The sequence below is a fragment of the Sphaerodactylus townsendi genome, linkage group LG02 (genome assembly GCF_021028975.2).
Source record: "Sphaerodactylus townsendi isolate TG3544 linkage group LG02, MPM_Stown_v2.3, whole genome shotgun sequence".
NCBI lineage: Eukaryota > Metazoa > Chordata > Lepidosauria > Squamata > Sphaerodactylidae > Sphaerodactylus > Sphaerodactylus townsendi.
The window spans coordinates 66,704,409-66,775,654 of NC_059426.1; the positions used below are offsets into that span (position 1 = coordinate 66,704,409).

General features: G+C 46.5%; 2 protein-coding genes across 3 annotated transcripts; both read left to right on the forward strand.

The window, feature by feature from the left end:
* Window positions 1-16,242: 16,242 nt before the first annotated feature.
* Window positions 16,243-28,536, forward strand: CRYBA2 (crystallin beta A2). 2 transcript variants are annotated; one of them, XM_048484300.1, is made up of 5 exons: window positions 16,243-16,367; window positions 18,623-18,791; window positions 21,226-21,367; window positions 26,113-26,255; window positions 28,261-28,536. In XM_048484300.1, exons 2-5 carry the CDS (start codon window positions 18,634-18,636, stop codon window positions 28,406-28,408), a joined length of 591 nt encoding a protein of 196 aa, XP_048340257.1. In that variant the 5' UTR covers window positions 16,243-16,367; window positions 18,623-18,633; the 3' UTR covers window positions 28,409-28,536. The 2 variants fall into 2 exon arrangements, with proteins under 2 accessions (XP_048340257.1, XP_048340258.1); XM_048484301.1 differs by lacking the exon at window positions 16,243-16,367 and adding an exon at window positions 16,636-16,660.
* A 14,212-nt stretch (window positions 28,537-42,748) lies between these two features.
* Window positions 42,749-54,168, forward strand: FEV (FEV transcription factor, ETS family member). Its single transcript, XM_048485596.1, has 3 exons — window positions 42,749-42,921; window positions 43,462-43,536; window positions 52,362-54,168. The coding sequence occupies exons 1-3, from the start codon at window positions 42,873-42,875 to the stop codon at window positions 52,862-52,864; spliced, it is 627 nt and encodes a 208-aa protein (XP_048341553.1). The 5' UTR covers window positions 42,749-42,872; the 3' UTR covers window positions 52,865-54,168.
* Window positions 54,169-71,246: the final 17,078 nt, after the last annotated feature.

The following is a 71,246-nucleotide window of genomic DNA, read 5'->3' on the forward strand; positions in this document are numbered from 1 at the left end:
AGGAGAGTGTTCCACCAGGCTGGGGCCAGAGCCATAAAGGCCCTGGCCCGAGTGGAGGCCAGTCACATCATCGAGGGGCCAGGGACTTCCAGTAGATTTGCCTCTGCCGAATGCAGAGGCCGAGTAGGGACATATGGGGTAATGCGGTCCCAAAGGTATAAAGGTCCCAGGCCGTGTAAGGCCTTGAAGGTCAACACCCACACCTTGAAGATGGTTCGCAATTCAACTGGAAGCCAATGCAGGTGGCGCAGCACAGGCTGAACGTGATCTCGAAAGGCTCCCCCTGCAAGCAGGCGAGCCACCGCATGTTGAACCAGTTTTAACTTCCGGATCAGACGCAAGGGAAGGCCTGCGTAAAGTGAGTTACAATAGTCTAGCCTGGAGGTGACCGTTGCATGGATCACAGTGGCTAGGTCCGCATGGGAGAGGAAAGGAGCCAACCGCCGGGCCTGATGAAGATGGAAAAAAAGCAGTTCGGGCTATATGGGCCACCTGGGTCTCCATTGAAAGAGACAAATCCAGGTGGACCCCCAGACTGCGGATGGAGGAGGTCGGCGCCAATGACACCCCCTCCCACTCAGGTGGCTGGAAGTTCCCAACCTCCCCCCGCCAACCAAGCTAAAGGATCTCCGTCTTCGATGGATTAAGCTTTAACCAGCTCTGCTTCAACCAACCAGTGACCGCCTCCAAACAATGCTGTAGAGCCGCGGGGCGGCGGCTGCTCCCCCCTCCATCAACAGAGTGAGCTGAGTGTCATCAGCACACTGGCGGACTTCTACGAAATCAGTGGAACCTGAAGAGTTACCTCTACAGCAGCCTATAGCAGCCAGTCAGCAACTGTACCATAGAGTTGAGATTCAGTGGAGAAGTCCCTGGCCCAGCCCTCTCTATTGCCCTGGACTCGCCAAGTGATTAGAGGAGAATGAAATATTCAGTGACTGCATTAGGGTTGCAGCTGTTTTTACCAGCCTGCCAGTGAGGCAAGGAGCCCTGGGGCAGGGTAACAGGATGTTCTGTTCTCTCTGTGCCACAACCCTCATTTTGTTTCTTCGGCAGGTTTCCTTCATGAGGCATCATAGGCAGGCTTTTGTGCAGAGGGCAACAAAGGCAGTGAGCGGTACAGCGCTCTTCCACACATAATCCTCTGATTCCCCCTCTAGGGCTGCCATTTTTGAAAAATACGCAGAGGCTTTAACAAGTGCACATCAGGAAGAATTTTTACAAACCTTTATTAGGCTTTAAAATATTATTGTAAACTTCCTTGAGCACTAGGAGAAATGGAATATAAATGTTTTAAATAAATTCAAGACAGGAAACCCCTATTGCATTTTATCACCTCACCCCATATACATATCTTGCATGTAAGGAGATCAAGGGAAAACAAGTGTCTTTTATGAACAGAAGGTGGAATTTCCACAGGTGTGGCTCTTCTCACTCATGCATGGCAACCTGCTGCGTCAACCTCCCCACTTCCCTGCAGCTGTTAAAGGCACAGGAGTCTTGTTTGCTTTTGCATTTGGCCAACCCACCTGCCTGCAAGCATACGCACACAACTTGTCTGGCTGGCCCCAGGCCAAATGGTAACCCACACCCAAATGACTTGCAAATCACATACTTCACCCTCTAGATGTGAAAAAAGTGCCCTATTATGTGCATGTTTTACAAACAGCAGTTCCTTTTGCCACATCCTAATGGCCAAACCCAGTCATCTTCCTCTGCTTTGCTGAAAAAGCTGCCACCCTTGGAATAACTTGGTCTGTTCATCCATGTGCATACTCTTGACTTTATATTTTTGAAAAGATAGGTGAAAATAAAAGGGCCAACATCTGCAGGACCACCTCCCCCAGAATCAACCAGTGGAACAACACTGTTCCACTGGCCAACATTTTTTTATTATTTCCTCCTGAAAAGATTTTAGGTTAGTTCCAGCTAGGGTTGTTCTCAAGCTAATCCAAGCCCATAACCTCAGAAGCCTAAGCAGGATTGGCTGAGGTTACTTCTTGTCGGAGAGACCACCGAGAAAGCCCAGAATTATTATGCACAGGCAACCAACTTCAAATAACCTCTGTTTCTCTCTTGCCTTGAAAACCCAAATCTGCTACAATCTGATGGCACTTTCCAGGACCACTGCTAGATCCAGACTTTTTATCAATGGCTGCTTTTTGTCTATTACCCTTCCAGAAGGTACTCAGAAGGGGTCATCTTGTCTGCTGTAAGTCAAATAAGGCGGTGTTATTCACAAGGGTTTTTGACACTGCCACTTCATCATTTTTTTAATGATCTGCTCCTTTGCTTTTGTGGATATTTAACCATACATGGTTTTAATTAGTATTGTGACCCACTATAAGTCCAGTTTTGGAGAAAGGCAGATTTAATGCTCTCTAAATTAAATAGATCAACAGGACAGTTTATTAAAAATTACATACAAGAGTAGGGTTGCCACCTCTGGGTTGGGAAATGCCTGGAGATTTCAGGGGTGTAATCTGGGAACTGAAGGGTTTGGGGAGGGGAAGGACCTCACCAGGGTACAATATCATACAGTCCACCTTCAAAGCAGCCATTTTCTCCAGGAGAACTGATCCCTATTATCTGGCGATCCATTGTAATAGTGAGGGATCTCTAGACCCCACCTGAGATGGGCAACTCTCTATAATAGGTTCAGCAATTGGTTAGAGGATCTTAGCATGACTTGGAAATGCTAAAATATTATGGCACTGGGATTCAATTGTATGTTTTATAGAACAGTATAATGCTCACAGCTTTGTTTTAGGGAATACTATGAGTCTTGAACACAAGCAGTGGCACACTAAAAAAATCCATGGAGTTTTAGTTCTCTGAGGCTCCATCAATCTCCATTTATGGTCTACATGATGGGATTCTGGGGAGTGGTAAGGCTCCCGTAATGGCAGTGACTTCAACTAGAGGCCCTTGTTTCCATCCCGGCAGCTGAACAGAGAGATGTCGTCATCTGTGTGGGAACAGCTGGCTGGTCCTTCATGGCCTTCCAGGTGGATTAGTCCCCATGGCAATCAGAGGGGCCAGACAGGTAACCTGATGTTCAGTGTGGAGGGAGGGACATGGTCTGCTCAGGATGGCAGCAGCTCTGTTTACTTTCACATGGTGTACTCGGATCAGAGGACAGGGGCTGAATATCCAGCATCAAAATAAAAAGGAACATTAAAGCTACCCCATCCTGGCTCAGAGTATGGCTAAGAGAATATACTATGAACTGGAAGCTCTTTTGTGCAGCACTCAGTGGATGCCTTCAGAAGACCAACTTTTCTCTCAGCCTCCCTCCTGCACTTAGATATGTGCATAACAGAGTCCTGGTTTACATCAAGGAGCAGTAACTGCAAACCTCCAAGCAGGGCATAGAGATTTTCTGGGATTACTGCTGATCTCCAAACTGTATAATACGACTGCTTTTGGAGGATGGACTTGATGGTATTATCCCCACCTGGGCCCTTCCCCTCCCCTTCCTAGCCCTCACCTCCCCAAACTCCACCCCAAAAGTTCCAGGAATTTCCTAACCAAGAGCTGGCATCCTTATGTAGGGTTTATCTCTCTCTTTTTGCCATCAAGTTACAGCTGACTTATGGCAACCCTGTGGGGATTTCAAGGCAGGAAACTTTCAGAGGTGATTCACCATTGCCTCCCTCTGCATCACGACCCTGGACTTCCTTGGGGGTCTCCCATCCAAATACTGAGCAGGGTCAGCCCTGCTCATCTTCTGAGATTTGACGAGATCTGGCTCGCCTGAGCTATCTAGGTCAGGGTATGGGATATAATTGCTGTTAGTTGTTTAGGTGATCTAATACCCTACTTTTCTGCCTGATAGGGATCAAGGCAGCTTCTAACAGTACCTAATTTAAACAAACATGTTATAAACGCAAATTAAATTTAATAAACTGACAAAGGAAACAACCCCCACCCCACTAAAACATATATTCTGGCCCAATTTTGAATGCAGTGGCTGGCTCATTCATTGGCTGCAGGCCAAGAGCCCTTCCGCTATTGCTCTTCAGCTGTGCCTCTGGCCAAGCCCTGCCTTTATAACTGTAAAGAGAAAAGAGACAGCAGTGCAACTGAAAAGATATTTCCCTACATTTCCCCCCCCTTTGTGAAATGAAAAGTGTGTGTGTGTGTGTGTGTGTGTGTGTGTGTGTGTGTGTGTGTGTGTGTGTGTGTGTGTGTGTGTGTGTGTGTGTGTAAAGTGCAGTCAAGTCACAGGTGGCCTATAGTGACCCAAGCAAAGAGGCTTTCAAGGCAAATGAGAAGCAGAGGTGGTTTGCCATTGCTGTCCTGTAAAAATAATTAATAATAATGACACATACATCACAATGCCCCAACAACTCCAAGCTGGTGATGGTTTCAGGAGGGTTGCCTTCATTTAGCCATCATGTAACTTATGGACCATGGAACCAAGAGCCAGAAGGATGGTGGAGCTCGTGGTCTTCACCAAGGTCTACAATATATGGCATGAAACACCAAATAGATGGGATTATTATAATTTTTGATGCTGCTACTACTATTGTTTTTTCATGAATTAAATGCCAAAGAATAAATAGATCAAGGACATCATGAAAATCTGAATAGTATTTGTAACGAAGGAGGAACTTCAACTAGTTGGTGGGAATTTGGAGTGAGAGACAGGAGGAGGTCTCATGAAGGACGGGTGTGAGACAGGAGGTCACATGAAGTGGCTTTAGCCGAATGATTTAACTCAGTATATCTAGGTCAGCTTTGTCTATTCTGACTGGCAGAGGCTCTCCAAAACCTCTTTGCAGCCTTTGACATCAACTATGGCTTGATCCTTTCAACTGGAGAGATGCCAGGATTGGATCTGGGACTTTCTGCATGAGAATTAAAACAACTCCAGTCACATCCTACTGGGAATAGGGCTGCCAAGTCTGGGTTGGAAAATACCTGGAGACTTTGGAGGTGGAGCCTAATGAGGGTGGGGGTTTGGGAGGGGATGGGGCTTTAATGCGGTATAATGCTTTAGAGTCCACCTTCCAAAGCAGCCATTTTCTCCAGATGAACTGATATCTTTTGCCTGGACTCTGCAACCTGCGGCTCTCCAGATGTTCATGGACTACAATTGGCCATGCTGGCAGGGGCTGATGGGAATTGTAGTCCATGAACATCTGGAGAGCCGCAGGTTGCAGACTCTGGAGATTGCTCCAGTTGGAGGTTGTCAACCCTTCTTGGAAAGAATAGGAAATGGAGACTAAAAAGACATTCAGACAAGCTTTGAAGGTGAGGAAGCCATAGGAAAACAGGATCTGGAGATGGTATGTTTTAGGAATGTGAGCCTGGTTTCTTCTTAACATTTGGTTCTAGTGAGTTTGCAAAGTGCTGCTCTCACTGCCTAGTGATCATGAGTTGCAGAGATACATGTGGGTAATGTAAGCTTCAAGGACGGCATCCTGGCAACCTTAGCTTTCCTGGTATCTAGAATGGGGTCAAGCTATGCTCCTGGGACTTGCTCATCTCTTAGTTCTCCCATGCAGAGAATGCCTCTCTCTCTCTCTCTCTCTCTCTCTCTCTCTCTCTCTCTCTCTCTCTCTCTCTTTTTTTTTTTACTGGCACAGTGGGAGAAATAATATACTCCCTGTTGTATTTGCATTCTTTGCCTAAGGGTGCTGGGTGATTTGGTAGTGAAATGAAATGGGAAGCATGGGGGGGGGGGGGATGGGGACCATTCCTGATCTAATCAACCAGGCCTGGCAAATAAACCCAGCTGTGTCTGCGCCTGCAGCAGGAAACGGTCCTTGGAGCAAACACTGCGCCAGGCAACGGGTGGCAAGATAAACAGGGCTTGGTGCCGCTTCCATCTGCTCTAGACAGGAAGGGGGAGATGGGTCTAGAGAGCCAAACGGTCTTTCGACTTGAAGAGAGGCACACAGTTGTGGGGGCTCTCAAGGCCCACTCTGGTCAGTATAACTTGCCAAACAGCCCCCTTTATTTCATCATTTCCACCCCCCGCCCTGAGATGCTCAAAATAAAGGGATACAAAAGGATATACAGCCATTCTTTGCAAAAGGTCTTCAAAATCCATGCAACTGTGTGGAGGGAAAAAATAGATGACTCAAAACTGGAGCTGCAGTGGTGACTTGATATAGTTTAGTGTTTCTTATCTCTGCCCAAATTCCTAGTTCAGCATCGATCTGTTTTGCTATTGTTGTAGCTTTTCATTCATGTGAGGGGAGGGGAGATCTTGACCTCTTGTCACAGGATGTCATGGAGGTCATTTTATTGGACTGAGTCTCTTCCAGTGAAGTCAAAGATCAGGTTTGGTTATTCAGCAATCTAGCTGCTAAACAAACTAATTACAATCCAGCCTGATATAAAAACAGCAAATGAATCAAAGTTAATGGTTCCAGGTTCCTTGTAGATGCTCTGGAGAGTTATTAACTGAAAATGAATTTTCATATTTGATGCACAAATTAGATCAGTCAAGCTGATTTCTGTCTTGCCTCATGCTTATAACATCTCTTTTTACACATGGTTTTGTTGGGAAAGAAGCCACCCTTTTGCTTGTTAGATCATTATCGCTCCTTCACACATTACCCTCTTACTGTGTGATAGTGGGCAGAGTTTCAGACAAGGTTGTGGGTAACCCAGGTTTGAATCTCTGCTCTGCCATGACTCTCAGTAGGTGAGCTTGGGCCAGTCCCACACACATCCTAACCCAGGGGTGTCAACGACATTTATTATTAGTGACTGATATGACATAATTCTGTCTCAATTAGGACTGGCCCAGTGGGCGTGGGTGTCTGTCTGGGCTGGCCCCAGAATGTCACTGCGGGTGGTGGTGGCCTGGACTGGCAAGCTCACAGCAGTGTGGGGGTGCTGCTTTGAGAAGGCTCATTGGATCAGATCGGGAGTGAGAGGGAGTTGCCTCAGATGGATCATGAGCCTGGTACGCCCCCTCAAGGAGCCAGATCTGCATGCTTGACACCCCTGGCCTAACCTACCTCCCAAGGTCATAAGTGGAGGAGAGGAGAACAGTGTTGTGAATAATACAATAAAGTAAATAGATAAATACTTCAGCCAGCTGTATAGGATAACAGGGCTCCTGTGCTCTTAGCAGAATAAGGTATTTGGGCGGATGTCACTTTTCACCCCTGCAAGGCAGGTCACACATGTCTGGTGCCAGACACCAAGGAAACAGCAAGTGGGCTCTGCAGAACAAATCAGACATACTCAGCTGTAAGGTAGAAAGAATTAACAGCTGTGTTGGTCCAAAGCAAAATCCCAAACCAAAAGCCCCACAATGATTTGTATGAGGCCCAACCCAAATGGCACTAAACAGCTTGCGAATTCTCCAGAACTTTTTGTGGAGATGGATTTTTTAAAAAATACTTCCTGCCTTTAATTAAGTTGAAAGCTTGAAAACTGTTTTGCGTCATTTGGGTTGTTCCTAATAAAAGGGACTACATGACTTTTGTTTTTGGACTCTGGCTGGTCATAGGGAAGAATTATCCTGGGCAACTCAATCCATTGCACTCAGCCACCCAGCCTGAGCCAATGCAGCAGGCTAGATCCTGGTGGAGACCAATATGGAAGTTGCCTGAGGGGGTAATGTCTCTTCAGTATTTCAGTCTGAATTATGTCGATATCCACACAAGGAAAAGATATTTAAGTGATGCATGTCAGGGACAGCAAAACATGATCTGTGTTGCTGTAGCATGGAACAGTCTGGCAGATCCAATTAACTTATGCAGCAGGACACTTTGCGTGGAGAGGCAGCAACTGGAACGGCTATAGTCACCCCCCTCTCCACGCAGGTGTATGGCTGGCAGATTAGCTGTGAACCCCTAGAGACAGTCCCAGTTGGCCAGCATAGGACAGCTGGGAGCAAGACAGGAGAGGCAACTGTCCCTGCCAGGGACTTAAGAAGCTGAAGCACCTCAGAGGGACGAAGATCATGGTTCTGTCTTTTCTTTTTGTTGCCTCCCCACGTTGCTTTCCCTATTGATGCACAACCAATGAGACTCAGCTCTGCATTCCTGATGGAGACGAGGGTTGCCAGTTCCTGTGGCTTGGGGATGGTGAAGCCTAGGGAGGGTGGAGTTTGAGATGGGAGAGACTTCAGCAGAGATGTAATGCCATACAATCCGCCCACCAAAACGGCCATTTTCTTCAGGGGAGCTGATCTGTGTCATATGGAGATGCAGTTCTGGGAGATCCCCATGCCCCACCTGGATGTTGGCAAACCTACTGGAAGCCGTTGTGGCCTTCTTGCTGGCTAGAAGGAACATCAGCTTCAGCATCCTAATAGAGTAGGGCAGACTCCAGCTAGCAATGCTGTTCCTAACTATGTGAGGAGCCATTAACAGCCTCCTGTTGAAGAGAATCACAGGCCTTTTATGCATAGAAAGCTCAGCAAAAGTAACCTGAAATCGTGCCTCAAAACTAGCAACCCGGAGTCCAACATCATATCTGCTGAATTCAAAGTGCTGAGGTGGCTCTTGTTCCACCATAGTGAAAACCTTCCAATTTTTTTTGTTGGGTGGGGGGGACAGCCAGTGGATGCTGATAAAGGGAATTAGAGGTGGGCAGTTGGATGGCTGCTCTTTGTTGGAATACCTTGTGGATGGCTTATGAAAATACTGCTCCTGCCTCAGAAGTGTGCTGCCTGCCCACACCAACCAGCTGCAGGGAGCCAGCTGACCACATCACCCAACACCCAAGCGGAATACACCTTCACCTCCCCATGCCTTGTATGTCCAAGCCCCAAGGTCTGCACCTCCCTCCCCATGGGATTTCATGTAATCAAATTCCAGTCAGCTCTCTATCACCAGAGGTGTACCGGGGCCAAATGGCACCAGGAGGGAAAAAAACCTCCAGGAGCCCCCCCCCCCCCCCCGCATGCAGAGCCCCATTTACTCGCAAGTTGGGCTCCAGCCCCTCTTTTCTGCCTAGAAGCCAGGCGCAAGGGAAACTGTGCCTGGGGAGATGGGGTACCCCATGTCCCTAGAGCTGTACGCCACTGTCTATCACTCATCTGACACCTCAAAAGCAAAATGGGAGAAAGTGGAGAAAAAACAGCATAGAATGAAGCTCCTAAATAAGACACTGAAAATGGAGGGGAAAACACCATTGGCCCATGGGAATGGAAACCCTCACAGATGCTTTCCTGTACAAAGCATATCAGTCTAGCCTCTGCCTGGCTTGGGGGGAGGGTTTCCTAGACTGCCCCTCCCGAGGTGTCCTTTCTGGGGAAAGGGAAAGTTCTTCCAAGGTGCCCATGTGGCAAGGAAAGCCCCACCACCCTCCATTTATGCAGGAACATATTGCATGAACACACAACAGCGCATGAAAGGCTGAATCTGATGATGATCAAGAAAGAAATGTAAAGAATGTGTGAGGCTTGCATGTACTTTCCCTAGTAATCAAGCCTTGTCAATTTCACTCAGGTTCATGGTTCTATAATAGAACTTTCACCACAAAAATATTAATTAAAAGAACACTGGGGAACCTACAAAAACTTCCAAGAGTCCCTAAATGGAGGTGTCATGGAACAAACAAGAGGAGGGTGCGGTGGCGTATTTGCCTAGGGAACATGGGGTATCCCATGTCCCCGGGTGCCCTCTAGTGGAGGGCGCAAAAATTTCAGATTCGTTTGTGTGTGTTTTGTATTTTTAGTATTTTTTCAGTTTTTGGCCTGCAGGGGGTGCAGTGTTTAGGCTAGCAGCACCAAACTTTCAGAGATTTTTCAGGAGATGATACCACCCAAGTTAGGTGAGGTTTGGTTCAGGGGGTCCAAAGTTATGGACTCCCAAAAGGGTTGCCCCCATCCCCCACTGTTTCCAATGGGAGCTAATAGGAGATGGGGGCTACACCTTTGAGGGTCCATAACTTTGGACCCCCTGAACCAAACTTCACCAAACCTGGGTGGCATCAACAGGAGATTCTCCTAAAGATACCCTGAAATTTTGGTGCTGCTAGCTTAACAATTGCACCCCTGATATCAGGCAAACTCCAAATTTCCCCAGATTCTCCCTTTAAATCCACTCCCTTTGGCATGGACCTAAAGGGAAAATGTGAGGTCCACAGTTTAAACATTGAAAAAACCACTGAACAGTTGTGCTGGGGGATAGCTAGTGGATGCAATGGAGGCTGTATAATATTTCTTTTAGTGACCCTTCACTGCCATCTCATAGGATCTCATAAACATCCTGTAAGATGTTCTTGCAGCTTGGTCATGAGTGCACCACCAAACCTGCTCTAGTCAACTAAGCTTCCATTTTGAACTTGTAACTCCATGGGGCCAGTTTGGAATGGGGACAAAGAGGATGTCAGGGATGATCTCATTGATGGCTTCAGAGAGACAGCTATGCCAATCCTCTACCAGCACATCTAACCAAGTTACCAAGAGCCACTGGATCCCACACAACATTCTGAAAATCAACTGTAACCATAAGTTTCCTCAGGTAAGCATAAATCAGCTCACCACCAACACAAGAAAGGCTTGGGACACCCAGACGGGCCTTCAGGGCAAGACCATGGCACTCTGTCTATAGAACTCAGACCCACACCCATTCCCATGCCATAGATCAAATTCAGTGTGTGGCCCCCCGCTTGATGGGTGGGATCTGATACAAATTGAGAGAGTTCTAATGCTGCCATGGAAGACACCAGGTCCATGGCATGGGTGGAGGCAGCCATATCAACATGACCATTGAAGAGTCCCAGAACTATCAGACTGGGGAACTCCACGGCCCAGTCCAATACTGTCTCCAACAGGCTTGGCAGGATATGAACGGGTGTGTTAAGCAGACCAGATAGCCAAACCAGATAACCAAACTCTCTTCAGTATCTCACACCAGACCAACAAAAGCAATACATGGGATCTCTGGGATGGAAAGTACCCTGAAAGAGAGATTCCCTAATGAGTATCACTACTTGCCCCTGCTCCCTCACAACCTTTTTTCTGGTACTGATGAAGGACTGAGATGCCTGAGAGGACCACTTCCTTCACCCAGGTCTTGGTCATGCATGCCATGTGCTGCAAAATACATTTGCAGGCTAGTAGTCCTGTAAATAATGGACTTAGCATTGTACAACCTCAATGTCAAAGAAGGGCTTATACTCCTAACCTCACCTCCACCTCATGTGACGTCACAGATGGGACAAAGCTTGGAAGGAGTCAGAGCATGCCTTTATCTCCAACTCCTTCCATTACATTTATTCATTTAATTTGTATCACACTTATCTTCCATCATGGAAGTCAAGGGTGCATCCACAGGATTCCCTGCTCTCCCAGCCAGACACTGACCAGACGCAGTTCTGTTTTGCTTTAAGCAAGTTTACCACTTTATGTGCCTTCCAACCCTATTGTGGGGTATTGCTGTGTTTCTGGACTTTTGAAATATGATTTCTGTTTTTATGGTCAGGATAATTCATGATAATCCACTTGTTCCCCTTTGGGGTTGTTTCAAACGTTCTGTCCCCAAGGAAAAGCAAGAGCCACAAATCTACTAATTACAATTGAATGAACAGATAATTGCAACATTCTGTTAGTATCAGAGCTCAAACAAAAATGAATGGCTTTATAGAGAACATTGGAGCACAGTTAAAATGATTAGTACAGGAAATTTAAAACCTTGGCTAAGCTCCAAGTTGGGTGCTAACAATTTATCTGATGCTGGAACTTAAAAGATTAGCACTGATGTTTCTGGTGTTCATTCAATGTTATGATGTTTCCTTTGAGCTCTTGTAAATGGAGATTTTTGTTTGTTCCCTGTTGTTGAACATTTATTTTTACAACATTTGTTATGTATTTGCACCTATATTTACTTCGTTTAGTTATTTTATAAAATTTCTGCTCCACTTTTCTGCCCTCACAAGGGTGACCAAAGAGGCTAACAAACAAAAACAGCTATATTAAAATATCATTTTAAAATCATTACAACAAACAACCTCCCCTAACACATCATTAAAGCGATTAAAACCAGAGCTAAAATACATACAAAAGGATAAAAACAACAATTAAAACATGGAGCAAGAAGGAGGGATCACTGAAAGAAAACCAAATGAAACAAACAAAAAAGGCCTTCATACACTGGCAGGTGACAGCAACTGATGGGGACTGATGAATCTCCCTTGGGATGCGATGCTACTACCAAAAAGGCCCTCTCCTGGGATGCCATCAAACTGATCTCTGAAGATGGGGGCACTAAAGGCAGTGGTCAGAGAAGTTCTCTGCTTTGCATTTCATTAAACATTTTAAAAGAATTGAAAAGAAAATATTTAAAATGGTTAAAAATTGGTTGAAGGATCGATTCACCCTTCAGCTGATATGTCATTGTTTGGTGACTGATCATAAGAACATCAGACCAGTGGTCCATCTAATCCAGTATCCTTTTTCACACAGCTGACACCTAGTTGCTCTGGAGGTCCAAAAAACCAGGGCATAGAGGTCAAGGCCTTTCCCTGCCTTCCAGCACTGATATCAGAGGATTTTTGTCTCTAAACATGGAGTTCCCCATAACTCGACATGTCTAGTAGATCATCAGATAATTGGCTCACAAACTACCTTCTTGGAATGAGAGGTACCGTGAGCATATTTGGAAGATGAACATACAAACCTCGAATCTTCCTGTTGCTATTTGACTTGAACTGCTGGTATTCGACAGCTGTGCAGCTGCTGACGCTGTTGTGAAGGAGTTTCTGTACTCCCGCCTTTCAGCTTCTGTACTGTGCGCCTTGTATCTGCACATTCAGCAGTCAACTCTTCCGCACGAGTCATTGGTGGTCAAATCAGTTACATAAATTGGATGGCTCTGTGTGTGTATGTGTGTACGTGTGCAAGTGCATATGCATGTCAGGTGGGGGAGTTATGACTCTCATAAGGCTGTGGATGGAATAATGTTGATAATATTGATTTAAATGAACAAAGAAAGATTTTTTTAAAAAAAACCTCACTGTTTTTACTTAAAATCACTGTCTGACTGACGTGTTGTGGTTAAGAGTTGTGGACTCTAATCTGGAGAACCAGGTTTTTAATTCCCCACTCTTCCACATGAGCAGTGGACTCTTATCTGGTGAACTGGATTTGTTTCCCTGCTCCTACACATGAAGCCTGCTGGGTGACCTTGGATTGGTCACAGTTCTCTCTGAACTCTCTCAGCCCCACCTACCTCACAAGGTGTCTGTTGTGGGGAGGGAAAGGGAAGGAGTTTGTAAGCCGCTTTGAGACTCCTTACAGGAGAGAAAAGTGGCATACAAATCCAAATTCTTCTTCTTCCAAATGGCTGCTGATCTGTATGTACAGGTTACAGATTTGGCAGGGGAGACTAGTATTCCCATTGGGCTGTGTAAGAATGTATATGTGTGAAATGCTAAATATTGCACTGTAATGTGTACTGTTTATATACATACAAAGTAAACCAACAAACACATTCAGACTGCTCACAAACAGCCAAGCTGCTCAGCAAAGGAACAATTCCTTGCTCATGACCAGCACACAGAACATGAATTGAACCAACAGGTGTTCAAGCAACCGTACTGTCAGTAGGGTTCCATTATTTGGACACAGCCTGTATCTCAACTATGTGGGCTCTCCTCACAGAGAGGTGACTTCTCCATGGCCTGCAATTACACATAAAACACCTCTGAACACATTCCAAAAGTGGGTTGAGGGACAGCTTGGGGAGTCTTTGCTCGTAATGCAAACTACTCATGCCATGATCAGTTTGTTGCCAGATTATCTGGAGTCTGAATAAAAAAGCTGTCTTGAAGAAGACTCAACGTGAGCATAAAGGATCAGGTGAAATAGCCCTATGGCTGCATCTTTATTGGCAACTCTTCATGTCATCAGCTGTAGAGGTTATGTGAGGAGAGAGTCCCAGCCTCATTGTCTGATCTGTCACTCTCTGTCACTCTCTGTGCTCTAGTTAAAAAGGCAACACATTTTAGAATGAGTCATGTACGTATTTGTTGGATCCATATCCCACCTTCTTCTAGAGCAGTGGTTCTCAACCTGTGGGTCGGGACCAGAAGTGGGATCCAACCAGTTCTCACCACTTCTGTAGAAGTGGTTACTAATTTTTTCTGAGTGCCGAGAAGGGGTTACTAAAGCAACCTCCCTGCCCAATAGGGACTGGAGGTGCATGTATGCGACGGTGCCACTGTTTGAATCCCACCACCATCGGAACCTGTTATTAAAATTTTTGGATCCCACCACTGGTCGGGACCCCTTTGGGGGTCGAACGACCCTTTCACAGGGGTCGCCTAAGACTCTCTGCATCAGTGATCTCCATCTGTAAAATGGATAAATGTTAGGGTTGGGGGTCACCACAACATGAGGAACTGTATTAAAGGGTCGCGGCATTAGGAAGGTTGAGAACCACTGCTCTAGAGAGATCTAGGAAGGCCCATAGAGTTTTCTTCTAAGAATTTGTTTCCCCAGAACCTATATCATTTTCTGTCCATGAACTGTGCAATCTCAGAAATGCTGAATGCAAACCTTGCTCTTAAAAGAAACCATCCTTTTGCAATTATCAAAAAAGTATTTTCTTTGAGATTTTGCAGTACATTTTAAAACGTATGCATCTTATCTTTTGATGCGGCTAAATTTGATATGTACCATTACTTAAACAGACTCAATCAATTTATTGATTAAAAGCCAAATAACCAACCCTATTAACTAATCCACTCAGGATCACAACTTCCACAACTACATCTCTGACCACTACCAAATTCTGGCTATATTGCCTACTGATCTTTCCTCTTTTGCAGCCTCCTATGCAATCCCTGCCCTCCTGCACCCTCTAGTGGTAAATTCTGGTAGTCTCAATAACCACAACAAAGTCTTCATACATAACCAGGAGGTTGGGGGAGGGGGTGGGTGGGTGGGTGGGTGTGTGTGTGAAATTGAGAGGAGTAGCTCATAGTTGCAAAGCAGATAGGATGGTTGTGACATGAACCCTTGAGCTAAGAGGGGAAAGCACTTTGAGCCAAGAACTGTGAGCCAAGAACTGCATTGGACTTTAGAAGTAGAGGAATTGGTTTTTAAACCCTCTTTTCTCTAAGGGATCTGAAAGCAGTTAAAAATTCCTTCCCCCCCCCCCCACAATAGATACTTTGAGACATAGGTGGGGTTGAAAGAGTTCTGAGAGAACTGTGACTGGCCCAAGGTCCCCCAGCAGGCTTCATGTGGAGGAGCAAGGAAAATAAACCCCGTCCACCCGATTAGAGTCCTCTGCTTTTAACCACTACACCACACAGACTCTCAACTGCCTTAAGCGAAAAGGAAAGGCACAGTAAAAAAGTTAAAAACAATCAGTCAATCTAGGCCTGTAAAAATGGACACACATTAGGCTTTAGCTGGCATTTATCTCTCCCCAGCTTCCTCCAAATTATATTACAGGTAGAATCTGGCAAGTGTGTAGCTCTCTGGAGGTGAGAGAAACAGTTCTGCAAGATATGAAGATGCTCTGAGAAGCACTGGATTGCTCATGATGTATGAATTAGATTTCAAGGCAATTATCAGAGCAGAGAGCGCCAGCGTGGCATAGAGGTTAGAGTGGTGGACTAGGACCTGGGAAACTCACGTTCAAATCCCCACTTATGCCATTGATGTTTGCTGTGTGACCCTGGGTCAGTCACACGGTCTCAACCCTGATCTTGGCTGGTATTTAGATGGGAGACCTCTAATGCCAAGGTCGTGAGGTGGAGGCAGGCAATGGCAAACCCCCTCCAAACGTCTCTTGCCTTGGAACCCCACGGGGTCAGCACAAGTCAGACATGACCGGACAGGGAAAAAAAAATCAGAGCAGAAGTGTATGCTCGGTTGACTTACCCAACTGTGGCAGGAAGCAGGGCAGCCATGGGGTGATTCAAGAGTCCCCGAGTAACCCCAGGCCCGGTGCTGGGGAAAGGCAATGACAAGGCATTGAGGAAGAATGGAATTTCTCTAGATGCCCATCTTTGCTGGCGCCAATGGTAGCTTCTCCCGTGTCCGTGGAATGGCTGCCAACCTTTGCCGTGCTGTGCCCTGGGAAAGGGCTATGTTCTTAATCCTCTGACTGAACAGATACATTATTCTGTGCGTGAAAGGAAAACGGCCTGTCAGGGCCTTTGTCCATTGTGCCCCTCAGCTGATAAGCAAACAGGCTCAGTGTTTTCCATTGTTGGCCTCCAGGGCAGGGAGGCATCTCGCCATGATGGCTAAGAGGAATGGACAGCACAGACTGATCTGGGCGGCTTCTCCTCCCCCAGCTGTGGCTGCTGACTCAGCACAATCTGTTTGTGCACATTCATTTGACGCTTGGTCAAGCCTGGCTATATAACGCTGCTGAGACCCTCCCCCCGCAGCCCAGCACGGCCACTCACCTCTGTGTCTCATCAGCCAAGTAAGTATCAGGACCCTGCCCCCAAACAGCCCCCCAGTCAGTGTGCTCACTCTGGTTGTCTTCTCACAGCGTACCCTGGTCTTGTTTGACGGACTCAGTAGGGGTCTCTAGCTGAACACTTGCAGGGCCAGCCAGCAGGTGGTTGTGTAGGGCCAGCGAAGGAGCAGCACATTCCCTAGTAGCGTGGTTGACTTCCATGGGCCGTTTGGAGATGTTGGCTCTGTGAGCATTTTTTTTTTTTGCACGGCTTTCTGCTTGTGACTGACTATGGTCTGGATTGCGTGGATTGATTGGTAAGTGAGTAGTCCTACCTTTGGCAGAAGATGGAATCAAAGGGCTCTTTGATCCCATCCACTTCTACCACATAGCCTGCATTTGCAATAGAGAAATACATGAATCAGCTGCAATGCGTTGGCAGAAACAGCATAGAAAGCGTATCGCAGGTAGGACTGAGGGGCATCCGAGCATTTCACTGACGAGGTTATGACATTTTGGTATTTACATACAACATGGCAAAGGACGGTGCTCTAAATTATTGGGGCAGGAGAAGACTGGGTCATTTGATGTTCTGAACTCCTGTTTGCTACAAATCCATGGAACTGCTGATTGTCCATATACCTGACCCTCCTATAGTGAAAAGACTGGGATCTTAGCAAGCTTGGGATCTGTGATTCTAAGATGATCTTGCAATACTAAGTAAAGTAGGAGCAGCAGTGGCGTAGAAGGTTAAGAGATCGTGTATCTAATCTGGAGGAACCGGGTTTGATTCCCAGCTCTGCCGCCTGAGCTGTGGAGGCTTATCTGGGGAATTCAGATTAGCCTGTGCACTCCCACACATGCCAGCTGGGTGACCTTGAGACCTACCAGTCCACAGCTTCTTGGAGACCTCTCTCACACCCCACCCACCTCACACAGGGTGTCTGAGCTGTGAGGGGGAAGGAGACAAGAGGAGATTGGAAGCTCCCTTGAGTCTCCTGCAAGAGAGAAAAGGGGGATATAAATCCAAACTCTTCTTCTTCTTCTTCTAAAGTGCAGCTGAAAGGAAGGGCTGGAATGGGATTTGTGGATGGGGAGATGGGCAGCACAAGGCATTTTGGTTCCTGTGTCCAAATGGTAGTAAAAGCATCTTAGTGCTCAAGAATGGGCAGCTGACTGTAAATGTGCTGTTTTTAATGGTGTCCTGATGGCTGTTGCTTGAAATGAACTATCTTATCCCGTCTAGTAGTGCTGCTGCTCTGGTTCATTATCATCATCACCTTTATTGGCATACAAAAATTAAATACAAAACTTTCAAATCAGCTTAACTAACACTGTTGTTCTCTTAACCTTATAGCTAAGGCAAGCAGTTTAGCTGCGAGGGTGATCTGGCTGTGACATCCGTCACTCCACCGATCACCAGCATTAATTCAACTCTTGCTGGGGTGGGGGTGGTGAGAATAGGACAGAAATGTGAGGAAGCTTCATATGCTTTCCAGTTAAGTAATCTATCAAGGACATTCCTTGGCCACCTCGGAACTCCGTTTACATCTAGCCGGTCTCTAGTCAGGTACCACGTTGCATGGGCTGGTTGTGGGGAAAGTGGCATTAGAAGGAGGTGACCAGAAGGAAGATTGGAAAGGAATTGTCGAAGGCTTTCACGGCCGGACTCAACTGGTTGTGGTGGGTTTTCCAGGCCATGTGGCCGTGGTCTGGTGGATCTTGTTCCTAACGTTTTGCCTGTATCTGTGGCTGGCATCGTCAGAGGTGTATCACAGAGGGAAGTCTGGACATAGTGTGTAACAGACTTCCCTCTGTGATACACCTCTGAAGATGCCAGCCACAGATGCATGTAAAACATTAGGAACAAGATCCACCAGACCACGGCCACACAGCCTGGAAAGCCCACCACAACCAACTGGAAAGGAAGGTTATAATCTCTTCCACCTCTAGGAGCTCAATCCTTTCCCTGACGTTCTGCTTTACACCTCGTCATGTTGACAGCTCTCACAGAGCAGACCGGGAGAGAGCGATCCTCCCACGGTGTTGCCAGTTGCTCAAGGCTGAGAGCTAAGTATTAGATGACATTTTCACAGCAGATTAAAGAGGGAATCCAGAGACACTTTAAAGACTAGGAGGATGAATTCCAGCATAAACTTCCACAGGAGTTTTGGCATTCCAGCATTTAGGTTGGAATAAATTCTGCTGATCTTTAAACCACCGCTCCTGCTTTCTTCTTCTCCAGCAGCCTAACATGTCTGGAATTATTTTCATAACAGGAGAGCTGCCCATGACCACCCAGCACATGGAGACTCTGGGTCAACACAAGATCACTGTCTGGGAGGAAGAAAACTTCCAGGGGAAGCGCTGCGAGTTCCTGATGGAATGCCCAAGCATCATGGAACGAGGCTTCCGCAAGATCCGCTCCATCAAGGTGGAAAGTGGCCCGTAAGTGCCTCCAGCCAGCTATAGGTACCCTGGGCCCCTGAGTGACAAAACTGGTCCCACATTGCCACTCCGTCCCAATCTGCAACAGCTAGGAATACCACCTCCCCACCGCCCCCTCAAATGCTCTATATTCAACTCCAACCAAGTCTTTGTCATCTAGCTCTGTCCACTGTGGGAGTTTCCGGGCTGTTGCTGCATTCTTTCTTCCAGGGCTGCTGCTGTCATCTCAAAAAGAGATAAGGAAAAAATTAGCACAGCCAAAACTGAATCGCCATAAATACAAATAGGGCAGTTGTCTGGCAAGGGCTTTCTAATTTGTTCTGGTGGTGCCAGTCAGGATAACCCTGGGGTAGCAAGACTGACTGCACTCCTGGGAACCTTGTTCACCTGCAGTATTTCCTGATTCTGCTGTGATCCTTCACCTGTTTCCTGAATTTTCCATGTCTTTCCATGTCTCCATGGAGCAGCAGTGGTGTAGTGGTTAAGAGCAGGTGCATTCTAATCTGGAGGAACCAGGTTTGATTCCCTGCTCTGCCACTTGAACTGTGGAGGTTTATCTGGGGAATTCAGCTTAGCCTGTGCACTCCCACACACGCCAGCTGGGTGACCTTGGGCTAGTGATAGCTTTTCCGAGCTCCCTCAGCCCCACCCACCTCACAGGGTGTTTGTTGTGAGGGGGGAAAGGGCAAGGAGATTGTCAGCCCCTTTGAGTCTCCTACAGGAGAGAAAGGGGGGATATAAATCCAAACTCTTCTTCTTCTTCCCACTCTTCAAGCTCCCTTGAGCATTGTAGGACATAGTAACATGTTTAAGACAGTGGTGGGATTCAGCAAGTTCGCATCACTTTGGCAGAAACAGTTGTTAAAATGGTGCTTGTAAACAACCAGTTGTTAAATTATTTAAATCCCACCATCGGAACCAGTTGTTAAATTATTTGAATCCCACCACTGGTTTAAGACTATGTTTTTCATGTCTGATAAAATAGATCATGATAATTCCAATCAGTCTGATTTAGTTGGGATTATACTAGCTAGAGATTGTTTAGTTACGGCTGAAGGTTGAAAGGCAACAGATGCATTTGATAGAAAAGTTCAGCAGTGCACCTTCATAGGAGATAAACAATGTATATTAATTACAAGCAGTAATGCTAACTCATTAAAGCTTTAGTGGTTTGATCAGGGAGAAGCAATTTTTAATAATCTAATGTTAGCTGGGGACTGAAACTTTTTTTTGTAATGAAAAAGAAATAAAAAGTAATAAAAAAGAAAGCATTCAAGGTGACACTTTCTTCACGGTCACCCATCTCTTTAGTCTCAAAAGGCACCTGTATTGAGGCCATGGGGAAATGCAAATGCATTAGAGAGAGTCACTGTTAGAGGCTGTGGTTGCCATGGTGGCGAACCTATGGCACTCCAGATGTTCATGGACTACAATTCCCATCAGAATTGGCCATGCTGGCAGGGGCTGATGGGAATTGTAGTTCATGAACATCTGGAGTGCCATAGGTTCGCCACCAATGGGTTAGAGTGTTAGACTCCAGAGTTCAAATCCCTGCCTAGTCAGAAACATTACTGTGGATGACTTTGAGCAAATCATTATTTCTCAGTCTAACCTACCTTATAGGGTTGTTTTGGATGGGGTAAATTATCAATAATATTTTGAATAGAACAAATTAGTCACTCGCATTTTAACCAATTAATTGACTTAGTAACTCAAGTGATTCAATCGATGGAGTTTTACATGTTTCCAGGAGCATGTGGTCTGCTTACCTTTTGTGTGAGTATGAGACTTTTCACTTAAATATTTGAATAATATCTTTATAAACTTGGAGGTCTCTGTATCTTTTTAATAAGCAGTCAGTTTAAAAAGGAGTTCCGGAGAAGAGAGAATTTTACTACACATGGCTTTTCTGATCAGAGAACTGAAGTAAAGGGAAATGGCACCTAGTGCGACTGCCCTTTCTATTTCGCTCTTAAAGATACACATACATCTGGAATGCACAGTAAGTTCTCTCTTCTTTGAGCAATATATGCAAAGCTTTCTTGAGAAGAAACTTACTGGTGGATTTAGCTAATCCTCCGTCTGCCATAAAACTGTCTGTTTGACTGGAGGCCAATCCTTTTCTCTGGGCCTAAAGCAGGTGGAGGGGGAGATGCGCACCATCATGAGCTCCTTTGAGGGAGATGAAGTATTTAAATATCAGTTAAAAGAGGGGAAAGATGATGATCTGGAGAATCCATACAAAAACATTTCTGTGTTAGGGATGAGATAGTTCGTGGGAAGCCCTGCGCGGGACCTTGTCTGTCTTCCTGCAGCCATGCACAGGATTGTTGCGAGAGGTGCAGAATTTGATTTTCATTTCAGAATTTGCAGCTTCAAGAATTCATTGTCTTCTCCCTCTTATTCCCCTGCCCACTGCTCAATTCTCCTGCAGCTGGATAGGATTTGAGTATCCTGAACACCAAGGACAGCAGTTCATCTTGGAGAAAGGGGACTACCCCCGCTGGGAGGCCTGGAGTGGGAACAGTGGCTACAAGACTGAGCACCTTCTCTCCTTTCGGCCTATCAAATGTGCTGTGAGTTCAGTGTGCTTTCCTTGCCTCTTAGCCACACCTGAATGACACTCTCTGGACCCTCCTTTCAATTAGCAAGGATGACCTCCTGATCTCCTTCCTATCGTTTTCCAGAGAGGATGAAGTAAAGGGGAACCAATAGGGGTTTGGCAAGGTTTCCCTCCAAAAATGGAGCCTCAGATGGTGAAGGCCAGTGGGCAAACACCATCCTGCAATGATCAAACACCCTGCCATTGGAAACCACTGTCCTAACAAAATTCACAGGTGGAATATATTAATCTCATTTATTTTTCACAAATTATATAGAAGCACGGCAGGAAAGATGTCAAGGATAAAGGAAGTTAAAATGAAATTGCGGGAGGGAGTTAGCTGTGCTAAAATAAAATTTTCAGGGTCGCTGACAAGTTGACATCCTACAGGTGCAAAACAGGTGATGTCTTTTACTGGCAGTTAGAACAGGAGTAAGCAAGCCTTTGAATTACATAATCAGAACTCTATAGACTGTTCAAAAGTCTGTAAACAGAATATCCTGCACACTCCTACTGGTCTAGTTGAAATGGGCTGCTTTTTTTTCATTTTCTGTCTTTTATTCTTTGGGAGTTATGGCCAATAGTCTGTGAAACATGTACCTGGGGAGTCCTACTCAGTGTGGAATGCAGTGGGGAAATGTAGTCAGAAGGACCAGGGGAGGAAGACATTAGAGAAGTTACATCTACCCAATTTCTTCCATCATTAAGGAGTATACAGGTGTTATATCCTTCAATCTGAGGAGGGACATAAGCAAGCAATTAACTATATACTGGAAAGGACAAAGCCAAATGCAATTACAACCCCATTCCATTTAGGGACCTACCTTGAAGGAGATTGTCTTTAGAAAGCAGAAAATGCTTCACATACTTGTAGATACTTGTAGAAGGCCCCAGGTTCAGTTCTTAGCATCTCCTGTTAAACAGAATCAAGTAGTAAAATTATTTTTACCTGAGATCCTAGAGGACCCCCACATGACAAAGCTATGTATCAGTGGTAGAGCATCGGTTTCCCATAAGGAACCAGGTTACATCTCCAGTTAAAAAGGACAAGGAGTGAGTGATATGAAAGATCTCCACTGGAGACCAGGAGAGCTGCTCCCAGTCAGAGAAGACAGTACTGAAATAGATAGATCCCTGCTCTGACTCAGTATAAGGAAGTTTCCTGCATTTACGTGAGCTAGAACTGCCAGTTTTAGATTGTGTAAGAGCTAGGGTTGCCAATTGCCTGGAGAAAAAAAGTCTTGTTCCTTTAATGAAGGAGTGATAGAATGCTATTTTTCAGGTCGTGCTACTTACTTTCCTGTCATGAAATGCTTCAGCAGCCCATTTCTACATGGTAAGCCTCTATTAAAGGGATAGGACATTTTTCTCCAGTTCTGTTGGTAACCCTAGCAAAGGACTTCTGTCATTGTAAAGATTAAAATAGAAATAACAGATGTAGCCCACCCCCCACCCCCGGGCCTTTTTCTCTGTAGTGAAAGGAGAATTTTCCCTTCTATGCAATTCTGAAAAATACAGGAGCATTCTTGGGTTCTGATCAGGCCCACCTAACCTGAACAATGGAGAGATTAGAATTGCCCATTTAAGACCTGATGATGGCCTGTCACCCTGTCCCACCAGCCTGTGACTGAAGTGGGAAAAGAGTATGATGGAAAGGAATGGAGAGCTCGGCTCCTTCTGCACATTAGGACACACATCACCCATCTGTGCCTACGGAGACCATCAGAGAGCATCTCTCGGTGAGGAAGTCAAAAGTCTAGGCTAGACTGATTTGATACACAAACCCGCAGAAATGGGCATGCCTATTATATGGGGTGCTTTGAGCACCTGCTGCAAACTGAGGTTATATAGAACTCTAAATTGTACTGCTTATGTGGGCTTTTGGGGGGGGGGGGATATGAATGCAGCATGTGTATTTATTTTGAGGAATTGTGCATTTATGGCCGTCCAGCTTTGGAGAGAAAAGAGAGAAAGCTTCCACCTGGCCTTTGGATGATGGGAGAGCCTCAATAGAAGAGGCAAAGAAAGCCATTTATAAATCTGCATATATTAAAAAGCTGTCAGATGGAAATCAATAAGCAATGCAAGGGAGTGTTTGTGGGGGTGGGGTGGAGTGTTCAGTACATTGACAGAAGAGTCAGGGGGCTGGTTGAGGTGTGGGGAAGGGGGCAAGGAGAAGGAAGGGAGAGGCATGTGACAGTCAATCTGGACATCATCTATCACCCCCTTTGCAAAGAGGCTATAACTGGTGGGACATATCGCTCCATCTCAGGAGAGGCTGCTTCTGTTTCCCACCAGGGTTGAAAATCTCTGCACGTCCCAAGCTCTATGCTTTAATAACAAGCAGTCAGATTACGCCCGCACTTTAATAAAGGGGTGTGAGATACCATCTCTTTCCTGGCTGGCAGGATCGCTTGGTGGAGTGCAGGCTGCAGGAATGGGTGACGGGAGGGAGGGAGGGAGATGCAGCTGTGCCCAGTTTCAGATGTAAGTTAAATAATTTAACCCCTTCAGTCCAGGGATAACAGGAGCCTACAAATCCTGATCACTTGGAAAGGTGGAAGGACTTTTCTTTTATAGTCGCAGGATTTTTTGCTTTCTGACACCTGAAGGCACACATGAAGGCACACATGGAGTTATTTGACCTTCATCCACCATATTTGCAGCAGCATGAGAGAACAGATGTCCTTAAGTGCAAAGGATCCAGTGATAGTGTCCTTAAACCAGACACAACAATGGCTGGGTGGCCTCATGCATCAACAGTAAACTAGGAACAAATGCAGGACTCTAGTACTTTATTGCACCATCAGTGTACACAATGGTTAATGCAGTAGTGACAAAAAGGCAGATCCCTGCCTTAAGGAGTATACAGTCTAAAATTCACCACAGTGGAGGCCACAGATAAAGAACTGGGGATGAGACTTAACAGGAGAACAACATCCATTCTATTTAATTCTGTGTCTGTAGGTGTAGTTTCAGTGGGGAGTGAATAGTGATGCCAAAGGCTTCTCAGCAATCTGGGCGTTTTGAAGAGGGGTTTTAGGGAGGTGAAATCCCCTGGGCATTCCAGTATAAGGGCAGAAAGAGGGAAAGAGTACTGGAGCCTGTGGGAGCAGGAGGCCTTCGGCTGGCTAACAGGATGGAGGGAATGCAAAACAATGGTGGCCGGAAAGGGTACAACAAGATCCGTGAGCAGAAAAATAATGGTGAGTAAGGACAGAATAGGTGAATAATAACTGGGGAAATATGGACTGGTGCAGATTGTAATGCAGGCAATCATCCTTGCTGAAACCTGCTCTTACTCCATTTGTGGTCTGCCTTTCTCACTAGCACTTGAGGTGGATCGCAAAATACAGAAAAGAATCCAATCAAGACAACATAAGATATCCAATTAACAATGCAGTAGGATTAGGATTACAGAATTGGAAAGAAATACAAGCAACCTAAGAAATGAAAAAGGAACCTGCCTAAGACATGATGGACCATACTGAGGAAAGGGGGTTACAAAGGCAGAAGATAATGCAGTAAAAGCAAACCCTGTCTTTTGTACATAGTAATAACAAGTACTCCTGCTAACTTGGCAAAGAAACAGCCAAGGGAACAAAACAGGAGTCAGTCACAAAGAGGAGCTAGAATAGAAGGAGAGTTGAAGCAGAGAGGTAACCAGTGCAACTCTTCACTGTTAAGGGACTGGTGCTCATTCTCTTGTTTCCTTGGGGCTTTAAATGTCTGTCATCCATCTTTTCTCTTTAAATGTGGACTCTGTCCTCCCCAATGGAAACTTGCAGACTCATTCACTCACCTTTTTGTCCACTCTTGATGGATACGATTGTCAGATCAAAATTAAGGGATATTCTGGCAAAGACATTCCGTATGTCATGGGGAATTATATTTTAGCTATCGTAGCTAAATAGAACTTCCAAGCATATAGGAAATATGCCACTCTAAGTATTAGAGGATAAGCTGTGGCATCCATTCTGAAACCTGCTAAGGAACCTCTAGGTCAGGGGTATTCAACCTTATTGACCCAGTGGGCCCTTTCAGTTGTTTGATAATGGATTGTGGGTTGTATAACAAATTGACTGCTATTCCAAGCCAAATGTCCTCCTGTAGCAGAGGCAGCAGCTGTCTCTAAATATGCGCTCCACGAAGACACAAATGTGATGTGTCCTTCTGAAGTACTTCAGGAACCCCAGGACTGGCTGTTTATTTTAGAGAACAAATTATTTATAAAAGAAGCAACTGGGTACCATGTTTGGAGATCACTGTTCCAGAGGCATATGGCTGGCTGCTGTTAGAATGTCTGATAAAAGACATTGTCCTGACCTGGTGAAGCAGATCTCATGTTGGAATATTCTAAATTAAAGAACAGCTCTTTGGAATATGGGTATTAATTAAGAAGGGAGAAGACCCTAAAGGAACACAAATCAAACTGGCCCCTGCTGGTTCATGCATAATGCTAGAGGAAAAAATGGACAGGGTAGGTAGTCAGTAATCTATACTATGCAAGCTGGGATGTGGTCCTTCCTCTCTTGCTCTTAAAATGCATGTGTGAATGTCTTAGAATATAAGGGGAGATTAGACATACAATGAAATGGGATCATGAGTCGGGGCTGACAGGCAGAAATGGGAGGTCTGATTGTAGGTGAGGCATGAATGAATTCTGCTTATGTTGATGTTCCCACACTGATTCACCCTCCACATCATTCCACACTGCAGAACCACAGTGACAGCAAAGTGATCCTGTATGAGGCCGAGAACTTCCAAGGACACAAATTTGAGCTCAGCGATGACTACCCATCCCTGCAGGCCATGGGCTGGGGCAACAAGGAAGTGGGCTCCGTCAAAGTCAGCGCTGGAGCGTAAGTGAAGGCTTCTGGGCTGCAGCATGGTTGGGAAGGCTTTGGTCCTTGTGGTGGGACCTTTCCATGCCTCACTCTTGCCTGTCTAAGAGTACCCTTCAGCACAACTAGCTGAACTCAGATAAAACAGGAATGGCCCAAGTTGCTGTTATTATTTTAAATAGCGTCACTAACATATACAGTAAAAGCAAAAAAACTTGCCCAAAGGAGCGGAGGGAGTTGAACAGCAGATGCACAGGTGGGGTGAGCTTTGAAGGAAGAGGAAATTGCTCAACAAATAAGTGTCCAGAAAGGGAGTCTCCAGCCAAAAGGAAGCAAGTGAAAAAAGGGCAACAGACCTTCAAGGGGCTGAGGTATTTTGGGCTGGAAGAGTGAAAATAAAATCATGGCTGACTGGGGGAAGTGGCAGAAAGATAGAGATGGGCAAACTGGTGGAGTCCCTTAGAAGCAAGGACAAGACTTGCTTCATTATGCATTTATCACTCTCTGCTGCTCAATAATGTCTTGGAAACTGATGCAGCTCCTCCTGCTCAGGTTTCTTGGAACTGAAGTGGGAGGGGGAGCAGCTAGTGAACAAGCACCCTTCCCTTCCCCAAGGCAGCTACAGGTTATAGCAGCAGTTAGACTCCTCCATAATACTGAGCCTGCTGGGTGATCCCCCTCCCCGCATCCCCAACAGAGCACCAAATGCACTCTTCTTCAAACACTTTGGGACAGAGTCAGACAATCCTTTTAAAAGAATTACAGTGCAGTCCTAAGGACACTTTCCTGGGGGCAAGCCTCACTGAATATACCTAAGTAGGTTTCTGAGTAAACCTGTTCAGGATTGCTCTGCTGGAGTGGTATGAGAGAGAGACATTGTTTCCTGTGGTTTGTACACACATTTCTTTCGTACTAGCACTGCTTCTGGTCAAACAGGCTTTGTAGATTTTTTTAAACAATGCAAAGAAAAAAACCCTGTGCCAAACTATTTTAATAGATGCCAAAATAGGTTAAGTGTATTCACCAGAGTGATCTTTCCTCCAAATTATAGGCTCAGTCTGTTTCTTTCTGGGGTGCTCCTGCCCTTCACTCTTGGTGTCAAGGACTCTAGATTGTGCAGGTTGCTCTGCCACGGTCTAATGGGCAGACAGTCTGAGTTTGTGGGCTTTGGAGCCAATCCAGCACTGTTATTCTGTGACTCTGGCATGCATCCTGCACACCACACCCACAAGCTAATTGCCCTGACATTAAGGGAAGTGCTGCTGTTTTTAAATTTGTGGGACACTGTTGTGAAAACTTTACTGTATTCAAAGAGTTATATCCAGTTGCACAGAGACATCATGCAAAGACTGCAGTTGTGGTCTCTGTGTTTACGCATCTGCACCACAGTCATTTATTTAACAATGCATGTGTGCAATGATATTGGATTGAATTAAGCAGTTAGTATTCCTGATTGCACAATGATCATAGCATGTGCAGTGTGATTTCCTGTGCAGTGATCCTTCCATGAAATAAACAATGCAAAGTTGGATACATGCCTTATTTCCCCCCCTCTCTTTTCATAGACCCCTTACGCACATGCAAAATAATGCACATTCAATCCACTTTCACAACTGTTTGAAAGTGGATTTTGGTATTCCGCACAGTAAAATCCAGCATCAAAGTGCATTGAAAATGGATTGAAAGTGCATTATTCTACTTGTGTGGAAAGGGCCACAGACACAGACCCATGTGGAGAGCTGGTGCTCTTGTGTGTGATCTCCACCTGTCTGCAGGTGTAAATACTGCAGTGACTTGGACAGGGCTGATTCTGAGGGGTTTCCCCATCAGCCCTTCCCCCTTTTTAGACAGAAGCTGCCCCACAAGCAGCTCGTTTCTTTCCCCCCCCCCCTTTGCCCCATCCCATCTGAGTCAGTAGTAGTGATGCATCATTCTATCCTTTTCACAGTGAAGGACAGAATTGGGGATTGGGGGGCAGGACTGGGACTACTTGCCTTGCCAATTATTTGCTTTGTTTCCTTAGGTGGGTGGCCTATCAGTATCCAGGCTACCGGGGCTACCAGTATGTTCTGGAGCGGGACAAGCAGAATGGTGAATACAAGAAATACAGCGACTACAGCACCCAAGCCCACACCAACCAGATCCAGTCCATTCGCCGTATTCAGCACTGAGCCAGACCTCAGCAGCAATATGACTGACCCTCCTGGACATCTCCATCCCCTGACATGCCTGCCTCTGTGCCCAAGGACCCACCAAGCAGTAGACCCACACCCTGTAGCCAATAAAGGCATTTACCAAACGCTGCTTTCTTTTTGGTCGTCTGTCAGTGAAAGCCTCTGAGCTTGGAGTTGCTGGCTGTGGAGTGATTGGCTTGCCCATCAGCAGAGAATCGGAGGAAGCCCAGCTGAGTTCATTACCAAATATGGCCTTGGATGAGAGTCAAAGGCAAACTCTGACACTCGCATCACACCTTGCTTGGTGAGAGTGGCCCACTATCCAAAAAAATAAAGCCTGCCTTGGTTCCAACATGTAGGTGAAACAGGTGATCACCTTGGACCCCAGGCTTTACATGACAGTCAATTAAAGGGAAGCTAATTTCCTTTCTACATTTTGTACAGTTATCGGTAGAGTTTTTGTGTTTCTCTGAATTGAATATGGGGGAAGCTACCAAAGTCATAGTTCGTGTATGACCACAAAACTCCCTGGGCCAGTCCTGGTTTTAACAGCATTTTGAAGTGTGGGAATCACCAGGGCTATCTTTCCACAGCACTATTGCCTGCTCTGGTCCGCATATTTCACTGCAGTTCAACATGGAGTTACTGTGGCCAGTTGAAAGGTTGGCCACCCTTGTTTGTAATGCCTGTGCGTAGGCTTCCTTTCATGGGTGGCATTCTTCCTTATACCAAATGTCCCATAACCAACAAAGTAAAAAGGATGCTCAGAAAGGAGGCTAGAAGATCTATATAGCTTGTACAAAGAGGTCAATATGAGCGACAAGTTTAATTATCATAGCTGCTTGCACAGAAATGTGCTTGCTTAGCCATCTAAGGCAGCCTCTCTCAAAACTGAATCCCCCCCTCCCCCAAACAGCCTGGCTTGTTCTTGTGCCTTTAAGAGCAGCTTGATCTGGGGGTGAAGCTTTTCAACCAGCAGCTGTTTAAAGGCTTATAAAAGCTGGTTGAGAAGTTGGTAATGGTAACTATTAATGAAAACCCAAACTGGGAAACATAGGAAAGTTCCAAACTGAAATAGGGTTATAAAGCATCCATCTGGGAAGGACAAACAAAATCACTATCAAGCTGAGCTGTCTCATATTTTTTGCAGGAAATTAAAACACCAAAGATCATACTGTGCTGCACTGAGATTGCCAAAGCTAAAGCAGACTCTCAGAAATTACAGCCAATAGATACTGCAATCCCAAACAAATTTATTGCGGAGTAGACTTATTGAGTTCAATAGGACTTATGTCTTAATAAGTATGCTTAGGATTGCTCTGAACACTCTATCCTGGGAAACACCAGGACACAATTTCCTGGGGGGCCTTATCCCTAATTCCAGATTTGTGGAAACATTGGAGTTACTTGGTCCTGTGGATAATGCCCTTGGCATATATTCAGATGTACTTTATCTTCTTCTTTCATTTGTGCCAGATCTAAGCCAATCAGTTTGTAAAAGAATTTAGATCTTGAACTGGTAGCCCTAGAATTAGTAGTAATTTCTTTTGCTTCTGAGCATCTTGACCAGGCAGCCACCAGTCCCCAGGAACAGACTGAGCTACCATAGATTCTAGCCACTAGCTTGCTCACTTGGATTCTTTAAAAATGTACTAGCCTTTGAAATGCCACAGCAGTCTTTTTCAATTTTGCAACAAGGTAAAAACAATGGAGACTCTGCCCTGACCTCTGGCGAAAAGATCTTGGAAGAATCTTTGTGTGTGTGTGTGTGTGTGTTTTCTGAGTCCTCCCCGAATATCCTTGATTGGTATGTGTAGCTACACCTGTGACTTGGCTGGATCCCCTCCCTGTAGCAAAATTTACCAAACTCCACCTCCAAAGCTCAGCCACGCAGACACATCCGCCTAGAAATCCTGCAGGAAGCACCTTTCCTTTTCAGTGGTCAGTCTCACTCGGGAGAGGACAGGAAAGTGCAAATAGCTATTAGGCCCAGGAAACAGGCGGATCCCACCTCCAGTTAGAGCGGGTGGAGGACAGAGGGGGAAATTAGGATGACCCCTCACAACTCCATGTCGGTCCCCTGCTTGTGTATATTTAATGTATGCTCATATGGGTTAATGTCAAAGCAAAGCCCCAATTTAACCACTTTTTTTCAAACTGTTGAGCAGTCAATCATGACTGGACATATAAAAGACACAGTTATTTTGCAATCTAATTGGAAATGTCAGAATACGTAAAGGACACTATTCTGCTGCTTTCTCTCCAAGACAGCCCTGAATGTACACATTTCCCAAGCGCTTATCTACAAATATGACTGTCTGTATATTATTAATAATGCTTGTTTCAAATTCTTCAGTTGAATCATTTGCTCAGTGCTTTGGAGCATTTAAAGACATAGGCACCATCTCTGGGCAAGGCCTTGGTAACTCTGGTTTCTATATCTGAGCAAACCTTACCAATCTTTCTTAAAGAGCCAGGCACAGAAAGGTGTGTGGCTGAATTCTGAAAACATATATTATGTCCCTTGCACCAAAATTTTTAGGTCTTACTGCAGACTGTTTCTGAGCCCAAAGGAGAGAGCAAAATGTAGTACTAAAAATCCAATAAGCACTCAGGATGAAATTAATGAAAATTAAACTCTTTTATATCCAAATGATTTAAATGTAATATTTCTTCCATTGATATCTATGGGACATTATAATATTGGGTACAATGTACCCTGTATAATGAAATTAGCAAAACAAATAAGGACTTCATGTTTTTCAGATAGGGTTTCTACACCTTGCTATCAATTTTGCTTTCTCCTTTTCCCTGTTGGTTAATAGTAAAGGGCTGGGAGCCTTGACTCTTCATAGCATATCTCTAAAGTCAGGTTTTATTTCTTTATCTACTTATTGCCCAACCTTTTTACCTAGTAGTCAAGGAGGACTACAAAATGTAAAAATCATGCTATCAGGCAGCATAAGATATTCAATAAATAATGTAATAGGACAAAGATTACAAAAATAGAAAACAATGCAAACAAAAAAAGAGAACAGATTACAAAAGTAGAAGACAATATCGTACGTGCTAGAAAAATGCATATGCAATAACCAATGCAGTAAACTGCAAACCTTGCAGTAAACTGCAAACCCTTTATGAAACCAGCTCCCTGGACCATTCCATTACAGTGCAAACCTTTTCCATGTATATTTATTTATTTCCAACATTTATACCCCACTTTCTCCTCAATGAAGACCTAAAGCAGCTTATGTTGTTCTCCTCTCCTCCATTTTATCACTTATAGAAATGCCGTCCTAAAGATTTCTATTTTACAGATTTGGTGGAATGATAGAAACATGGCAGCCTTCCTGACTTCCTCCCACAGAGCATCCCACAGGTGGGAACCTCAGCAGAAAAAACTCAAGTATTGACCATACCTGATCTCAGCCATTTGCAAGATGGCCCCTTCAAGGGAGTTTGTGTGGACTAGTGACATTTTTGTGGCAGGACATAGCAGGAAAGGCAGTCCTATGTGCATGAGGATCCAAAGCCATTTAGGGCATTGTAGGTGATAAACATTGAGACAAGTGACTGTAAGATATCCTGAATAACACACACTTGAATAACACTGAATAACACTTTGTTTTACAACCCCAGCAGCTTCAGAGAAAAGTCCATTAGTATGGGAAGTGGACAATAAAATATTCTTGTTAAAGCAGGAGAGCAAATACCTCCCACTTATTGTGACATTTGAGAGGGGCCATTTGCCATACTGCCAGGGAGAGGCAAGATGGATGACTTTTAATATCTTGACCTGGGTGGCAGAGCTAAAAACTTGGGGAGCAAAATATGATCACATTGGGTAGATATGTACTTAGCAAGCACTGTGGGGACTCAGCCTGCATTTCAGGATAGGCCCAACAGAATCCCTCCCAGCTGGGAGGCAAGGGGTGAAAAGGCTTAGCTGTCAAGCCAACATAAATGCTACAAGGACCATCTTTTGTTGCATAAATTCCTCTGTCTTGTGCTCATTTCTTAGCAAGAAATGCCAAGATAAAATCAGTTACTGGAGAAACCTAGTTAGTGCTTTGTTGTTAGTTTTTCTTCTTCTTCTCTTCTGTATCAGGTGTACTGCTATTCTGATATGTGCCTGTGCCTCTGTGTTCTTAGTTGATAGGAGTGTTTTCTAGTTAAATAAAGATTTTTTCCTTTTAAAGATCTCAGACTGTGCATAAGTAGTTCACTCAGAAATCTAACCATTTGTTCATGCTTAGATACCAAACCCCTAGGTCAGCTAAAGGATGTAGTTGAGACTAGAAGGAGGGAGTTAGTTTCTTCATATTCATGTATATGCTACATCCCTGTCAGTGAACTGGACCCTAGGGAGGAGATCTAGCCTGGCTGGTAATAGACTACTGAAATACTGGGTTACCAGATCAACCTATTTGGGGGGTGATCTGATTCTCTGCATTGGCTAGTGTACCCACAAGGTCACAGTAAAAACTTGTCTAGACTTTCCCTCACCCATATTTGCCTCAATACCTTCCTTACACTCTTCCAAAAGGGATTGTGAGAGTACAATACCCCTGCATTGGAAAGTGCTCCCATCTCCAGTCCTGGACTATCCACCCTTGTCTGTGAGTAAAAGAAGAAAGCTGTCCTCAGCCAATCGTTGATATGCGATGGACATCAAAGACATGTTAATGGAATGCTTGTGTGATCTCAGCAGTCAAAATGGACAAGGACCCAGACCACAATTGTTGGCATTCACAGTACGCAAGATCCTGCCAACATTTATCACATTAACTGGGACAAAAATGATCCATGTGACCAAATGATTGTTGGGAGGGGCCGTGGCTCAGTGGTAGAGCATCTACCTGGCCTAGGTCCAAACTCCAGCATCGCCAGTTGAAGGATCCAGCCATAGGTGATGTGAAAGACTTCTGCCTGAGACCCTGGAGAACAGCTGCCAATCTGAGTGTAGACAGTACTGACTTTAATGGACCAACAGTCTTGTTCATAAGTAGACCAGATGGTGCACTAGGCATGCGTGTCAAACTCGTGGCCCTCCAGATGTTCATAAACTACAATTCCCATCAGTCCCTCCCAACATGAGCATTGGCTATACTGGCAAGGGCTGATGGGAACTGTAGTTCATGAACACCTGGAGGGCCAAGAGTTTGACACCTGTGGAGAAGTTAGCAAATGATCTGATCCATTATCAATGCATCTATAAAGGGAAACTCCTTATTTCCTGAAAGGCTTCTGTGCCTTCATGAGCTTCTTTGCAGGCAGAGCTTTGTAGCCAAAGACAAGGTTGCCCTGTTCCATTTAAATGCTGACATTTAGCAATTAAAACTACAGCCCAGGAGCCCTGCTTGGAAAACAACTGGCAGCCCCACTAGCCTGTGGTGCCTGGGCAAGTGCCTTGTGCTGCAAAATGCTGCTCCCTTGCCCTTTCCCTCTGCCCTGCCCCCAAAAGGAAGTGCCAGCTTCAGGCCTCTCCCCTTGCACAAACATTCCTGCACTCACAAGACGTCCCAGCTGTTCACCCTCTCTCCTTTCCGAAGTAGGCAGCGTATCCATGGTTTTCCCTGCCAGGGCCACGTCAGCTTCTGCCTGGAGCAAGCCTGCAGGTAAGTGGAAACAAAGCTGGGGATAAAAGCCTATGAAATGCGCACCTGCTCCAGAATCTAATGCAGGAGAAAAGGAAATAGTGGGGGAGAGTTTTGAGCAGCTGGTATTTCTTGTTTTCTGCATATGTGTGGGGAGGAAGAGTCCAAATGGTGCTATGTGGATCATGAGATTGCTGTTTAATTCTGGTAAGAATGGGATCAGCCTAGGGCAAAACCATGTTTGAGATCACAGAATATAAAGGTCTTTGTTTTTTCCCTTGTCTAAACCAGGGCACCACAGAGCAGCTGATCCACCTTCACCTGCCCCATCCGTGCAGTCTGCTCATTCTGTCCCTTTCTCACCCCCCCTCCCCCAGCCTGTCTCTGCCATTCCTGATTTACAAGCCCTTGCATCTCCAGGCCTGATAGTGTTGGTGAATGAGGAAAGTATTATTTACCTGGAATGAGTAGATGATTAGGGCCAAAGGGAGGTTGATGCACATATTTCAGATGGTGTAGCAAAACACAATAACAACAACAACAACAACACTGCACGAGTCCACTGGCACCTGAAAGACTAACAAAATGTATTCCAAAATACACATGTAATCTGACAAAACAATCTCCGACACATGAAGGTTTGTGCTGGAATAAATTTTGCTAATTTTAAAGGTGCCACACTGGCCTTCTGGGTTCATTTTCTTGTATCGAAGTCACTTTCCTCTGGCACTTCCACCGGCGCAAGGAAAGAGGTGAGACGGAACAAGGGCTGGAGGGCTGAGTTTGAGAGACTCTGGTTTGAGATCCTGATTACTAAATTTCACTTCCAGGGCACTATGTTTGCTCATTGGACACTTAATACCCCAATTTTCTCCCCAATAGGGACCCAAAGCTAATGAAAACATTGTCCTTCCTTCCCTCCCCCTCCCTATCTTGATACTTGCCTCTCAAGGCTGTAGTGAAGATAAAAGGGGAAGGTATAAATGATGTAACCCACCCATGTTGACTTTCATTACTAAAAGAAGTTGAAGTACTGGAGGGCAGATGTCTGCCTAGAAACAGCATAATCTCACCAGTCCGCTGAAGAACTCAGGCTGACTATTCCTTTATATATTCATGCTCTGCTTTTCTCCCCAATGCACAATTCTCAAGGAAGCTTACAACATCATTCTCGCCTCTTCTGTTTTATCCTCACAACAACAACCCTGTAAGGTACATTAAACTAAGAGAGAGTGACCTTGCTCTCCCAGAGTCTGCCCAACACTGAAATGTATCCCATACATGTTGAGCCACTAACTTTACTTGTTCCAGTTTGTTTTTCTGTTCTTCCAGTCCAAAATTATAACATTTAAGAGTGGGGCTTACTTTTGGGTTTGGCATCCTGAGAACGTCAGGGTTTGCATTTTTCAAGGTCCACATTTGAGTTCTCGTAGCTGCGATATGTGGGTGGGTCATGTCTCCCAAAGGTGTCAAAACCAGCTGGAGTGTTCCCTGCTCTTCTCCAAAAAAACCACAATGCAAAATGAATATATGCAAATATAATTGGTTGGAATAATTTACTCATGGCGCGGAATTCAACTTTCATTGGTACAGAGCCTGAAACCAAATTGAGCCATCTGTTCTTGCTGGGAGGTGCTAAATGAGTGCTCCTGGCTCTCCTTCCTCCTCCTAGTCCCTACCCAACTTGTGCTACAGCTGATAAATGGCTGTCCCAAGCCATAGCATGCCTCTTTCATGACAGTCACAAAAGCATTATGGCCAAGTGATCCTTTATCCCTTCTGATATTACCCAGCAGTATTTCTGCCTGAATCGGGCACCTGTGACCCAGGCTGGCTTTACATGCTGATGAAACACAGACTGCATGTCCATCAAGCCAAACTATGATCTGCACGCAGGGGTTGCAAGGACTAACTCAAATCTCCTTTGCCTAATCAGATGCTGCTTTATTTCCTGACTCTCCAGAGAGCCTTGGGGATCAAAGGACCCTTTCCAACACCAGCACCACATGGCCTGCCTGTGCTGGGCTTGTTTTCAGTTGCCTGAGGCTTATTAGGAGGACTCAGGCAGCTAAAGCAAGTCTGGGGCAGGAAAGGAGAACCAGCAGAATCCTCTATTCATGAAGGAGCAAGCAGGGCAGGCAGAAGAAGATGGACTGGATCTAGGAGATGGGGAGACACATACAGAAGGTATCAGACCAGGTCGTGGCATGTCCAGAGGATGGAATATCCAAATGGGAACATGACTTCATGCTGCTGGGCAGAGCTTCCTTTCTTCTCAACAGAAATTGATGGGGAGATTCCACTTCCCTCAAATTGCTGAGGATCTAGTGTTTGAACCAGAAATTGCTGCAAGGCACTGCTGAGTAGCTACCTCCAGGAAGACCCTGGGTGTGCCATCCTGCCAGAGGTGCATTGGCAGGAAGTGGCCTCGCTAAAGTATCTCAAATAGATAGGCGGATATAAATCTTAAACAGCAATACAAGCTTCCACATTCTACAAGAAAAGAGAGAGAGAGAGAGAGAGAGAGAGAGAGAGAGAGAGAGACCCTTTCAAAACTATCCATCCCTTCAGTTCTGCACATTCCCTGTGTTTATAATGGAGTGTGTGGCTGCCTGGGGACTGGGGAAAAAAACAGAAAAAGCAATAATCTCCTATGGTGATTATGTGGCTGGTTATGAATACTTAACCCTAAACACTCCTACCTTCCAAATATTTGTTTTTCATAGCTTACTATATTTTTAATTTATAAGAGAGGCAGTAGAACCTGTTTGCCTGGAAGGTGCCTTTTTTTCTCTGCCTGGGAATTCATCCCAGTGACTCCATGTGTATGAAGGCCATCTGTCTTGAGGGAAGGTGCATAAATCTAGAGACATTCCACTCTCTCGCCCACTAAGGTGTGCATGGTTGGGGGGAAGATCTAGGTTCTAGGATCTGACAGAATTTTATAAACCAGATTTTAGAGCGTGCTCTGTGTGTGTGTGTGTGTGTGTGTGTGTGTGTGTGTGTGTGTGTGTGTGTGTGTGTGTGTGTGTGTGTGTGTGTGTGTGTGTGAGAGAGAGAGAGAGAGAGAGAGAGAGAGAGAGAGAGAGTGCTTGCCATCAAGCCACAGCTAACTTATGGCGACCCTGTAGGATTTTTAAGGCAAGAGACATTCAGAGATGGTTTGCCATTGCCTGCCTTTGTGTAGGCTGAGAGAGTTCTAAGAGAACTGTGAGTGGCCCAAGTCACCCAGCAGGCTTCATGTGAAGGAGGAGGGAATCAAACATGATTCTTCCAGTCAGAGTCCACTGTTCTTAACCATCACAATATTAGCAGAATTGGGGGATGTCTTTGATCAGAGCCTGTCACATAAAAACATTACTTCTGCATGTTCTGAGGCTGAGCCCTGACTTATATTAAAGTTTAGTAAAACTATTTGTATTCAAGACTGCTTCTACTACCACCACACAGTCTACAAGTGAAGGAGGAAAGAAACAATTTAACAGTGACATATTGGTAGTTCACAAGGAGGCCATACCAAGTTTCATCTGTCTGTCTGCAGCTATCAAAACATAAATCGTTTGACAGACTTACATCAACAAGGTATCACTCATAGAGCGTAAGCAACACTTATCCTATTATATAAAAGGCGAGCCATGGTGGTGAAGACTCAGTTCCAGCCAGTCACCACATACAACTAACTTTCAGCCAATCACCAGGCACACAAGGGTTAGGGGTGGGGCTTACACTAAATGGGTTGAAAACAGCACAAACAAAACATCAAAATGTGATGGTTACTTACTCTCTCGTGTGTGCACCTTTCTCCCCCACTGCTAAACAATTGCAGTCTTGGTACCATCTCCAGCTGCCTGAGGAAGAGCAGTGCAGGCATTGGCCGCTCCCCATGGGAGGCTCATAATTTCTGGCAGCCAAACTGCACCACTAATTGTTGCAATACAGGCATCCAGGAAGAGAAGAAGGAGGGAGCAGGTGACACGGAGCCAAGGGGGGAAGGAAAAGCAGGAGGGGTTTCCCACCTCAGTGGGGGCTGCTAACCCACCAGCAGTTTTGTAGAGCCTGTTGTATTTGTTCACACAGTGGGCTTTACTGCTAGTGTTATATCATTTAATAAAAGTTGCCGCTGGGTCTTTTTCATCTACCATTCCTGTTGCCTGGCCCAAAGCTGCCCAATCCTTCTGTGACATCAAAGCAAGTCAAGCCAATATCAAGCAATAGAACATGTGTGTTATATAGGCACAGTAAGGCATCAGAGAAGTTCAACTACTCAGTGGATAGTAGATCAATAGATTAAGGTTGTTGACATAGTATCATCTGTGGCACATTGCATCAGGCACTATTTATATATAACAATTTAGGAGGAGTGGCCCTATTATATTTAGTCTGTTGCCACAAAAATAAACAAGAGTTTTGAGACACTTTAAAAACTAACACATTTACATTTTATTATAAGCTTCTGTGGTTTTATCTTAAGCCTCCCGTTACATTTTCCTCCAAGATGCGTGGAAATCTTTGCGGGTGCCAGCAAGAGAACTCTGAGCTTGGTTAGAGTTAATGAGCTCCTGGCTATGGGAGACAGTGTCCCAGAATGGAGAATTCTATTTATTGCCAGTCATCTTCTCAGAGAAAAACAACCCAAGTGAGTAGAGCCAGAAAGAGAAAGCCTTTTTCCGCCATTGCTTGCCTCCCCGCTACTCCCTCCCATTTGCTTTCTGTTTTTTTTCTTAAAAGGCTCCAGTGGAGTTTCTTTGCTCACTGGACAGAAAACTGAAATGGTATTCTCCCTTGTACCACCACTAGATGTCTCTGCGGTGCACAGGTCTTGGTCAACAAGAGAGATTCATTAGAGAGATGCACACCCACTGAAGCCTCTTTTTGCATGCAATGATCATTCCTAAGTATTTTGTCTATAACGGTTTCCATTTAAAAACTCAGCTTGTGCCTGAGTCTGTTAAGGGGCCAAGAGAGAGACTGTGTGGGTTAGCTGGCTCAGAAGGTGATTGATTGGACAACGCTGCCTGGGACTTGACTCAAAGGGAAACCCTTCAAAAAGATAGAAACTTCTAAGACAGTCACAAGTTCTGTGAGGGGGAGACGCAGCTCCCGTGCGAGTTGCAGCTGTTATTCTTTTACGCTCCTTTTACTCTCTAGTTTTCACTTGTCTTCTTGCGTTGCATTTGACATATCTTTGTGTGTTGGTTTTGATGGCTTTTAATAGTTTACTTCATTAGCTGCCTCGATGGCTCTAGGAGCGTAGAAAGGCGGAATATGCCATTTTAAAGAGCTGCTTTCCAAGAACCAAGTCGTTAGAAAAGAAAGGATTTTCACAGCAGACAGCACCGATGAGGAAACGTGTTGTTTTATGACGCCTGCTCCGAGCAGAACGTCTGGAGGTTGGCTATGGGCCTCGCCCCTCAGCACCAATCAATGTCGTGTGTGTGTGTGTGTGTGTGTGTTTGGGGGGGGGGATAACAGTATGCGGCAGGGGTCCCCAAACTACGGCCCGGGGGCCAAATGCGGCCCCCTGAAGGCATTTATCTGGCCCGCCAGGCATGGCGGTGATGGCTCCATTCATGTGCAGTGGGGGCTCGAGGGAGAGAAGGAACCGGCCCCAACAGCCATTGATGTGGGGCGCAGGTCTGGCGGCGCGGGAGGGTTTCCCACTGGGTTGTTGTGCTTGCAGCTGCTTGTCTGCCTTTAGGCCCCCCACAACCCGAGAATGGGGCTACCCACCTCTGCCCCTGCCAACAAAGCCAGCTGAAAGCAAACAGGGCGATCCCCATCCCCCACCCTGTGGGACCGGCTGGTAGGCAGCAAACGGGTCTCTGTGGCTTTGACTGTTGGGTCTGCTGGACGGAAAACAGAGCTCTGGATATACCCGCGGCAGCCTTCGTGGTCTGCCAGATCGGCTCCCTTGGGCTCCTGGGCTCCTTTCTCCCCAACCAGCCTATGCAACAAGGCAATGCCCACAGGTCTGCTCTTTTTCTGTGACTGGAGTTGCTGCTTTCTAAACATTGCTGATCACAGGCAGGAGACATATTTGTGGATACGACCTCTATGTAAGAGTAGCCAACCTTTGGGGGAGGCCTGGAGATGTCCCAGAATTACAGCTGACCTCCAGGTGACAGAGATCAATTCCTAGAGAAAATGACTACTTTGGACGGTGGGCTCCCCACCCCAAACCCTGCCTTTCTCAGATTGCACCCCCAAATCTCCATGAATTTTCTGACCCAGAGTTGGAAACCTTACATGTGGCAATGCCTGCTCCACCCTTCCCTCTCGGCTACTCCATGTGTTGCTCTCAGGCTTTCTGTTCCGCCTCACTCCCATTGGCATCAGCCAGGCTGGCGAATTGCTCACTGGCTGCTAGGGAGGAAAGAACCCAGGAAGATACCTGATCCTGGGTTAGATGGAATGCTTCATTGGGAAAGTTCTGCTTTTTTTTTTACAGGGGAAGGTATTCCACAGCCTCCCCAACAATATTTGGAGCCCACCCTGTACTTGACATACTTTGGTCATTGTTCTAAAAATAGACCATGACAGAAAGGCTGAAAGGTGAAATCAAACATTTTACAATCATTTGTGCATAGGAATTTGTTCATAGTTTTTTTTAGTCCGGCCCTCCAACAGTCTGAGGGACAGTGAACTGGCCCCCTGTTTAAAAAGTTTGGGGACCCCTGGTATACAGGAAGATGACGAAACCTTGAAAGGACGGTTTTTAGAACCTTTCATACCTGAAAAGAAAGGTGAGGTAACAGACAGTGGCTACAAACTAATCTGATCCTCCTAGATTCCCAGCTTGCTTTCCTATGGGGAAGGGGGGAATCCTACAGAAACAGAGGAATGGATCTAGGTGGTTGTTGTTAGGGGAACAACCCTGGAAAGGATGGAGAATGCCTATGTGACACTGGAAGCAGGCACTGGGCTTGTTTGCGCGCATGGGGGAGCCGGTGGCAGCAGGTTGAAGGGGATCAACTAGAGGTGGGATCCAACCAGTTCTAGAGAAGTGGTTACTATTTTTTTCTGAGTGCCCAGAAGGGCTTACTAAAACAACCTCCCTGCCCAATAGGGATTGGAGGTGTGTGTGTGCTGCGGCGCCCACCACCATCGGAACCTGTTATTAACATTTTTGGATCCCACCACTGGGATCAACCACTGGGTGATGTGGGTTTTCCGCACTGTGTGGCCAGGTCTCTGCTCCTGACCCGCAACACCCAGTTGATTCCAACCGTGAAAGGCTTCGACAATACAACGACCAACCATATTTGCTTGGAGGACGTCCTGTCTCTGGCACCTCCAGAGCAAAGCACCTGAGGCGTCCAGAGGCCCTCTTTCTGCAGTCCTGTTTGTCACCATCCTGGTGGCCAGGCACTTCCAGTCCGCTGCGGAATTAGCGGCACCTCCGTAGGGGCGCTTAGTCTTCCCGGGTTTTCGGGGGCCACCTGCAATTTTTGGCTGTTCGTATCCCGTTCTGCCCCAGCCCCGAATCACCCGAGAAGCCACGAACGACGAACCATATGTGTATGTGTATATGCACACTTTTTTTCAGTGACGGCGAAGGGAAGGAATACAGGACATGGGAGGTTTATGAAATTGGATAAATTCAGACAGAAAAACTCCAAAAATGGCTGTTGGCCCTGGTGGTTAAAATGGAACCTCCATGATCAGAAGACCTATATCCCCGTAGGTCAGATGACAGGGGACAAACGCTGGGGGAGGGGTGAGATAAACAAGCGTGTTGTGTCACCTTAAATTATTACAATGTGAGCTTTCGGGGACTTCTAGGTTCACCCTCCTTCAGCAGTTGGGTCTGTGTGTGTGTGTGGGGGGGGGGGGGGGATAAGCGAACAGCAAAGTCATGGATGAGTGTATTGTGGAAGGCTTTCACGGCCGGCCTCAACTGGTTGTTGTGGGTTTTCCAGGCTGTGTGTGGCCGTGGTCTGGTGGATCTTGTTCCTAACGTTTCGCCGGCATCTGTGGCTGGCATCTTCAGAGGTATATCACAGACACTTCTCTCTGTGATAGACCTCTGAAGATGCCAGCCACAGATGCAGGGGAAACGTTAGGAACAAGATCCACCAGACCACGGCCACACACAGTCCGGAAAACCCACCATGTGTCAAGAACTTGTGCAAAGTGCTAACCTGATACAGAAAAGGCCCATGGCTCGATCACTAGTCGTGCTAAGGTAGTTCTATCCCTCTCTAGCTGGGGCGTTCCTGCTTTGCCCCGCTTGCCGCTTCTCCGAAAGCCTGGAGCTGGACCACCTGGGAACGGGCTGCTGCTGCTGGCGTCGACGGCGCCCTCGGGGCCTGATCCTGCGCTCGGCTTCCCCTTGCCCAAACCTGGGCCAGCTTTCCGGCGGTGGTGGCGGCGGCCTCTGGAGCTGGGCGGGCTGACCGTCGAGCTGGGCCAGGGCAGGGCAGGGCGCATCTCTTTCAGGTTAAAGGCCCATTAGGGGCTTCGGCCCCGGCGGGTGGGTCGTTTCCTTGTTGGCTCAGAGGCGCTGGAGCAGAAGCGAGGCGGGCGGGCGGGCGCTGCCTGTTTGCAAAGAGTTAAGGAGGCGGAAAATGCGGCGGGCGGTCGCGGCTGGCGCTCTCCATAGAAACGATGATCTTTAACGGGGGAAACTTTATTAAAGTCCGATGGGGCGATAAGCGCGAGCGCCGCGCCTTTAATTAAAGCGCAGAGGAAATTGCCGGCGCCCGGGCCCTGCGCCCCTCGCCCGTTGCCTGGAGACTGCCGCGCCCCCCTTCCCCGTCCTGCCTCCGCTGGTGGGAATCGGAATACAGAGTCACCACCAGCATCTTCCCCAGGCGAAGAGGCGATAATAGCCGCCGCGGGCGCCGGGTGCGCGCAGAGCTGCCATGAGACGCGGCTTGGCCCGGACCCTGCTGCTCAACATGTACCTGCCAGGTAGGACGGGGACCGACGCCCCGGGGGCCCCGTCGCGCTTCTCAGGATTGGGACCTGGCCAAGCGCCGGAGCCTCGCCGCCGCCTTCGGGGGAAGGGGGCTGCGGTCCATTTCCGCCCAGACCAGATCCCTCGCCCTCTCGCTTTCCCCTCCCACCTCCGAAAAAAGACTTCTCTCCCGTTTCCTCATCCCGGATCGCTCTCTTAGTCGCTCTTCGTTGCGCTCTTCCTGGGCAGACGCGCAAAGCTTCTGCTCGCCTTCTTATTTAAAGCGGCCCCGACGGCTCCCGTCGGAAGTCGGATTTCCTTTTCCTGGACGCGTTTCCTGACTGTATAGTGGCTTGCCGCTGGTGGGGAGAGGGAGAGGCGCGGAGCGGCAGAGGATGGCGAGAGGGGGGACCTCGAGGCACCAGGAGGCTGGCTTGGCAGAGGGAGCTGCTGGTCCCTCTCCCTTCAAACTGCCCAGGGGGCCGCTGGCTGGGCGGGCACTGATCATCACAGTTTCTCTCCTTCTCCCCTTTTCTTCCCGTTCTTCCTTGCAGACCCGGTCGGGGAGACTTTGTTCAAAGAAGGCAAAAACCAAGCGTGGGGCTCCCTGGGGCCAGGGGTGCAAAAAGGTAAGCGAGGGGCGCTCTCCAGCCGTCGCCGAGAAGCTTTTTTTGTGGAGGGGGGGTGGGTGACGAGACTTCCAGGTGGGCTGCTTAAAAGGGGCCATCAATTTCCAGGCTTTTTCCTGGGGGGGGGGGGATCTACCAGGCAACTTGGGGCAGTGTGAGGCATCAGTGCCCGGTCAGCCGAAGTCTGACATTTGAATCCGCCTCGCCCAGCGGATTCTCTTCTGCCATCTGGGATCTGGGACTGGCGCAGCCAGAAGGAATCCGCCATCCGCCCCATGCAGGCTGCAGTTTTAAAATTGAAGGGGGGGGGGGGGTTGCTTCGTTTTGTTGTTGGGGACCACATTGTTTTTGCAGGGAAAAACCTGTGCCTAGGCCGGTCTCGTTTGCCAAGAACGAAACGCCCCAATAAAGCGGTGGTGAAAAATGCCCTCCCCCCGCGATCCCGATCCCCTACTGGCTTCTCCAGGGTAGGACTCGATCCTTAGCGCTATTACTTTGCGCAAAAAAAAAGTGGTCTCGCAGTATTCGACTTTTTTTTTTTTTTAGTGCTGGGAAAATGTGGATTGAAGAGTTTAATTATTTATATCCTGCATTTCCTGTAAGGCTATCACGAGTCCGGCTTATTAATAAAAATCAAAAATAACGCTTTTATTGGGGAAGGGGGTAGGGTACCGTTGGAACTTCCCGCTTAGCAGTTAGGTCGCTTGGAAGGGCGCGGGCTTCCCAGACGCCCTCAAGATTAGACGTCCTCTTCAAAACACTTTCCTGCATTGAATGGACTGGACTCGGATGCGGAGTCGGCCGGTTTCAGATCGCGCCGCTCATGTGGCTGCACAGACTGGGAAACTTGCTGGTCCAGGACCGGCTTCTCCTGCGCTCCTCTGAGCCTCCCGCCGTCCCACCGCGCTGGCTAGAAAAAAAGGGCGGTCGCTTTCCTTGCTGCGCTTTGGTTTGGCCCCGATCCGCTCCCGCTCACCGCAGTCGCCCTTCCTCCCCTGCCCCGGTGAGGCTGGCAAGCGAGGTCTGCGCCAAGCAAATGAGGCGGGACTGTCTTTGAGGATATAATCTTTGCCGTTCAGGTTACTGAGGTCAGCCTGACCCCTTCCGCACATGCGGAATAATGCACTTTCAATCCACTTTCGCACTTGTTTGCAAGTGGATTGAAAGTGCATTATTCTGCTTGTGCGGAAGGGACCTGGTCCAAGCGGGGTGCAACCCACAAGGCAAGTGGTTCCCTCCACGGTGGCCCGGAGCTGAACACGTTCGGTCCTGTTAATCTAAAGGCCAGACGAGGCAAGGGGGATGCGTTTCTTTCGTTTATTTCAGTGTTTGTACCTGGCTGGCCCAGGCTGGCCGACTCTCTTCCGAGGTCAGAAGCTCTGCGGAGTCTGCCCTGCCTGGCTCCTCTGGGGATGGGAGACCAGCAAGAAAGACGGAGGTCGCGATGCAGAGGACGGGCGACCGACCTCTGCCCGTCCTTCCCCAGGAAAACCGCGAAGGGCCGCTTCAAGTCGGCTGCGACTGGATGGCACTTAGCGGGCACGCGCGCACGCCCCCCACGCCGTCGTTCCTCGTAATGCTGGGTCTCCGGGAGGCGAACCAGTTTCACAGACCTGTAAAATAAATGTTTTAAAAGTATCTGTGAAACCAGCAATTCAACTGGAGCCCTGTTGCGGTCCCAGTCCCCTTTGCCCGGCCCCTCTTTCCTGTGCCCAGAGGGTGCGCCCACGGCCAGCCTCGCGTGGGTCGGTCCCTCCTGCGCTCGCAGAAAAAGCTAGAAGACGAAAGAGCTTCTTCGGTGGGGGAGCCAACTTACTGCGTGCGCTGAAATGTCATTCCTCTGTTTTCCCAATTTCAACACGAATAAATAAACCTGGGAATCCTTCATTAAAAACTATCCAGGAGGACTTCACGAGAAAGACTGCACCCCCCCGTGATTTTTTTAAAAAGATCCTGCGATCGCTGCTTCATGAGCCCTTCGGGGATGGCGGGGTATAAATATAAGAAATAAATAAACTGTTATTTTCAGATTTAGCTGCAAATAAAAACCCGCATTTCTAAAGGTCGTTTCTGCCGTTTTTATATAGTTCTCTCCCTCACCCCCCCACCCCCCCTTAACCTCAGGAAAAGGTAACCAACAACAGCGCCTTCACCAGTTGCGACAAGATCTCTGGGTCTGAGAGTCGCCAGCCATCAAATTAATGCTCCTGGTTTACTTGCTACAGTTGAGCTACTTTGCGAAGGGTCCTGCTTGCTGGAAACCTCCAACAAGTGAATCTACCCATACACACCTCCCTGCCCCTCCTGAGTGACTGTCTGGCAGCACTCCCGGTTCACCCAGGAGCCCTGATGCGATCCCTGTCCTCAGCCTTAAAACCCTCGGTGGAGCCGCTGATCTTAAACGGCGCGCGGGCGGCGGCGGGGGGGGGGTGTCTCTGCAGGGAAGCCTCGGTCGTTTCAGGGGTGCGGACAGATTTAGTGCCATCAGTGGATTGAGGAGCTGACCAATCGGGATGAGCAGGTCAGGTAATGCGGGGGGGGGAGCATCTGCCCCCCCCCCCCCAACTAGAGCACTTGTCTCCCTCACCGACAACAGTCTTGATGGAGCTCCCCTCGACTGTAGTTCGAGTCCGCCGCGCACCCGGTACAGGATCCAGTTTGAAATTTCCTTTTTGGATAGGAGCGGAACTCCAATTCAAATCAAACAAACAGGAGCCGATGCGGTGAAGAACTCGCCCAGGGGAGGTTCTGCCGCAGCCCACTCCTGGTTGTGCTGGTTTTCTGTTTGGGCGAGGGGAAGATTCGCACACACGCGACCCCCAGCCCCACCCCCACTACCAGCAGCCCTAAGGGGGATAGCCAGTTCTCTATTCCTCTTCCCCATCTCAGTCCTCTGTCATAGGCAGTTATCTGCTGGAAGTTACTACACCCGTTTATCAGATGGCTCATTCCGCACATGCAGAATAATGCACTTTCAAACTGCTTTCAGTGCTCTTTGAAGCTGTGGGGAATGGCAAAATCCACTTGCAAACAGTTGTGAAAGTGGTTTGAAAACGCATTATTTTGCATTTGCGGAAGGCCAGAAACAGAAGAAGGGGCTTTCGGCTAGAGAGGGGTTAGGGCTTCTCCTGACTTTGGGGTTGCGGTTCTTTCCAATAGCCAAGTTTACACTCGCAGGTTTATCAAGGTGCGCAGCCTCCCGGGGAATGGCATGCCTGCCAGAAACAACCATCATTTCAGTCAAACACACAGAGAGATCTTCCCAATGTTACACATTTCAAAACATTTAACAGTGCACACTTTCAAGCTGCAAGAAAGCCAGTGACACGTTATCAGCAACGCGTGTGAACTGACTCGCGGGACGAATACGAAATCTGGCGGGGTCTGCATGCCACTGGCTCAGTGATGCTTCCTGTTTATAATAATGTAGCCTCCTCAATACCCGGAAAGAGCTCGTTTACTCGATTTCTGTTCTAATTTACTTTCTGTCAGGGGCCTCGAGCATTCTCGGAATAGAAAGGGAGTCACAACTTTCCTTCATTAAAAAACAAACAGGCACGCACTCTCACACACCCAAAACACATTTTTCTCCGGCTGTCCTCGGTTGCTCCCCATCAGGACTCATCTAGCTGGGTTACTCAGACTTATAATTTCAGCACGGCAATGACTGGCATGGTCTCTATGAACAATGGAAACCAGTGGTTGTGGTGGGTTTTCCGGCCTGTGTGGCCGTGGTCTGGTGGATCTTGTTCCTAACGTTTCGCCCCTGCATCTGTGGCTGGCATCTTCAGAGGTGTATCACAGAGGGAAGTGTGTTACATACTGTGTCCAGACTTCTCTCTGTGATACACCTCTGAAGATGCCAGCCACAGATGCAGGCGAGAACAAGATCCACCAGACCACGGCCACACAGCCCAGGAAACCCACCACAACCAGTTGAATCCGGCCATGAAAGCCTTCGACAATAAAATACAAAAAAGCCCGAAATCTGACTTTGTCAGGCAACCCTCCCCTTCTGCTTAGCAGGACAGCAGCAGAATTGGGACCGCCCAGTGGCCCGGGGTCCTGCGCCCTCCTTGAGATTCATGGGAGGTGAATGACCCGATCCAGCGCCCCTCCGAAGCACTTTGGACGGCTCCGATGGAAGGGAAAGGCACTTCCGGCAACTGATCTGCAGGCTGTTGCATTTTGTGGCTTCCCCCTCCTCCCGCCCCCGGAAAGTTTTTTTTTAATTTCCCCCTAAAGGCAAAAAACGACCAATTTGGGACGACTTAAAATAACACAAAACAGCCCGCCAGCTCTCGAGATCTCCACAACTATTAACGGGAGCGGGGCGGGGGGAGGGGCGCGAAGAGGGAATTGGAGGCGTTTGAGGTTTTGATCTTCAGGCTTCTTCAGTACAAGACGCGAGAGTGTCGGCCTTAGAAGGAGCTGTAACATCTTGGGCCGAACTATCCCCCCCCCCCCCCCCCCACCGCCGACACTTAAAAAAAAATCTAACAAGACCAAGAATGCCGGAGTGGCCGCAAATGGGCGCGTGGTTTTGCCTGCACTCGCTGCACGAAGACAGCCGGTTTTACGCTCCCGGACGCGATAAAATGGCTCAGGTGGACACCTAGCTTTTCTTCCGCAGGTCAAGGTGTCCCCGTGAGCATTCTTATGAGATGGGGATAAAACACTGACCGCACTAATGCTGGAGTTGGAGAAGCCCCCCCCCCCATCACAATAATCTCCAGTTTGTGTGTGTATGTGTGTGTTTGTGTGTGTGTGTGAGTGAGTGTTGCTGTCAGGCTACCACAATAAAATACATTTAACCCAATAAACGTAACTACAATAACAATAAAACATGTTAAATTTTTAAAAAACTGTAAAACCCAGATGTTAGCTTCTCTTTCTAGACCAGGGGTAAGGAACCTGCGGCTCTCCAGATGTTCAGGGGACACACAATTCCATAAAGCCCTACCAGCATGGCCAGTGTAGTTCCTGAACGTCTGGAGAAGCCACGGAGTTCTGTTCTAAACCAGGGGTAAGGGAACCCATGGCTCTCCAGATGTTCAGGGAACTACAATTCTATCAAATTCTTACTCAGCATGGCCAATTGTAGTTCCTGAACATCTGGAGAGCCGCAGGTTCCCTACCCCTGTTCTAGACCCACAAGAGGCCATGATCAAACTTTATGGTTCCTGGCACAATGGAAAGGCCAGTCAGAACAGCTCCATCTACCAGGCCTTGCGGAACTGATTTAGATCCCGCAGGGCCCTGATCTCTAGGGGGAGCTTGTTCCACCAGGTTGGGGCCAGGACTGAAAAAGCCCTGGCCCTCTGGAGGCCAGCCCGGGGACTTTTGGGCCAGGGATTCCCAAAAGGTTCACCTCCGAGACAAGACTGCTCAAGGCCTTAAAGGTTAAAACCAGAACCTTGAAAATGGCCCAGCTGTTTTAAGAAGGTTGCCCATCCAAACATTCACCAGGGCTGACTCTACTTAGCTTCATAGATCTGGCCAGACCAGGTCAGCCTGGGGCTATCCAGGTCAGGGCTAGCCTGTGAGTGGATTTTGCTATTCTGCACAGTAAAATCCAGCTGCAAAGTGGATTGAAAGTGGATTGAAAGTGCATTGTTCTGCATGTGCAGAAGGGGCCTAGGAGAGGAAAGAAAGGCCACTTCGGGCCTTGATTGGATTTGAGCAGGAGGCACAATCTACCCTGTGTTTTGAGCTCCAGATGCAGATATTATATGACTTTTGACTAGATTTGGTTTGACCCCTGCAGGTCAGTGGCAGCCATCTATGTCCCATCTAGAGAGCTGGTGGAGATGGAAGAGAGCTGGTGGAGATGGAGGAAGGGGGCTCAGCCGGATAGGAAGCCCCGTGTGATCAAGAGGGAGCCCCCTCACCGCCACTGAGGGAACGTTGACCGATGGGGGTTCTTTCGTGGCTCCTAAATGCAAGCCTTCCTCGTTAACAGTCTCGGCCCAGATAATAGCTCAATCAGGCAGCAGCGGGAGGGGAAATTTTAAAGCCGCTCTTTATTATCAGTCACTCCCATCGATTTCCTGGCCGTCTGGGGGGCATTTTAAATTCTCCCATCTTGTTTGCCTTATGACGCCTGGAAGATTATAGCTTCTCTGTACGTCTTTGTGAGTGTTTGCCCTTGGAGTTTCTCCTGCCTCCCTTCTGTTGAAGATAACAGGAAATGCACGCAGAGAGCAAGCCAGAGAGAGCACTTAATATTCATCCCCACAGTAGGAGGTTCCGCCTTCAGAAAACACTGGAACCAAAGACCTGAGCCTTTTGAGGAGCCCCCCCCCAAGCCAAGCAAGCTTCTCTGTGCAAATAACACCCATCCATCCCTACCATACCTCTGTGTACAACACTTGGGCTCCTCATTACTTCTTGAAGCATTCAGCCCTGGGACTGATGGGGGAGGGTTGTGGGGTCACTGCCAAAGAGAGGGTTGACTTGTCAACTGTGTCAGTGCTGATCCTGCCAATGCGCAGGTGCTTCCTTGAAGCTGAAGGTTTCAGCCTCCTGGCAAGTATGAGGATCTGAAAGAGTAGTCTTGACCACAACAAGGCACAGAGCTCCACTTCAATTCACTGGTTCCAGAGGGTCTAAACCAGCGGTTCTCAAACTGTGGATCGAACAACCCTTTCACAGGGGTCGCCTAAGACCCTCTGCATCAGTGTTCTCCATCTGTAAAATGGATACATGTTAGGGTTGGGGGTCACCACAACATGAGAAACTGTATTAAAGGGTCATGGCATTAGGAAGGTTGAGAACCACTGGTCTAAACACTATCATATGGTGATCTTATTGTTTTCGTGCTTAAGAAGGCTTCGAATTGCAGAGGTCTCAGACATCTTCTAGTCACAGTCCAGTGTCCTTTATATAGGGCATATTTTTAATGCTTAAAGGAAAGCATATACTATTGTCTACAAACTGAGCTCAAGAGTAGTTAATCAACCTAAAATAGTGACAACTCTCTTCAAAGAATAAAAAGTGTTTTCTCTCAAAACACTTTGAAGGGGGGAAAATGTAGATACATCTTTTTTTCTGTATAGAGCTTCCTCCCTGTCCTTTTTTTAAACAGTCGGTTGCTGGTTAAATATGTCATTCCCACTCCCATGTTTGCAGAAGGTATCCTCCAACCTGCTAAAATATTATTGCCTGCTTAATCAAATTGTCAGGGGCATGATTTCCTCACAAATAGAACAGCTATGCAGGGGCAGCCCAACTGTGTATAATGGTGATGTTATAGTATTAGATTACATTGTATTATATTCGATTTCTTGTGTTGGTTTTCAGTATATACACAGTCATTTCTGGTGCTTATCAGTGGAGAATTCAACTAAGATGTGACAGAGCTGATGGATGGAATATTGTTCATTTTGGTGTTTTAAAGATGAGACTGAGATATAAATTAAAGATTTTTAACTGATCAAGCATCTGACTCAGCCGATATATTTTAACTGGTTGTTATAGTTGATGGCTGAGCCAAGAGTGAATTGTATTGGCTGGTTTAAATATTTATATACCATAACCTTAAATATAGATTTTTATAAATGCCTCTCACTATGGCTGATTCTGCATGGGCCAAAAACAACAGTGTGAAAATGGTGTGAAAACGGTGTAAAAGGGTTTAAAACGGTGTTGAAGGGTTTATGCCGTTTTCACACCGCTGTTTGTGGCTCATGCGGAATCAGCCGTAGCCCCAGTAGTTGACTTCAACAGTGGCTCAAGTGACTTCAGTTTTCCCCAAGAGGGAAAATTCTGGTTTTGGTGGCCATTTACATACTCAGAAAACCACCTCTTGGTTCCCTCCTTCATGGGATTCCAGATGCATGGTTGGACATTTGAAATCATGCAGAGAACTATTTTGCATCTAGGCTATTTTGAGTAGGGAAAACACTGAAGAATGGGTTAAACTTTCCCTCCCGAAGTGTTACAGCACTTTGAAATTGTGAAATTGGACTGTATCATTTATGAAGGAAGGGATGCTGGGACACAAGACTAGCTGTTCAGCCAGATGTTATTAGGAATTATTTCCTTTGTGATTTCCAGCTCTAGTGATGTGGGGTGTGTGAGTGTGTGTGTGTGTGTGTGTGTGTGTGTGTGTGTGTGGTGGTGGTGGGGGGGATAGATTAATAATGTGGTGGTGGAAAGTGCTGTCAAGTTTAAGTCAACTTACAGCAAGCCTAGAGGGTTTTCAAGGTAAGAGATGTTCAGAGGCGGTTTGCCATTGCCCACCTTTTTGCAGTGACTGTGGACGTCCTTGATGGCCTCCCACCCAAGTTGAACTTGCTTCTTAATTTCCAAGATGTGATGAAGTCAGTCTAGCTTGGACCATTTGGGTCATGGGCTCAGTAAGTGACATCTCCTATTACAAGGTCTCAGGCAGATTGTTTTAAGGCTGCCCCAGTGAGGGTCAAACTATACATTGCAGCAAAAGGGTGTCTGAATGGGAAAATAATGGCAAATCATATTCCTGTCCCCAGCCCTACATCATCAACGTGATCTCATACAGCTTACCTGATGTTATGAGGTCACAATTTACAGTATCTCCCTGCTTCCAGCGGTGTCAGCCGAAAAGATGAGACATTAAAACAGGGAATTGCTGAACGTGTTACAAAGTGCAAACAGGAAGAGGAACTAGGAATCAGGTTGCCAGAACACCTACTGGGTTTAGCATAACATCTACTTTGGCCTTCAGAGCAAATAGTGCTAGGTGGATAAACAGATTGATCTGATATACAGAAGCTTCACAGGAGAGCAGGGCTAGCCACTGACTTTGGTGCCCCAGATTAATTGCTTGTTTCATGACTTTTCAGGCAGTGGACAGATTCAGTTGTGGCAGTTTCTGCTGGAGCTGCTTTCAGACCGTGCAAACCTCAACTGCATTGCATGGGAGGGCACCAACGGTGAGTTCAAACTGCTGGATCCCGATGAGGTGGCACGGCGCTGGGGCGAGCGCAAGAGCAAGCCCAACATGAACTATGATAAGTTGAGTCGGGCGCTACGCTACTACTATGACAAGAACATCATGACCAAGGTGCACGGCAAGCGCTACGCCTACAAGTTCGACTTCCAGGGCCTAGCACAGGTCTGCCAACCAGCCACGCCTGACCACACCCTCTACAAATTCCAGGCACCCTTGCCTTTCTCTGGCATCTCCAAACTCAACATCATGGCCTCCGGTGTGACCCCTACCAGTTTCTCCTACTGGCCAGGTTCTACTCCGGCCCTGTACCCCAGCCATGGCCTACAGCCGTCAACACCCTTCAGTGCCATGGCAACCTCCCATATCAACAACATGAACAGTCACTACCACTAGGCCTCTTGCGGCTGGAGGGAAACAGGAGGGATGGGAGGGATGGCCTTTAGACTTCGCCCTGGGACACATCCAGTTTGATTGTGGAGATATTGTGTGGAAGGGGGCAGGGGCTGAAGAGATGGACTGGATCTCAGTGGTAGCAAAGGAGCTGGGAGACATAAGGCCTCTTTTGGGCAGAAAACACCTTCCAATAAACCCAAGTCCTTCATTTCATATGACACATTTCAGCAACTGCCCTAATTTCTCCCTTGTCTTAAAAAATCCCTTGCAATATATTGTAATGGTGTCAGAGTTTCCTTGTCCTTGCTACCCTTCATTCCCTTCGTGCATGTATTTAGAAAGGCAGGGAGGAATTGATAAGTCTCCAGCAAAGCCACACATTCCGTCATCCAAACAGACTCATGGCAGAGAGGAGATATAAGGCTAGGGGGGGTAACCATTACACCAATCTAAATGAAGCTTAGTGAGCATGGGGCACTTGAAGGCCCACCTGGTATAACTTATATGCTGCTTACATATATATCCTTTTTTGTCAAGCACACATCAGAGCTAAACAATGAAGTGTTTAAAATAGGGCTGTTCTCAATATTTGCTTCTTTGCACTGTTTTGGCTTTGTACTAACAATTCTGGTGTACTAGAAGTGCCTCACAAATAGTATTTTGATATTGCAAATTGTCACCTGTGGTCACCCACACCCCTTGTTTTCCCAGGGAGGGGCATCTTTGGTCCTGTATATTCTCCTGGTTTAGTCTTATTGGTTTAGTCTGGTGAGTGATCCCACCCAATCAGGAATAACAGAATGGATGAATGCTATAACATTGCCACACAGTCAGCTGGATCACTGATGATGTTACTAGATCTGTACATCTTTGCAGGCAGTGCTGGGAAGGAAAAGTTCAGGAAAGGAGGCATATTTCACAATTGCTGACAATGTTCAGTATCTTTGGCTTGTGACTCAGACATATCTACAAATCCATGTTTAGCTTGGGAAAATGCAAATTAAGCAGGATTCCTGCTTGGAAACAGTGTGACACCTGGCGTAGATGGTTTCCCTTCTACCAATATAGACACACGTATCCCCCAAACTTTCATACACTTGTAGTTGTCCATGTTTTCAGTCAAGAACCAAGCAACTTTCCACAAGCAGCTAAAAGTAGCTGAGAGCTGCAGTCTAACCCTTACAAGCTCTTGGGGTGGCTTCCCTGTGCTGCCTAAAACCAGAGGTCTGCATATTCACACAAGAGAAGCCACCAATGTGCAGAGAAGCCACCAATATCCATAAATAGGAAAAATGTGTCATCAATATGCAAAGTTTCATTTAAAAACAAGAGTGAAATTCAGCCTTGGCCTACTGTAACTGCTACATAGTTTGTCATAAAGCAGCATTCTGTTGGCCTGAACAAACTGCAGCCTCCAGGAATGGTATGCCATCATGTGTGAATGCAGCTGTGTGATCTCCTACTGCCTCTCCTGCCCCCATACTGGATATTTCCCATGTTATAAACCAGGATGTTTTCACATACGAAGGCCAATTTTTTAAAATTCAATTGACTCCATAATGTGAAGGTAAACTCTTACATTATCCAGAATATTCATTTTCAGTACAAATGCTTCTCCTCTGTGACAGACAGATGAAGAGGGAGGGAGAACAGAAGAGGAAAAGTGATTTAAGTTTTGCCTGTGAAAATGCCTTTCTTTCCATTCATTTTAGCAGCTGACACTAGAAATCAAACCCCTGTCTGCTTCACACTGAAATTTATTTTAAATTATGTATAGAGATGGAGCTTAGAGCGAAAGCGCGTGACGGTGCCTCACAGTGAATCTTTCAAAGGTAGTATTTTCCTCATTGACCAGCTGAGGCTATCCAGGGTCCCAGGCAGACCTAGAGTGGTCGACTTCCAGAAGATCTCCTTGAATTACAACTGATCTCTAGAGGTCAGTTTCCATGGAGAAAATGGCCACCGTGGAGGGTGGACTGAATGGCACTATAATCTGCTGAGGTCCCTCCCCTCCCCAAACCCCACCTTCCCCAGGCTTCACCCACAAATCCCCAGGAATTTCCCAACCTGCCCCTGGCAACCATGTTCAGATATCATCTTCGACCATGTGCTTTGCATTGGAGATGCCAGGACTTTGTGCGTGAGAAGAGGTTGCTCTACCGCTGGCTGTGCCACAGTCAACCCTCTCTGCCGCACCCCACAACTCTTCTGGAACGTGCTGTTCAAAGCAGCTGCTCAGCGGGCTTCATGGTAAAGTCAAGGCCACTAATTTGGCAGTTTTATCCAGTTGATGGGAATGTTGCCCTCCTCTTGCTTTCATGACACCAGCCCATTGTCTGCCACCATCAGGCAATGGAAATCCAGAAATTCAGGGCCTGTCACTTGATATAAGAAATGGGCACTGTTTAAGGTACCAGTGGCAGAGGTGGTCGGGCAGCATCCAAAGGCAAACTCACAGATTGTTTCAAGATTAAACTGCGAAAAGTTGAAGCTGCTGTGTTATTTGTTATAGCTCAGAAGAATCAGAGAAATAATCCCATGTAGTATAATCCCTCCCATACAGGCTGCTGCCTGTACACAGTGTTACCTGATCTGATCAGGGCCCCTATCCTCTTGGAAAGTTAGTGTCATCTGTGATAGGCAAGCACAAAATCCTCTTGGAAAGTTTGTTGGAAAGAAGGACAGGCATTGAAATAATGATCAGCCAGGGCAGAGGGGTATTCATGGGGTAAACATGAACAAGGGAGCCTTCTCCCTACCAAAACTCATGATAGACACATATGCTCTTTTGATAATCACAGTCCACCGTGCCCCAGCTGAGCTCACTTATTTTCCTGTGTTGCAAGCCCTGCATTTCCAGATCTCTCTGCTCACTCTCCCTACAACACAGTGATGTGAAATTCTGGCACCAACTGCCTGCCAAAACCAGCTCCCACTTTCTCCTCACCTTTCTGGCCTTCCAGATCCTCTACCGAGATATTCACTGAGCTAATCCATGTTATCTTGCAATTTCCTGTGAAGCTTTCCTCCCTCCTGTGTATGCAATAGCTCACTCAGTGTTGGTTCCAGCCTTCTGCTGGGGTGAGGGAACCAGCTTATGGTCAGTTGCCTGCAGTTCATCCTCTTGCTACAGTCTCCAGATGGCAGAGGTCCACCTGCTTCTAGAAGAAAACTGGCTTACAACCTCCTTCTCCACCTCTGGCAATTTCCTCACAGGGACAGGAGTTTAAAGCAACCTGGGAAGAAGAAGAAGAGTTTGAATTTATACCCCACCTTTCTTTCCTGTAAGGAGACTCAAGGTGGCTTACAAACTCCTTTCCCTTCGTCTCCCCACAACAGACACCGTGTGAGGTAGCTGGGGCTGAGAGAGTTCCGAAGAACTGGGACTAGCCCAAGGTCACCTAGCAGGAATGGTAGGAGTGTGGAAACACATCTGGTTCATCTGGGGAGACTATTTGAAGAACATGAGGAGCAATTCTGCTTCTTATCATAGTTTCCCAAAGCTTTCTGCTCCCCTGCCTCCCCAAAAGTCTGTTGAGGGATTCCTATATTTGTTTTTGCATAAAAGTCTACATTGGTTCAGTGGCAAAGAGTCTTGTGGAACTATAATGACTCAGGCATTTTTTGAGGTATAAATGTCTATTTTGGGGATGTACGAATAAATAAACTGTTCCAGTTATCTCCAGCAGGGGGCAGTGGGGTTGCAAATATATACTCTTTCCTTGCATTGGTGAAAAAATGCAAGGGAATGAATTTTATTGCAAAGAGGCACATGAAGCCTTACCAAGGACCTCATGGCCACACATGCTGAAGGTGTGATGTGTAACGTGCCTTGCCCCATCTGCTTTCACACTGCTCTCTTCAGCAAATGCTGAAGAAAAACTCTGTTGGCTGCTTTTAACGTTCTTTAGCCAATTTCTGGAGTTTCACACACCTGAGGTCTCCCCATCTCAAGATTTTCTTCAGGTGTGATTGCCAGAGACTGTTTATGACATGTATCATGCCCAGAATTTAGTCTAAAGCCAGCTGCCTTTTCTTTCACAGAACTGTGGCACATGAGCGCTCTAGCCTTGGCAGTGTTCCAAAGTTTTCATTGAAGTGAGAGCTTTTTATACTCTCCAAAACTCTGTTATCCATTGTGTATACCAGCTGGGGGATCAGTATGCTACACAAAACCACATCTATATGACTGGTGCCTCCCCCCCAATCTAACATCACCCACTAGCTTGTTCAATAAATCTCCCACGGCTGCCATAAATTCCAAACAACAAGGAGAACTTGCCAAGCACCTAACATACTGTGTAGCTGAAGTAGACTACAGGACTTGGCATCATATGCATGGGGGGGGGGGGAGGGTCCTAAAAGCCACTCCAGTGGGTCATGTGAGGAGGGCAGAGCACTGTTTGGGCCGGCCTGAACAAAGCAAATCTAGATTGCTCAAGTAAGTATGCCATGTCATTTACTTTAGAAGGAACTAAATATGGTGCAGGGTGTCTTCTGCTCTGGGAAGATGTGTCTGCTCTCTTACTCCTTCTCACCAGGGCAGGAGCAGCAGTGGATAAGAGATGCCGTGACTATGTCCTTTCCTCCATCCTGTGGAGCTGTTAAAGAGATAGAAATATTAGTTGGGCTGTGACCCACAAGTCTTCCTTCCCTCAGTCTGGGTGAAAACAAGTATCTACTTCTCTTGCTTCTGGCTGCTCTTCAAGAGCTCAGAGGAGAGCTTGAACCACAGTGTGTGTGGAAGGAAGGGTTAAATTCATGGTGCAGTCCACTTCTTATGATATCTGCTCCCTGTTTGCCTGGCATTGAAATGTCTGCTCTCAGAATTCTGATCAGAGTGATGCTCCTCCACCCCCCGTCCTGTTTACCCCCCTGAGGAATTTGTGCAAGACAACTGGTCTCACCTCAGCCTTCTATCTCTTATGCAAGACAGTATCAGCTTTGGACCTTTATTTCTGTTGTCTTCCCACCTTCTCTTCTTTGACCCCATCTATTAGCTGAGTTGACTTCAGGTGAGAGCTTTTGATTCTAGGCCTCAAGACTCTGAGATTCTCCTTGCACTGCTAAAGGCGAGTTGTTTCGTTGGTACTCCTGAGTTCAGGCATTTCTCCAGCTACGACCTTTTTGATCAAGGACAATGTACTTTGCATATGCAGAGGACAGTGAGTGGGGTTGTTCAAGAAGGTAAGGAAGTACTCCCAGATATAAACGAGAGCTAGACAGAAGGTATTTTGATGGGGGCATTTGGAAGGAAGGAACGGCAGTTTCAAAAGCATCAATTGGGAAGGTTGCACAGAAAAGGTCAAGACATTTATGAAGATCATTCTGGTAGGTTAGTTGCTCTGGGCGACTTCTCACTATGTGAGTTTGAGCTCAGAGCATTGCTAGCATTAAACGATTCAACCACAAACTGAGCAACCAAAAACAACAACCATGCCACCAACATTGGATATAGGGTTCCCTGCCCATTGGGGGACTCCACAGGTATGCAGAAGAATAGGACTTTGTAAATGAACTGAAAAGGGGAAAAAACCCAAACCTTTTAAAAAAGAGGTTCTCATGAAGACTGAAAATAATCCATAGGAAACAGGTTGGCTGAGAACAGCTGAAAGTCAGTTTAAAGGAAAATGGACTAGGAGGAGACCTCAGTATGCTCCAAGGCTATAGAAGAACTTAAGAGAATCTCACAAAGAAGAGATTCTGTACAGTGGGGTAGCACTTCAAAATTGTCCCTTTTCTATAGATGCTCAACTTGTTCCAATCTGAACACTAAGGGACTGCATCCTACAGTGCAACCCAAAGCATGTACACTCAGAAGTAAATTCTGTTGATGTGCCTTATTCCTTTGTAAAGGAGGAGTAAGGGCAGTGGTGTAGGCGGTTAAGAGCTCGTGTATCTAATCTGGAGGAACCGGGTTTGATTCCCAGCTCTGCCACCTGAGCTGTGGAGGCTTATCTGGGGAATTCAGATTAGCCTGTACACTCCCACTTCTCAGAGCTCTCTCAGCCCCACTTACCTCACAGGGTGTTTGTTGTGAGGGGGGGAAGGGCAAGGAGATTGTAAGCCCCTTTGAGTCTCCTGCAGGAGAGAAAGGGGGGATATAAATCCAAACTCCTCCTCCTCCTCCTCCGCTGCTGCTGCTGCTGCTGCTGTCAGGCCTCCCTGCAAGAGTACAGGGGACAAGGAAATGTGATAAATTCACTGATCTATATATGCCCATGCAGTTGCAAAGATTTAAGAGCACCTTTCTTATGTGAGTGCAGCAATTCCCCTGCCTTGCAGTAGCTCACTTGTCCCCCTCAGTGTTCCCCCTGGGAATCAGCAGAATCTCAGGAAAAGCATATTGGGGAGGGGGGGTCTGCAGTGGAAAGGGGCGAATCAGCGGAAATTGCTATCCTTCTTTTAAAAACACAAGTGCTCTTAAATTTTCAGAATGTGGAAGGAGACTAGCAAGGAAAGAGCCCATTCTTTATATGGTTTCATATTTGGTTTCCTTGTGGGAATTTGATAGTATTTTTTTCAGGCCTCGCAAATTTCCTGGGTCACACTATATGTTCTGGAATATGTACAGCCAAAAGGCAATGGAACATTCCAAAATTTCAATGTTTGTAGCATTTCAAGGAAATGGAAACTGTAGGGCTCTCTCAATGTCATCCAATGTTGTGCTTTACATTCCTCTCATTTTCAGAAATGTGTTGTTGCTTCTACCAGAATAAATCAGGGGGGGGGGGGAGGGATTCAGACAAATCTAGTTTGATGAAACTAAAGGATGCTTTAAAAATCAGGAGAGAAACTATTCATTTTCAGATGAGATTATAAGGGTTGTGTTTCCTTTTGGTTTTGGTCTGGAAAATACCAAGGTCTACTCAGGGTGTGATTTGAGGTCTTAACACAAGAGGTCTCCCTATCCCAGGATCACAGAATCTAAATGTGCTTAAGGCTGAGCTTGCCATCAAACAAGGACCGGAGGTGCAGTCCAAAGCTGGTGCTCTGCTGCATTCCTTAGCTCCTATACAGATACGGTAGTGATTTAAACAGTCTAAGTAAAGGGTAGAGGGGAATCATGGTGTGAATTCCCCCTTCCCAACCCCAAATTTCCTTTTGCTCTACTGATCTTAAATTATACTGTTCAAAAATGCAATCTTCTGTTCTTGACAGGATTCCACGGGATCTGCCTTAAATTCCCCTTCCAACTCCACATCAGGACATGACTTCCCTTCCCTTCTCTTCTCTGTTTTCCAATTGTAGCAAAAAAAGAAAAAGCTGAATGGAGGTTTATCCATCAATCCCTTAAGGAACCTATAAACATGTTTCTGGCAGAGATCAGGGCACTGATACCAAAAAGGTTTTAGTTCAAATAGCAGGAGGCATTTGATGACTGGATAATAATAATAATTTCAGACAGCAATTACAATAAGAGACAAGCTTATTTACTGCCTGAAAGGGGGAGAATCCATTTTTAGCAAACCGGCAAATAGTAATCTGCAGGAGTGTGCCATCCTGGCTCTTTAAATCCTATGCTCTTTGAAGCCCCGCCCCAGCAGCTGTTACTGTAACCCCTTAGGCTGGTACATTGTCTGGTTCCTGGCAGAAAGCTCCTCCCTGGCTTTTCCAGTGCCGTCAGTCATTCATTTCCTCTTGTCCGCCTTGGGTGACTGGCTAGCAGCAGATGCTCTGGCTCTGTGTGGCTGTGAGCCAAGAAGTGCAGGGAGCTAGGGATTACATGGTGGGGGTGGGGGGAGGAGGTGAAGAGGGATGGGAAGGGCAGAGATAACTCCCTTTAATTACAGCAACATACACAATAGCAGGTGTGTTATCCTAGCTGTATGTGCTTGGAGACCATTTGCTTTATAGCCAGGACCCTGAATCCACTCACATTATCAGTCCAGGGAAACTTGACAGCCGCACAATCCATCAGTTACCTGGGGACAGGTGTGCCTGTTGCTGGTCTTGGCAACTATTTTTAATGGCCACTTCAGAATCAATACAACTCTTGGCTGCCCTGGCAAATTGTGTGCTCATGATAGGGTGCTGGTTATTGTCAGTGTCCCTCTCCCCTGGGAGCAACGGTCTCTTGGTGGGGTTCAGAAATCTCCCAGTATTACAATTTCCAGACTACATGTGTCAGTCTGCCTGGACAAAAGGCTGCTTTGAAGGGTAGAGGGCTAAGGTCCCCCACCTCCCCAGGCCTCATTCTTTCCAGGATCTGCCTCCTAAATCTTCAGGAATTTCTGAACCTGGAGTTGGCAAGTCATCAGGGAACATGGTCTGAAAAAGTTCACTGTGGAGTAAATGTTATGGAAGGCAGGTTATGAAGGGGTCTGTTGAATTAGGCTCCAGTTCCCACAAGGATTGTCCCCAGAACTTTAGAACAGACCTATACAACTTGTGACTTGCCAGACCACATTCAGCTCCCAGCCATTATGTTTGTTACAAAAAAATGTTTTGCATTCCATGGACAAGCAATGGTCAGCACTAAAAGTCCAAAACACAACAATGAAAATATCAAAACTAGTTATCAAGTTACTGTCTAATATCAAACCACAAGAAAAATAATCCCTTTTCAATACTTACATAGGCCTCCTGGACCAAACACACGGTTTCTGGATGACCTGAACATACTTCTGAGAGGATTGAAACTGCTCCGCTGTTTGCGAAACCTTATCCAGAAAAAAGAAATAGTAATAATTCCACAAAAAACACTTAAATGGAATACTTCCACAGAAACTGCTGAGTTGGGATTCATATGACTATATCAAGCAGGTGCCATTGATAATGGAAGAGGCTTGAAACCTCAAATAGTAATCTTCCTCCTTGTACGCAAATAAAACTGATATTTATTACCAGTTGGATTAGGATAACACCCATTCTAACTGGATCATTTAACTACTTTAAAGGATCTTTTTAAAATTTTGTATTCCATTAAGTGGCACAGAGTGGTAAACTGCACTACTGAAGACAGAAGCTTTGCTCGCAACCTGAGTTTGATCCCGATGGAAGTCAGCTTCATCTAGCCTACTCAAAGTTAACTCAGCCTTCCATCCTTCTGGGGTTGGTAAAATGAGTACCCAGCTTGCTGGAGGTAATGCAGATGACTGGGGGAGGCAATGGCAAACCACTCAATGAACTTAGTCTGTGTAGTAAATGTCATGATATATTCAGCCAGGGAGAAATGGAACAGAACATACAGTAGGGGAAATTCAGCACAGAATAAATTAAGAGGTAGTATCTGGCTACCTGCCTACTTTAAATTAATTCAAATCTCCAGGGCCTGATGAACTACATCCCAGAACTGGCAGAAGTAATCGCAGAACCATTTGCTATAACGTTTGAGAACTCCTGGAGAACAGGAGAAGTCCCAGCTGACTGGAGAAAAGCTAATGTTGCCCTCATCTTCAAAAAGGAAAAAAAGAGGACCCAAACAATTACTGCCAGTCAGCCTGTCATCAGTACCAACTGCTTGGGGTTGGCATAAGAAAGGATTAGAGAGTTAAGGGAAACCTTACAAAAAGTAGTTTGTCTTTTTACAATCATTAACAAGTTGGAAATGGCTATGCCTATTGACTTCAATGGAGTTCCAAATATTTGGAAAATTTCTGCATTCTGAATTCCAAATCCAAAGGATCCCAATTTCAAATTTTGAGACTGAATTCTGAAACCAGATATTTGTACTGTGCAAATCCCTGGTAGAAAAGTGACCTGGGAGGATACTTGTAGGCTTTGAGGATATCATATTACATGCTCATGGTGGTGATTACGATATGCTTTTTATTGTGTGTGGAAAGTAACACCATCACAAAGAATACAGATGGCAGCAAGTGAGGCTGCTGCAAAAGCTTCTCATTCAGTTCACACTCACTTATAGAATGCTGAACTTGGATTTGGGAGACTCCAACTCTGAATCCCTGCTCTGCCATGGAAACTTGCAGGATGATTTTGGGCCACTCCTACACTGACAGCTTAGCCTATTTCAAAGGGTTGCTTTCTCAAAGGATAAAATGGAGGAGAGCAGAATGATAGCTTTGAGTTCCCATTGGGAAAAAGGGCAGGAAACTAGAGTTTTGACCAGCTAGTTCTGCCTGCCTGCCTATATATCTGATCATGGAAGAAAAGGAGGCATGGTGTAGCATGAACTCATTAGATCTTGGAGGTTATGCAGGATGACTACTTGAAAGGGAGGAAGGCTACTGAAGAAGGCAGTGGCAAACTACTGCTTGTCACTTGCCCTGAAAACCCCTTGCTATGGTTGCCAAAAGTGGCCTGTGATATGCTGGCACTTTACACACACATATAGGATAATTGCTCTCCAGTAAAAGCCACAAGTTGTCATTTGTACATCATCTCCTAAGCATTGCAAGCCGTGACCTGATAGTTTAGTCATTTTAGCTCCTTGGGAGAGTCCTGGCTAATTCATAGAGTCACCATAAGCAGGAAGTGCCTTGAAAGCCCTTAACACCCACACTTGCCATATGTCACTTGCACGTTTCATCACCAGGGGTTGCAAAGTTTATGAACTGAGTTATTTCTCCACCCTTCACCAAAACATTCCTTGGCTTATGATTGGTCTGTTAAAGGAATACTTATATGATTTTGCACTTTATGTATCCTATATGACCTTACTCTTCCTTTGGGATAGCCCAAAGCAGTAGTGGCATAGTAGTTAAGAGCCGGCAGTGGCATAGCACCAATGGGGCGGGTGTGTGCGTGAGATGCTCTGGGCAGAGCCACATTGGAGGCATAACCGAGACATTCTGGGGTGCTCCAGGGGTGTTCCAGGGCAAGGCGGGGCTGGGCGATGCTGCAACAAAGGTGTAGAGTGCGTGTGTGCCCTGGGCACAATTTCCCCTTGCTCCACCTCTAAGAGCAGGTGCACTCTAATCTGGAGAACCGGGTTGATTCCCTGCTCTGCCATTTGAGGTGTGGAGGCTTATCTGGGAAACTAGATTAGCCTGTGCACTCCAACACATGCCAGCTGGGTGATCTTGGGCTAGTCACAGCTCTTCAGAGCTCTCTCAGCCCCATCCACCTCACAGGGTGTTTGTTGTGGGGGTGGGGGAAGGGAAAGGAGATTGTAAATTCCTTTGAGTCTCCTTACAGGAGAGAAGGGGCAGGTTATAAATCCAAACTCCTCCTCCTCCTCCTCTTCCTCTTCCTCTTCTTTATATCTTTACAATAATCCCATGGCCAATATGTAGACAGAGAGTCGGTGACTTCATAGTACTTCCACAGACTTCATGTGTGGTTCCTGAGATAATATACTGGGTAATATACAAGAAGAGATGTAGAGACTCTATCCTTCTGAAGAGCTAAATGCATTGAGTTTGGTCAGGCCAATAACAAAATTTGTAACCCCATCATTTTTCATTTTCTTTCAAGATGTTGTCAATATTTTTATTCTGTCGAGGGATAGACAAGAGGGAGAGCAACGCATGATGAGCAACTTATTATTGTCTTCATTATGTCTGAGCATGTCTAGGCTTTGCCTGCTCTGCTGTTGACATTAACGTCTCAGTGAGATACATTCAAGAGCCTTCCAGTCAAAGAGGAACCATGTGCTCATTCAGTTTTCTCTCAGTACATTTCTACCAGGTAAGACACGAGATCCGTTGCTTAGCAACTGGGTTATCTGTAACATACTGTACCTTCCTTTTCCAAAAGGGTAAAGAAAGAAAAACATCACTCGTTTCAAAGAGAGGGAAGGGTGCTAAAGATACCTGATGCCTTATCATACTGATCTTTATCCAATACACAGGAAGTCACTTGCCCCTGGAGAATCCCATATGGTTTTCTCCTTAGGAGCTCAAGACGTTTCCAAATGCACTCTGACTCTCTTCTTCATTCCAAATTCTTAATTCTGAATAGGAGCACAATCATGGTGTGATAGCTAATGTGAATAGGTGGTATATTTCTTAGTACTAGAATGTCGAGACAAACAACCTTACTTGTGAATTTCCAGGCTGCTGTTGGAAACTAAATACTGTGTTACAGAGACCCTAGATCTGATTCAGCACAGTTGGTCTTAGGTTCATATCAGCAAAGGAGAAGGCAGCTTTGGCATGGTGTAGCTGAAACAGAGCCCCCTCCCCCCCTCCCTTGCCCCGCAAGCGCGCACGCACGCACGCACGCACGCATGCACACACACACTTGAGAATATGTTTGAGCTTTAAAGTAGATATGCTGCAGCAACCACCAGTTGGCCTTATCTTCAAAAAGGGCATCACAGGAGCTGAATGTGCAACAGCTTCAAATAATTCAGATACGTCTGCCATAGAACTGCTTCTTCTGCTCATGCACAGAAAGGCATTAAGCTCATGAAACATTCCCCTGATGCAGGCCATTGCCCATTGTTTAAAGAAAGAATGGCTAAAATAATATTTAAAAAAAGGATTATTTTTCTTATTGTTTGGCATCTATCTAAACATGTCCCATAATCTGAATACTAACGGCTGCTGAACTGTCAAGTTCGACAACAGTTCACACATTTGTGTCCTTGCTCGGCCCCTGGGGAGATGTAATTTGTCCCTCTCCCCACATCATTGGAGTAAATAGCTGTTAGCATTTGTGAGGACCGTGCCCACCCCTCCTTTAGTCAAGACCCCCTTAGATGGTAGGGTTTCCCTTTTATTTTGGACTTAGCTGTTTTCATAGGCACCTTCTTTTACAGCCTAAGTGCCAAGACCCAAGGGAGCTAAAACTTAGGGAATCTCATAAAGGCACTTGGGTCCAACTGTGTCTTTGGAAATTACCAGGAATGAAGAGGCAGAGTGTTGCAGCAAGAAAAACAGAGCGTGTGCAGTATCCCCCCAGCTCAGTGGCGTATCACTGTCAAGAACCAAAAAGGCTTTTCAGCACTGGAGACATCCCCCAATATCCTGATGTCCCCCAGAGGCATCTGCCCAGCAGCCCTTCATTTCCCAACTGCCAGTTACTCTTCTTCCCTTTTTTCCCCACTCCATCAAGAAGGGCACTTATGCCATTAATTCCGTCTCCCCCCGATCTTGTTTCCTGAGATATGCCTCCTCACCCAGACTCTTTGTGCCAATGCAGATTTGGCTCCAAAAACCTAATCTAGGCATTTCCCACCCCCATCCCACCAAAGTTTGGCATGAGTTAACTTTAAACCAGCCAGTAAGATTTCAGCTTTTTACCTTGACCCAATCCAAAGCCAGAATGGTCAAACTCCCATCTACTCCTGGATCCTTCTGTCCTTAAAAGAAGAAGCCCCAGATGCAGCAATTGGTTTCTCAGGTCTCCAGTCCAAATCTCTGCTGGTCAGAACTCTGGTTTCCTTCTGAGAACCCCTGATGGCTTTTGCAGGTTTCTCCTCCTTGGTTTGCTGGCTCCTCACTCCATTTCTCTTGCATGGATCGCTGCTGCAGTTTCCCTGGACAGTGGTGGGATTCAGCAGGTTCACACCACTTCAGCAAACCGGTTGTTAAATTATTTGAATCCCACCACTGCCCCTGGACCTCTCCAGCTTTGAACCTCAAGATGTAAGCTGTATGTCCATTCCCTAAAACTTCCCAATGTCCCCCCTTCTCCCCTTTTCAAGTACACCCTTTTGTTGGGAGGGTGTGAGTGTGCTTAGGGAACTAGCTCCCAGGTGCTTAGTGTGGGTTCTTTATATTTTATTTCTTATACAATAAAATTATTCGTTTGTTTTTGCAATCACTTTCTCTCCCTGCATGATTTTATTTTAAGATGCCCCTACTGAGATCTGATCTGGTTTACCCAGACTGCAAGGTTTGTTATTATTCCTTTCTGGAGCCCTTTCAGAGCCATTTCCCCCCCTTCTCTGGACCCAGTTTGGGCAACACATTTTCAGGTTAAAGGATAATAAAGGGATTTTTGTGTGTGTGCAGAACTCACAGTGGCAACTAGGCTTGTGCCAGCAGCCACACAGCCTGCCCTAGTCAGGAGTACATTTTCCTGCCCTCCGGAGGGAGAGTTCTCTGGGGAAGCCCGGGCTCTCCCTAGGCAACCATCTGCATCAAAAGCAGGAGCAGCTGCCTCATCGGTGGTTGCCATGGAGAGAAGGCAGCAGAGGTTCAAAAATATTGCTCTGTTTTCTTCTGAATGGATCAATTGGTTGTTCAGGTGGCTTCCTTATACAAAAAGTTGGGATCCCGTCCCTGGCCACGGATGATGAATCTTGTGATTTCAAGGCTGGTGCCAGCAACTGTGCACCCAGCAGCAGCAAGCAACACAGCCAGTGCAGACTTTTTTTAAAAAAATGCTTCTTCCACTGCAGGTGAAAACAGGTCAAGCAAGTTTCAGTTCCCCAGAACAGCTCATCCCATGGGGGGGTGGGGGGCAGGGGGCAGGGGAGAGAGATGAATATTTCCCCCTTCTCCAAAAATGATCGTTATGGGTTAGCCATTTCTCCCAGAAGTGGGAGATGTCGACTGCACATTGAAGAAACACCGTCGGAGGAGAGAGGCGAGGAGTTTACTTATTCTGTTAAGAACTCCGGAGCATGGAGACTCCTCCACACAATTCCTGTTGGAGCCTGCAGAGGGGCACCAAGTGTTGTTTCCAAAGGGACTGCCCAGCCAGGATCATGAACCTCTGATCAAATGGGCTCTCAAGATCCAAAAGAGCTTTTCAGCACAGACTCCAAGAGCCATTTCAAAAACCCCAACTTACTACATTCATACTGGATTCAACTGCAAGAGAGCATCCGGGAGTTAATGTCCTCTGGGATGGGCCCTGTCGTTAGCTAGAGTAAGGAGGCTGGAGGAGGCATGATCCAGTACTTGGGCTAGCCAGACTTCCTCTGGACTGCATATTTACCACTCCAAAGAAAACCATTTTGGAGAGACTCGTCTTCTCAGGGCATGGTAAGTGTCTTGCCTTGGCACCGCATCCACAATGGCCACACCACAAGATTGCCGCTGCCACTGTCCTTGTCACACATTGCACATGGTCTCCATGGTGGCCTGCCTGCTTCCCTGCTGTGCCAACACCAGTTTTTATGCCTGCATTTCATTCCAATTATGCCATGACAGAGGGCAATTGGCATAATGGAGCTAGAGCCGTTATGATAAATGCGTCCTGTCACCTGGGGGACAGGGACACCGGGCCTTTTGCTCATCATCCACGAGGAATCTGCGATGCACCATGTGAGAACCGATATGAAATATGTCCTGGCTGTTGCTCTTCCACTGCATGGAGGAGAGATTCGTCGTGGCTGTTGCTATTCTGTGATCATAATGAATTGCCAGCACCTGGGTTATACAGTGTTCCAAAAGCTTGGGGTGCAGGTGGCTTTCCCTCTAGCGCAGGGGTCTCTAACCTGCGGCTCTCCAGATGTTCAGGGACTACAATTCCCATCAGCCTCTGCCACCATGAGCCATTTCAAAATGCCACCATGGTGGCAGGGGCTGATGGGAATTGTAGTCCATGAACATCTGGAGAGCCGCAGGTTGCAGACCCCTGCTCTAACAGGTTGAAGTATTGATACACAAAGGATTGCCTGGCCAAGCTTATTAAAGTCTCCATTGTGCAGAATCCAGCCAGGAGGGGGACCCAGAGCTGCACTTCTCCTTCCCTAAAATGCTGACCATCTTCCCGCAAGTGGCTTATGCCTGCAGCCAAAGATAATCCACCCACAAACAGCATCACTTTCAATGTTGTTTTAACTGGGGACCCCAGATTCTCCCTTTAAGGTGGACTTAAAAGGAGAATCTAGTTTAAACACCATTGAAAGTGATGCTGTTTGGGGGTGGATTCCAGCATCACAGTGGCCGCCCATGGGGCGCCCCCCCCTGTAAAACTCATTTTGCACTGGGCTCCACTTTCCCTAGCTATGCCTGTGCCCGGAGGGGAGGGCAGAAGGGACTGCTCGCTGCTGGCTGGGAGCCCAGCCGGTGGGGGGGGGGGGAACAGGCAGGGCAGGGCAGGGGAGTCTGCTGTCCCTGGCCTCGGAGAGCTGCTTTTATAAGCACTGAGGCCGGGGGTGGGGCTTGGGGAGGTGTGGCCTGATGCCAGGGGTGGGTGGGGGTGTGGTCCCGTCCCCCAAACCTCCTCATAAAAATCTATACCTATATCACTGATCTTCAGTCTCCTATTTTGTGGAGAAAATTTATTCTGAATCTAATGCTCTCTCTCTCTCTCTCTCTCTCTCTCTCTCTCTCTCTCTCTGCTGACATCACCACAAGCTGCCTCTCTCTTGGAATCCCTCACTTCCACCCAACACAGCAAAGCATCTACATTAGATCCCATCAAATAAGCTGATTACAATACACGCACACAGAGACAGATGTCGCTCAAGCAGGACACAGCAATTAAAGGGACAGAGTCAACATGTACAGGGTGGGTAGCATTGGCTAAGGTTGGAAGTATGGACTCATTTCATGGGAGAGCTAGCCGGCCACTGAGTGCATGCTAATGCCCTCCCAGTGACTCTTCCTAGTATGCTAGTCATGTTTTTTGTTGTGCAGGGTGGAAAGGAACAATAGAGTTGGACAGCCAAACCCTAAGATTCTAAAAGCAAATTCTTGTGAAAACTATGGCCCAGTTGTGCAGTGTTGGACGTGGGTCCAGGGGAGTGTGGGGCGGGGATTTGGGGGGGGGCTGTTCATGTTCCGGGCACAGTTTCCCCTCCCTTCATCATCCTTAGAGGTAGATAGCAATGCAGTGCCAAGATGGATGCCATCCCTGCATTGGTTCAGTGATACCAGTAAGAACAAGAACCTACCTGGGCAAGGTCTCCTGCCAGCATTAACTTCCAAATAGCCAGCCTCACCTTTTCTAAAGCAATTTAAAAAATGCAGAGCCTTCAGTCTGGGAAAAGTTGTTCCTACCTTAACCACAGAGCACCTGCTCCATGAAACAAACAGTATGCTAACTAATTTCATCAATGTTTCCTTTCAGTCTTTCTTCAACCCACTAATCCCATCTTCTCATTTCCTGACAAACCTCTACAAAAGACCATTTCCATTTGTATTGGCCTTATCCCGGGACTGTAATTGTATCAGTTCCACCCTAAAATCTAATAATTTCTGGACTCTCCTCAGGCTAGGGTCATTAAGCCTAAGTGTCCACCTCTTGTTCCTCTCCAGAGAAGAACAGCCAACTTTGTCCAGGAAGATTTGGCTCTCTTAACATTTCAAGATGGCCAGATTTTCCTATATAAACCTTTGGACCAGTTACACTGTGTCCAGTGTATTCTGAATTGCCATGGTTCAGTTTCACTGCCTGCCGGCTGCCTTCACTCCATCTCTTTGGAGCTCAGTGCAGGGAGTGAACTCTGCTCCCTGTTCTCCTTCTTCAGGTAATTAGTGCCTTATTCCCACAAACCCCAATCTATTCCTGAACTTTGCTCTCAACACTTTCTAAATCCTAGGACTGTGTGAATTCTCTCTGTGTTTGCATTTATCATTTGTATGCTTGTATGTTTGTTATTTTTACTTTTTCCAGGTGAAACTGTTAAACTTTACCTCTCTGACTCCTACCTCTCTGATTCCTGGCAAATTGATGAATGTCCAAGAAAAAAGTTAAGTATCATAAAGGAAGCCAACATCCAGGATCACATATTTTAAAACTAGCATATAATATAAAGGATGGTGTTTCCTCCAAAAACGGGAGGAAGGAAGAAGTAAGTACAATGCCACAGGCTTGCTTTGTAGACAACCATGTGCTAAAGACTAATTTGAGATTGGTTGTTGTATATCTTCTGGGCTATGTGGCTGCATCTGTGGCTGACATGGAAATACATCTTACCATGACATGCCTCTGAAGATATCATCCATTGATGCAACCATAGATGCAGGCAAAACATTAGGAGCAACCCTGAAAACCCACCACAACCAGTTGATGAAAGCTTTTGTGAATATTTAGGGATTCTTTCAGAGTTACATGATGAACCACAGAATCTTACCAATCAGTGAGCAAGTCCATAAAAGAATTGTCTTCTAAAGAGATTGCTGATGCTGAGCTGGAGATGTGAAGAAAGAGGCTGCTGATGGAGACAAGTAGCCCTCACTGAAATCTCTTCACTACTAACATTAAACTTCACAAGGACTGGAAAATTTGCCTGCAATGAGATTTGATTTTTTCCTTTCTTTGATATGAGAGCAAGCACTATTAAAGAACCACCTACTAAAACCACTGCCAAAACATTGCGGGATTCACTTCTGTCTTTTAAAGGGGGTGGGGGAATATTTGACTCATTAAAGCATAATGAATCAAACTTTTGTTTTTTTTTTGTTTAGCCAATAGTGCACTCACTGACATCTAAAAAATTATAGAAAAAATTGTTTCACGCAATATAAGATTTCATATTTAGTGGGATGCACCTGAACGATATGCCTCCTCTTCCTCTATCTGTGGATACTTTTAGGAAAGTAGTCTAAAGACGGAAGTCCTTGGTCCTGCC

Excerpts from the sequence above, each read along its gene's own strand:
- FEV (XM_048485596.1), top strand. The coding sequence starts at position 42,873 with ATGAGACGCGGCTTGGCCCGGACCCTGCTGCTCAACATGTACCTGCCA. Across the intron at positions 42,922-43,461 it reads GCTCAACATGTACCTGCCAG|ACCCGGTCGGGGAGACTTTG; the intron begins GTAGGACGGGGA and ends TCTTCCTTGCAG. Across the intron at positions 43,537-52,361 it reads GGGGCCAGGGGTGCAAAAAG|GCAGTGGACAGATTCAGTTG; the intron begins GTAAGCGAGGGG and ends ATGACTTTTCAG.
- CRYBA2 (XM_048484300.1), top strand. The coding sequence starts at position 18,634 with ATGACCACCCAGCACATGGAGACTCTGGGTCAACACAAGATCACTGTC. Across the intron at positions 18,792-21,225 it reads ATCAAGGTGGAAAGTGGCCC|CTGGATAGGATTTGAGTATC; the intron begins GTAAGTGCCTCC and ends ATTCTCCTGCAG. Across the intron at positions 21,368-26,112 it reads TTCGGCCTATCAAATGTGCT|AACCACAGTGACAGCAAAGT; the intron begins GTGAGTTCAGTG and ends TCCACACTGCAG.